This window comes from Homo sapiens, chromosome 7 (assembly GCF_000001405.40).
Source record: "Homo sapiens chromosome 7, GRCh38.p14 Primary Assembly".
Classification (NCBI taxonomy): Eukaryota; Metazoa; Chordata; class Mammalia; order Primates; family Hominidae; genus Homo; species Homo sapiens.
This window is the reverse complement of record NC_000007.14, coordinates 126127605-126199693: the sequence shown is the minus strand read 5'-3', so window position 1 is coordinate 126199693 and position 72089 is coordinate 126127605.

Genomic DNA, 72089 nt, shown 5'->3' with positions numbered 1-72089 from the left:
ACATCAAACTACATTGTCTAGATTATTGTAGCTTTATAGTAAGTTTTAAAATTATATAGTATAAATCCTCCACCTTTGTTGTTGTTATAATTGTTTGATTTAGTTTAGATCCATTGCATGTACACATAAAATCTTAATTAGTTTGTGAGTTTGTACAAAAAAAAGAGTGATTTTAATTGGTATTTGTTGAATTTACAATCAATTTTGGGAAGGACTACCATTTAATAATATTGAATCTTTGATTCATGTTTGGTTATATCTTTCCATTTCTTTGTGCCTTTTAAAATTTTTCTCCAAAATATTTTGTGTATTTTACTTTACATGTTTTGATCATATTTTGTCAATGTATCCCTAAGATTTTTCATTTTAATGTGATTTAAATGGTAGTTTTCTTTAAAAATTAATTTCCTATTTTTTGTTGCTGAAATATAGAAATACAATCGATTCTGTACACTGAACTTGTATCCTGTGGAATTGCTAAGTTAATTGTTTAGATCTTGTAACATTTTCTAGGTTACTTCAGATTTTCTACATAAACTTCCATGTTATCTGTAAATAAAGACAGTTTTACATACGTCTTTCCAATTATCATGCCTTTTATTTCTTTCTCTTGTATTATTTCCCAGAACTATGACCTTCAATGCAATGTTGAAGAGGTTGTGAGTACACACCCTTGTCTTTTTTCAAATCTTAAGGGAAAGCCTTCAGTTCTTCGCAATTGAGTATGATGCTACTGATGGTTTTTGTAGGCTCTAGGAATGAGTCTGCCTCAGTATCTCTGCTATGCTGAATCTATACTAGAAAAGTTCCCATACCTAGAAACTTTCTATACCTAGAAAGTATAAAAAGCATTGAAGAGTGATGGATTCCAAGGGTGGCTGCAGGGGCAGTAGCAGTCAGTTACATTCCCTGCCTTTGGGGATCTGACAGCCACATTCTCATGGTCCCCTGAGCTGGACATTTTTTGGAAGATACAAAATGTAGCATTCTGTGAAATAATTTCTATTTAAAAATCAGGACTCTCTCGTGGAGAATAGACTTTAGAAAGGCTACTGAGGGAGTGAGAATGCCATTTGGTTGTTGCAGTATTCAGGTGAAAGATGGTGATGACTGGGATTTAATAGTAATGGTAGATATTGTGGGATTTAGAATATATTTTGAAGGTAAAGCTGAAGGGATTCACAGATGGATTTAATGTGGGATAACAGAGGAAGTAGAAAGTCAGTGATCTATCTGCTTTTAACTTGAGGTGCAGGCTGCTAGAGGACAAGCAGGTTTTGGGGTGGTAAGTCCACAGTTCAGTCTTAGGTATGTAAAGTTTTAAATACTTATTGGAGATCTAAATGGAGATATTGAAGGAAATTGCATATATTAGAGAAAGTGCACACTTTAGCCTGGTGAGCCTGACAATGTGGCTAAGAAAATAATAGAGGCTGTAACAGTACAGTATTATGCCCTCCCAAGGCTAGTGTATTCATAGAAATGCCACCTCGTAAGTGTGGAGTCCAGTTTAACTTCCTCTATTTTAATTTAATATTTTTTTATAACATTAATGTGTAGATAAAAGCTCACTGCAAAAGTAGCATATAAATAATGTGCAAAAAATTATAATAATCATGGGAGCAAATTGGCATCAAGGTAAAAAAAGAATTTTTGCTTTCCTTTGATTATACTGTGATTTGGAACAATAGTGAAAAGTCTTATAATTGTGAAAGAATGTCACTGTGGGAATTAAACTAACTAAAAATTCCAGTAAATATAGATGTTGATATATCTTAGCTACATTATCTCAGTTGATATTTCAGCTGTAAAATGCTTTGCTTACTCAATATTAAATTTGAAAATGCAAGGATCATATGGTCCATTGGAAGACCACATGGTGTGCTCTACAATGCCTTGTCCTGCTCCAGGATAGCCACAGAAACGTTTTGTAGCAAGTTCATAATAATAAACTCAGTGACTGCTTTAGGTTCCCCTGACAGGAATGAATCAATTTCCTCACAAACATAGGCGCTGATATAAATATGGCCACTATTCCATAAAGTTTAACATTCAAATCGATGTCAATTTATTTAATGGCATATCACTTAACATATTGCGTTAGCTTCCATGTTGCAGGTAAAAATACTGAACATTTATTTCTGAAGTGAATGATAATGGTTCATGATGTAAAGCATTCTAAAATTCTAAGCATTCTAAAATATGTGTCAGATTCTGTGGAAACACAGAGAAGCAAATCCTGTAAGACAGTTTTGATCTAAAATATACTGCCAGTCCTTATTTTCTTTGCAAGTTCCACTTAGAGTTCATGTAGTTGATGCTATGGAGTAAAATGTAAGTGATTCCACACACACAAAAGATTAGTTCCCATGTGTTAGGAGACCATTATTTGTATTGAAACACTGGAAATCTTCATATCTGATGGATCCAGGCAATGCTAAACCTCCATGACCCTAATTTAATTTTAGGAAATCCAATTCATTGAGTACTTTCTTAATTTTAGGCAAGATGATAGAAATTTTCCTATCTGTTATATCAGAGGACAATGTTTCCATATTTTTATTATTGTATAATTTATACACAGCAAAATTCAACATTTTAAAGTGCGCAGTTTCTGAAAGTTTTGACAATATATGCGGTTGTGAACTCAGCACAATAATCAAAAAATAGAGTTTCATCATGGCCCCAAATTTCCCCTTCCCTTATATACAATCTTACCTTCCATTCTCAACCTATGGACACCATTGATTTGTGTGTTATTCCTACAGATTGGTTTTCTAGAATGTCATATGAACTAAACCATGTAGCATGTATCCTTCTGAGGCTGGCTTCTTTTACTTAACATGGTACATTTGATATCTACATTACTGGTGGATCATTTGCTCATTTCTTTTTATTGCCAATTAGTATTCCATAATTTGATGCTTATTGGTATGCTTAATTGTAACTAAGTTGAGGTACTATGGTATACACATTCACGTAATGTTTTGTGTGAATAAATTTTTATTTCTAATTTGTTAAACAGCTAGGAATAGAATTTCTGGGTCATATGGTAAGTGAACATTTAATGTCATAAAAGACTGAAAAATTATTTTCCAAAGCGATTGCTCCAGTGTGCATTCCCCTCAATGACGTATGAGGGCTCCAGTTGCTCTGTATTGTCACTAGTACTTGATATGGTCATTATTTTATTTTTAAAGCCATTCTAATAGGTTGTGGTGGTATCTCATTGCAATTTTAATTAGCTGTAGTAAAATTTCAATTGGTATCCTAAAAGAGGCTATGGATAGCCCGTACATAGAAATTTCACATTCAAGTACTTTATTTTAGTTTTGGAAAGTTTAGTTAAGTTCTATGTCAATCAGTGTGCAAATAATATGATTAAGGTTTTTATTTCATCTCTCTGCTTCTCTCTCTTCATTGTTATGAAGTGTCATACACAAAATGGCTACAATTCTGAAGGAGGGAAAAAAGAGACTAGGGCTTTCCTAATAAATAATTTATATGGTTGGATTTTGAATATTTGGGAAATTGCCAAATAACTTGTTATTTTTTTCATATCCTTGACACATGAAAATATAACTTTGATATAGTTTGGATGTTTGTCTCCTCTAAATCTCATGTTGAAGTACAATCTCCAATGTTGGAGGTGGGGTATGGTGGGAGGTACTTGGGGTGATCAGGGTGGATCGCTTGTTAATGGCTTGGTTTCCTCCCCATAGTAATAAGTGAATTTTTGCTCTGTCAGTTCATGCAAGAGCTGATGGTTTTAAAAAAGCCTGGCCTTTCTCTTGCTCCCTCTCTTGACATGTGATGTATCGGCTCGCACTTTGCCTTCTACCATGATTTTTTTTTTTATTATACTTTAAGTTCTAGGGTACATGTGCACAACGTGCAGGTTTGTTACATATGTATGCATGTGCCATGTTGGTGTGCTGCACCCATTAACTCGTCATTTACATTAGGTATATCTCCTAATGCTATCCCGCCCCCCTCCCCCACCCCACAACAGGCCCCTGTGTGTGATGTTCCCCTTCCTGTGTCCAAGTGTTCTCATTGTCCAATTCCCACCTATGAGTGAGAACATGCGATGTTTGTTTTTTTGTCCTTGTGATAGTTTACTGAGAATGATGGTTTCCAACTTCATCCATGTCCCTACAAAGGACATGAACTCATCATTTTTCATGGCTGTATAGTATTCAATGGCATATATGTGCCACATTTTCTTAATCCAGTCTATCACTGTTGGACATTTGGGTTGGTTCCAAGTCTTTGCTATTATGAATAGTGCTGCAATAAACATACATGTGCATGTGTCTTTACAGCAGCATGATTTATAATCCTTTGGGTATATACCCAGTAATGGGATGGCTGGGTCAAATGGTATTTCTAGTTCTAGATCCGTGAGGAATCGCCACACTGACTTCCACAATGGTTGAACTCGTTTGCAGTCCCACCAGCAGTGTAAAAGTGTTCCTATTTCTCCACATCTTCTCCAGCACCTGTTGTTTCCTGAGTTTTTAATGATCACCATTCTAACTGGTGTGAGATGGTATCTCACTGTGGTTTTGATTTGCATTTCTCTGATGGCCAGTGATGATGAACATTTTTTCATGTGTCTGTTGGCTGCATAAATGTCTTCTTTTGAGAAGTCTCTGTTCATATCCTTCACCCACTTTTTGATGGGGTTGTTTGTTTTTTTCTTGTAAATTTGTTTGAGTTCTTTGTAGATTCTGGATATTAGCCCTTTGTCAGATGAGTAGATTGCAAAAATTTTCTCCCATTCTGTATGTTGCCTGTTCACTCTGATGGTAGTTTCTTTTGCTGTGCAGAAGCTCTTTAGTTTAATTAGATCCCATTTGTCAATTTTGGCTTTTGTTGTCATTGCTTTTGGTGTTTTAGACATGAAGTCCTTGCCCATGCCTATGTCCTGAATGGTATTGCCTAGGTTTTCTTCTAGGGTTTTTATGGTTTTAGGTCTAACATTGAAGCCTTTAATCCATCTTGAATTAATTTTTGTATAAGGCGTAAGGAAGGGATCCAGTTTCAGCTTTCTACATATGGCTAACCAGTTTTCCCAGCACCATTTGTTAAATAGGCAATCCTTTCACCATTTCTTGTTTTTGTCAGGTTTGTCAAATATCAGATAGTTGTAGATGTGTGGTATTATTTCTGAGGGCTCTGTTCTGTTCCATTGGTCTTTATCTCTGTTTTGGTACCAGTACCATGCTGTTTTGGTTACTGTAGCCTTGTAGTATAGTTTGAAGTCAGGTAGCCTTTCACCATGATTCTAAGCTTCCTGAGGCCTCACCAGAAGCAGATGGCAGCATCATACCTCTTATATATCCTGCAGAACTATGAGCCAAAATAAACCTATTTTCTTTATAAATTATCCAGCCTCAGGTATTTCTTTACAATAATGCAAAATAGACCAGCACAACTTACGCAACTAAGAAGATTTTTACCTGGTAATGAAGGCCAAAAGATCTTAGGGCAAACTTCATAGATAGATACATGAAAGAGCACTCATACAAAGTTTCTACTTTTACAGACTTCAAAAAGGAGAACATTTTATTTACATTAAAAATCAATTAAATTCCACTACATAGGGATGAGTTATCAAAATTTATGGTTACTAAAAAGCTAGCACTTCCTGAGAGACATCTTAATGAAAGCATATCTCATTATAAATCCTCCAAAAGAGAATAAAAAACAGCAATATACTTTTTAAATTTTCTTATATTTTTCTAGGATTCATGGGGAAAAGTTTCATGGAATACACAAGACAATTGCTTTAAGCTACCTATTGAATTTTTTGTCTTGCATTTGTTTTGGAGAGAATACACATCAAAATGTAAGCATAACCCAAATCATTATGCTCAAGAAATACATTAAAGAATAAATGCATGTAAATTATGAAACCATTTTTGAAAGGTTTATGTAAGAAGAGGCATGCAAAGGTATCAGAACAAAACATAAAAATATGGGAAGTAAGATTTATAAAATGCTCACATTATTTAAAACTTTCATTTAGTAAGGAAATTAATATAGGAACGATTTTATCAAAATTTATTAAAAATAAGCACTCACTCTTATTAATAAAAATTGCATAGGTGATTTGAGTTAAGACAATATGCCTTTCCTTTTATTTCTAGAAAGGGCAAGGATATGCATCTATTTGGCTATTGTTAGTTTTGCTTGTTTTGAGCTTATTGATTAAGGTAGTGTGTAATATTTTTCTTAAAAAATTAATTATAAAATGCATTCATATTATTTGTGTACTCAATTATATTCTAATTAGTGTAATTATAAAGGAGATAGGGGGTGTGGTCCACCACATGCCACCCGTGGTATTACTTACTCAACGTTGTTTTAGATCCACTCACCTTTTAAAACTTAAATTCCTACTTCATCCTCATCTCAATTAATAATATCTATAAAATCATGTGTATAAAATTTAACTCAATTATTTTTATTTGCATTAAAATAAACACATTTTGCCTGTATAAAATATTGGCTTATCAGCAAATTAAAATAATTTTCCATATCACTGCTAATGTACAGCATATCACTTACTGGTACAATATGAGAGTTATTTTCAGCACTAGTATCCTTCCAAATTATGTTAACTGACATTGTAAGATATTTAAAATATAATAATGTATTTCATAATTTTAAAAATAAGTTCTTTTTTGAAGCTTAATACAAAATAGAAAATTGAAATCTATACAAGTTTTTCATTTTTATGGTTATAGATTACAATTACATATATGTAATAAAATTTATTATAGTAAGTTTTTACAACCTAAAAAGATGCCTAAAAATTGAGCAAAGAACAATTTTTAGAACTAAAGGATGGTAATATTATATTGGCATTGCATTTTATTACAAAACTGATTTTTGACGCATTCTTGAAGAACTAAAGACTTGCAGTTTTACTGAATTTTATTAATTAAAGATGCTCCATATGTTGTGCATGTTCAAAATCATTATAACATTTATTCAAATTTTAATACAATATAGACATGTGTAAGTATGGTCATGAATAGTTTTAAGCTAGTTTTAATTACTTCTAGTGAGGTGTATACTTTTATAAAGCTCATATTTTAATGCAAACTTCAAACTTTGTTAAACCTTAGGTAATCATTTTTCCCCCAAATTGCTACATAAAAGCAAGAACTGTCAAAGAGAGAATAGATCATGAAAAACAATCAAAACATCCCTGAGAAGACCTGATTTTAATGCTTTAATAAATAGTTGAGTGTAACACAGTATCCTTCAAATTTTACTTAGCACCACACTTATAGTACCATAGCTCCATTTGACCCTATAAAATGCTGTTAATGGCTCTATTTACTAGAATTTATTGCTACCAAGATGGAAGGCCACAGTGCTATGAAACTAGTAATGCAGCAATATGCAACCTCAAACTCTGTAACATGGCTATATTTTGAAATCATTAAAATACAGATGAGGATTAAGCTGAAGACTGATTTTGTGATTGCTTTTAGGATATTGAATAGTTCTTAAAATATGTGTATGGGTGAATATGTATAAATAACTTGCATATTAGTGTATTTTAAAATTGCTGTGTTGGGAAGGGTGTTTTCTTCAGCCCATGATTTCCCAGTTATTTTTAAAATGTTCTGTGATTCATCAAGTAATCATTTAAGTCCCTGGTTTCCACTCATAAATACATAACTCTCTACATTGTTTCCATGAATTTTCAGGTGTTACTTTTTTGTGATATTTAAAATGTTCTAGGACTGAGAAATGTTCCCATTATAACATTTTGCATCACCTGTTTGCTTCATATTATTGTGGGGTATTTAAAATCAGTAGATATTATTGTTCTAGGCAAACTTTTTTAATGGTATATATTCATATGTGCATACATTAACAAATGTTTATATCTATATATAATTTCTTGGATTGAAATCTTGACTTTGTGTTAACCTATTCTTTCAGGATATGAATGAAAACATCTCTACGTCTAGAGAACATGCTTATTATCTACAGGACAAAGCACCACATTATCTAGTCTATTTCTATAGAAATTAAAATCTATTGAAACATTAAAATTTGATATTTCAAAGTAGAATTGATTTTTAGGAGAGATATTTCACATATTCTTCATATTTGATGTTACCCTCTCTCTGTTTAGAAAGGTTGCAAATTATTTATCCTTTCTTTGGGCTTCCTGCCTTTACTTAGCTCACTGCCTCTTAGAGGCACTAAATGGACAAAAGAGGGCCCTTCGCAGACCACTTGGTTTTCTTCTACTGCTCTATACTCATTGATCCATAGACACTGTATTTTTACAAAATGTTATGAAGAAAATTATTACTTCCTACACTTGTTAGAATCAATGATAAAATTCTGGGAACATCTTGACATTATATTTCTGTTTTCACTCTAAATTGTCTCAACCACGCCAATGACCTCAACTACTTTGTATATTCATCAATAGTTTTCAAAGATAAACATTCCCTTCTGACCACTTTTGAGCTACAGATTCTCTACTCTTCAGGTCCGCTTTGAAACACCTTAAACTTAGTATTTTCCAAACCCACGACTTTTTCTTCTTAGCCTAATATGCTCCTGCACACCTGTTCCCTTTCTGTGTTAATGGTATCACTATGGCACCTGAGTACTCTCTAAACAAATGCAGCCTTCTAGCTGGCTTCTCGAATTTCAGTCTTGCTTTCTTCAGTTTTATTAACCACACTACAATTGGAATGTGATCTAGTTAAAAGACAGATCTTAACCTACCATTCACTATTTTAGAAAACTTAATACTTCAAAAACATCTATAGATAAAGTTCAAGCTCCATGTAGGAGCATACAATTTCTACCTCGGAGAGGTGGAGGGACAATTTTGCATACTCCTTTCCTTGCTTCTCTTAGCAGCTCACTTCTGCCTTTGGGTTATGTTCAGCCATTGGGAAACATTGTAGCGGAATAGAGTCAAGGACTAGAGTTAGAAGAGGAGAACCATACTGCTTTAACTACTATAATTTTGTAACCCATTATGAGATATACATATATATATATATGTACACACGCACATATGTATATATATATATATATACACACATAGGCACACGCACACACACATATTTTTTTCCAGGAAGTGTAATCCCTCCAGCTTTGTTATTATTTTTTTTCAAGATCGCTCTGGCTATTTGGGTTTTTTTGTGGTTCCATATGAATGGTAGGATTTATCTTTTATATTTTTATAAAAATGTACATTGATATTTTGATAGGGATTGTATTGAATCAGGAGATGGCTTTGACATATATGGACATTTTAATGACATTAAAGTCTTCTAATCCATGAAGACAGGATGTCTTTCTATGTATTTGTGTCTTTTAAAATTACTTTAATAAATGTTATATGGTTTTCAGTGTATAAGTCCTGGTTATCCCTAGATACTTTATTATTTTTAATGCTATTGTATATGGAATTTTTTAAAGTTTTTTGTTGACATTTCATTGTTAGTGTGTATAGAAACACAACTTATTTTCGAATATCAATTTTGTAGCTATATGTTTACTGAATTGTTTATTCTACCAGTTGTGTGTGTGTGTGTCTGTGTGTGCATGTGTGTGTGTGCATGTGTGTGTGTGTGCAGGCAGCATCCTTAGGGTTTTCTACATATAAAATTATGTCTTTTGCAAACACAGATGATTTAATTTCTTCATTTTTAATTTGGATGTCATTTACTTCTTTTTCTTGCCTCTTTACCCTGGCTAGGACCTCGTTGAATAGAAGTGGTGGGAGTGACCACCCTTACCTGCTCCTAATCTTAAAGGAAAAGCTTTCAGTTTTTCACTGTTGAGTATGATGTTAGTTGTGGGCTTTTCATGTGTGATCTTTATTATATGGAGGTAAATTCTTTCTATACCAGTTAAGAGTTTTTATCATAAAAGAGTGTTGAATGGAACAGAATAGTGCATAGAAAAATTGCACACAGGTACAGTTAACTGATCTTTCAAAAGAGTATAAAAAATAAACACAATAGGGAAAGAATAGTCTCTACAACAAATGGTGTTTGGAAAACTGAATATAACACGCAATGTAATGAAATTAGAACCTTATCTTATACCATACATAAAAAGATGCAAAATTATTAAAGATTTAACCATAAGATTGAAAACAGTAAGAGTCATAAAAGAATACATGGGGGAATCTTCCTGACATTGGTCCTGGCAATGATTTTTTTGTATATGACACTAAAATCACAAACAACAAAAATAAAAAGTAGACAAGTGGTACCACATCAAACTAAAAAGCTTTGTACAGCAATAGAGACAACCAACAGAGTTTGAAGGCACCCAACAGAATGGTAGAAAATATTTGCAAACTACATATCTCACAAGGGGTTAATACCCATATATATATATGTAAGGAATGTCCACAATTCAACAGCAAAGACACAAATAACCTGATTTAAAAATAGGCAAAAGACTTGAATAGTCATTGCTTCAAAGGAGACAAACAAATAGCTCACAGGTATATTAAAAGATGCTCAGTGTCACTAATCATCAGGGAAATGCAAATTAAAACCATGATGAGATACCAGCTTACACCCTTTAAGATGACCACTATCCAAAAGAGGAATAAAAAAGATAAATATTGGCAAAGATTTGGAAAATTGGAGTCTTTGTACACTATTGTTGGGAATGTAAAATGGTGCAGCTGCTATGAAAGATAGTAGAGACGTTTCTCAAAATTAAAAATAGAACTATCATATGTCTCAGAAATGCCACTTCTGGGTATATAGCCAAAAGAATTGAAATCAGGATTTTGAAGAGATATTTGTATTTCCATGTTTATTACACTAATATTCAAAATAGCCAAGATATGGAAACCACATAAATGTCTATTGAAAGATGAATAGAAAAAATGTGGCAAATACACACAATGAAGTCCTGTTCAGTTTTAATAAAAAAGTAAATCCTGAAATATGTGACAACATGGATTAACCTGGGGGGCATTATGCTAAATGAAATGAACCAGTTACAGAAGGACAAATACTACATGATTCCACTCATATGAGGTATACAAAATAGTCAAACTCATAGAAACAGAGAGTAGAATGCTGGTTGTCCAGGGCTGGGGTGAGAGGGAAATGGGGAGGTCCTGTTTAATGGCTATGAAGTTTCAGTTTCAGTTATGCAAGATGAATAAATTCTAGTGGATTGTTGTGTAACATCGTGCCTATAGTTAACTATTCTGTATTGTGCACTTAAAATTTGTTAATAGGGTAGATCTCATCTTAAGGGTTCTTATCACAACTTAAAACAAAACAAAATAAACAACATACAAAGAGAGAGAGAAACTGAGGAGAAAGATCCCTTCCCTTGTCTTTTGAAATGACTGCATGTTCTTTGTTTCCTCCTAAGACGGGACAAAGCTGAGGACAGCTTTGGCAAGGTTTCCTCCTCTCTTTGTACCTCCAGCTCTAAGAGTGGTAATAATTTCCTGCAGTTACTGATCTCTGGGATTTTTCCCATTCATTTTTTTGTCCTCCTTGCTCTTCAATCACCTTTTATTCTAGTTGTCATTCTTCATTTAGTTGAGTGGAATGGGCTCCCTTTACCTGACTGAAACTTGAATGATAGAAATTTTATGTAAGTACCTCTCAATCTGATCTCAGTGATTAAAAGTAAGGACCTTATTAGAGCCAGGCTTGCCTCATCTGTATAATCATTAGTCATTTGGGCAAATCGCTTACAACTTTCTGGGCCTCTTTTTTCCCATCTGACTATCTGGGGATTCTAACACATGCCCCACAGGATGGTAGAGGATTAATTGAGAAATAATTTAGAGTTTAGAATTAAATGCATATTCGGCACAGTACCTAGCATCTGGCAAGCACTCATTACATGGCATTTGTTCCTGTTCCATGAAGGACTATATGCTCCCAGAAGGCAACAGTAGAATCAGGACTTTCAGCACTGAAGCAGCAATGCCTAGCCACGTACAATAAGTAAATGCTCAATAAATATTAGCTGGGTGAATAATCAACCTCTCTTTTAAAAAGTTCTCATGCAGGTGTCGTGTCTCATACCTGAATGATTGTGTTAAGTTCTCAACTGTTTTTCCTGCATCCCATCTTTTAGTCTTCTTCTATTCCATTAGATTGATCTTTAAGATTGACAAATTCATCTTAATTCTCTTTCAAATACTTACCTATAACTTTTAAAATGAAATGTAAACTTCTTAGCATGCTTTGGTTTATGTTGTACTTCTTTTTTCTGAATCCTTATTACAATACTAGGCTCGCATCTTTACCACTTTGTGCCTTGCTTTATGACTTACTTGCAATTTCCTGAGTGAGCTGGGCATCCTCTTGCCCAATTCTATTTGTATTAGCTTATTGCCCTCCCCATAGCCTTCTTCTTAATTTCAAAATAATCTTAACTGTGTTTTTACTCAACAACTCGGCTCAGGAGTCAACTTTTCTGTAGATCTTTTTTTGAATCCCTTCCACTTTCACATGTATTTACAGACCCCCTCAACCCCCACACCACCCACATTGTAATTTTTTTGATTATTTATGTCTCTCTAAATTGATGGTAAATCCCTTTTTCCTAGGTATTTGGCATATAGCAGTCATTCAATAAACGTTTCCTTCATAATGAATTAAGAAATGACTGAGAACTGGACCCTTACATAATGCCAAAAGATGCATCTTTTTTCTGAGTGAATCATCCTGTTAATCTACCCTTCTAAAAAGATTACTCAACCAAATCGTTTTTCTTATTAAAAAAAATCATATGAACTACTTTGCTAATGTTCATACACTGTTTATTATCATAGTTCTTTGATCCATTATTCTGGAAACCATGCTCACTCTCCCCCTAAAATGTAACAAGCTTCTGAAAGTATTTTGTTCTTATGAATATATTATATGGTTTTCATAAATCTTGTTTATGAAGTGTTAACAACCTATTTTTTGCTAATTCTTTTAAAAATGTTATCCAGATTCTGGGGAAAATGTCTGAGGGAAGGCAGGAATAACTTGCAGCTCCCACTCAGATGGACAGAGCAGCGTGTGGAGACTCCCATCGTGAATTTTTGCTCCAAGAACTATTGCAGAAACATACCACAAAAACCAAGAGAATCCATAGACCGTTTGAAGGAAAGAGGTGGATTGCCCCTGCAGGCTCTGTGGGACAGCTGGAGAACTGCGAGTCAGCTTGCTTTCTCATCTGGGAGGCTTATAGCCTGGGGCAAGTTCTCAGCGCAGCTCACAGGCTGCCTAGAAATACGCTCAGTGTTTTGCGGGGCACAGTGGGAGTGAGACAGGCCTTTTGGCCTGTGGGCTGCATGGGAGGTGGGTGAGACTGCCAGCTTTCCTCCAGTTCCCTGGTGATCTATGTGACACAGCAGAGGCAACCATAATCCCCAATAAGAACATAACTCCATTGGCCTAAGAACTACACCCTCATTCCCCACAGCAGCCACAGCAACCCCCACCAAAGGAGAGTCTGAGCTCAGACATGCCTAGCCCTGCCCCCACCCGATGGTCTTTCTCTACCTGCCCGCCCTTATAGTCTGAGACAAAGGACATAATCTCTTGGGAGCTCTAGGGCCCAGCACACCACCTGATCCTCCCTATACTACCACAGCTGATGCACTCTTGAAAGCACCACCTCTTGGCTGGAGACCAGCCAACACAAAACTAGTACATTTGACAAAAATACAACCAAGGACCCTCAGAAAGTCCCACTTCACTCCCCTGCTACTTCCACTGGGGCAGGTGCTGGTATCCATGGCTGAGAGACCTGAAGATGAATCACATCACAAGACTGTTTGTAAACATTCCCCAGTACAAGTCCAGAGCTCAGTATCTCTTCTGGGTGGCTAATCCAGAAGAGAAATAATAATCACTGCAGTTTGGCTTTCAGAAAGCCCCATCCCTAGGGAAAAGGGGAGAGCACTACATCAAGGGAGTACCCTATTGGACAAAATAATCTGGACAGCAGCCTTTGATTCCCAGATCTTCCCTCTGACGTAGTCTTCCTAAGTGAAAAGGAACCAGAAAAACAATTCTTGGTAATATGGCAACACAAGGTTCTTTATCACCCCCAAAATATTACACTAGGTCACAAGCAATGGATCCAAACCAAGACAAAATCTCTGAATTGCCAGAAAAAGAATTCAAAAGGCCAACAATTAAGCCAATCTAGGCTTTTGAATTAACCCAATGCAACAAAGACAAAGAAAATAATTTTTTAAAAAAAGAAAAAGGAACAAAGCCTCCAAGAAGTTTGAGATTATGTTTAATGACAAAACATAATAATAATTGGTGTACCCATGGAAGAAGATAAATCTAAAATTTGGAAAACTTATTTGAGGGAATAATCGAAGAAAACTTCCTGGGCCTTGCTAAAGATCTAGACATCCAAATATAAGAAGCTCAGAGAACACCTGGGAAATTCATTGCAAAAAGATCATTACCTAGGCACATAGTCATCAGGTTATCTAAAGTCAGGACTTTGGAAAGAATCTTAAGAGTTGTGAGGCAAAAGCCTCAGATAACCAATAAAGGAAAATTATCAGATTAATGGCAGATTTCTCAGCAGAAACCCTGCAAGCTAGAAGGGATTGCAGTTATATTTTTAGCCTCCTCAAGCAAAATAATTATCAGCCAAGAATTTTGTATCCAGGGAAATTAAGCTTCGTAAATGAAGGAAAGATAAAGTCTTTTAAAGACAAACAAATGCTGAGAGAATTTGCCACTATCAAGCCAGCATTACAATAACTGCAAAAAGGAGTTCAAAATCTTGAAACAAATCCTAAAACTATACCAAAATAGAATCTCCTTAAAGCATAAATTTCACAGGATCTATAAAATAACAACACAATGAAAAAAATCCAAGGTATTCAAGCAACAAATAGCATGACGAATAGAATAGTAACTCACATCTCAATACTAACATTGAATTTAAATGGCCTACATGCTCCACTTAAAAGATACAGAATGGCAGATGGATAAGATTTCACCAACTAAGTATCTGCTCTCTTCAAGAGACTCGCCTAACACATAAGGACTCATGTAAACTGAAGGTAAAGGGGTGGAAAAAGATATTCCATGCAAATGGACACCAAAAGCAAGCAGGAGTAGCTATTCTTATATCAGACAAAACAAACTTTAAAGCAACAGCAGTTGATAAAGACAAAGAGGGACATTATATAATAATAAAAGGACTAGTCCAACAGGAAAATATCATGATCTTAAATATATATGCACCTAACACTGCAGCTCCCAAATTTGTAAAACAATTACCACTAGACCTAAGAAATGAGATAGCAACACAATAATAGTAGGGGACTTTAATACTCCACTGTCAGCACTAGACAGGTCATCAAGACAGAAAGCCAACAAACAATGTGCTTAAACTATACCCTAGAACAAATGGGCTTAACAGATATTTGCAGAACATTCTACCCAACAACTGCAGAATATACATTCTATTCATCAGCACATGGAACATTCTCCAAGATAGACCATATGTTAGACCACAAAACAAGTCTCAACAAATTTAAGAAAATCAAAATTATAGCAAGTGCTCTCTCACACCACAGTGGAATAAAATTGAAAATCAACTCCAAAAGGAACTCTCAAAACCACACAAGTCCATGGAAATTAAATAACCTGCTCCTGTATGATCATCAGGTCAAACATGAAAGCAAGATAGAAATTTAAAAATTCTTTTTTTTTTTTTTTTTTTTTTTTGAGACGGAGTCTCGCTCTGTCGCCCAGGCTGGAGTGCAGTGGCGGGATCTCGGCTCACTGCAAGCTCCGCCTCCCGGGTTCACGCCATTCTCCTGCCTCAGCCTCCCAAGTAGCTGGGACTACAGGCGCCCGCCACTATGCCCGGCTAATTTTTTGTATTTTTAGTAGAGACGGGGTTTCACCGTTTTAGCTGGGATGGTCTCGATCTCCTGACCTCGTGATCCGCCCGCCTCAGCCTCCCAAAGTGCTGGGATTACAGGCGTGAGCCACCGCGCCCGGCCAATTTAAAAATTCTTTGAACTGAATGATAATAGTGACACAACCTATCAAAACCTCTGGAATACAGCAAAGGCAGTGCAAAGAGAGACGTTCATAGCATTAAATGCCTACATAAAAAAGCCTGAAAGAGCACAAATAGACAATCTAAGGTCCACCTCAAGGAGCTGGAGAAACAAAAACAAACCAAATCCAAACCTAGCAGGGGAAAAGAAATAAAGGTCAGAGCAGAACTAAATGAAATGAAAACAACAATAACATAAAAATACAAAAGATAAATGAAACAAAAGTTTGGTTCTTTGAAAAGATAAATAAAATTGATAGACTATTGATAACATTAACCAAGGAAAGAAGAGAGAAGATTCAAATAAGCTCAATAGAAACAAAACAGGAGATATTACATCCAATACCACAGAAATACAAAAGATTATTCAAGGCTTCTATGAATACCTTTATGTGCATAAACTAGTAAACCTAGAGGAAATGGACAAATTCCTGGAAATATACAACCATCTTAGATTAAACCAGGAAGACATAGAAACTCTGAACAGACCAATAACAAGCAGTGAGACTGAAATCATAATAAAAAAATTGCCAATAAAAAAAGTCCAGTACCAGATGAATTCACAGCTGAATTCTATCAGACATTCAAAGAAGAATTGATGCCAAAAAGAAAAAGAAAATTACAGACCATAGTCTGTGATGAACATAGATGTAAAAATCCTCAACAAAATACTAGCTAACCAAACCCAACAGTATATCAAAAGGATAATCCACCATGATCAAGTGGGTTTCATACAAGGGATGCAGGGAAGGCTTAATATCCACAAGTCAATAAATGTGACAGACCACATAAACAGAATTAAAAACAAAAATCACAAGATCATCTCAATAGATACAGGAGAAGCATTTGACAAAATTCAGCATCACTTTATGATTAAAACTCTCCTCAAAATTGGCATAGAAGGGACATACCTTATGGTGATAAAAGCCATCAATGACAAATCCACAGCTAACATTATACTGAATGAGGAAAAGTTGAAAGCATTCCTCCTGAGAACTGGAACAAGACAAGGATGCCCATTTTCACCACTTCTATTCAACATAGCACAGGAAGTCCTAGCCAGAGCAAACAGACAAGAAAGAAATGAATAACATCCAAATCAGGAAAGATGAAGTCAAATTGTCATTGTTTGCTGATGATATGATCATATACCTTGAAAACGCTAAAGACTTATCCAAAAAGTTCCTATATCTGATAAGTGAATTCAGCAAAGTCTCAGGATATGAAATTAATGTACACAAATCAGTAGCCTGCTATACACCAACAGTGACCAAGCTAAGAAACAAAGTAAGAACTCACCTCTTTTTACAATAGCTGCAAAAAACAAACAAACAAACAAACAAACTTAGGAATATACTTAACCAAGGACATGAAAGACCTGTACAAGGAAAACTACAAAACACTGCTGAAAAAAATCATAGATGACACAAACAAATGGAAACACATCCCATGCTCATGGATGGGAAGAATCAGTATTGTGAAAATGACCACACTGCCACAAACAATCTACAAATTCAATGCAATTCCCATCAAAATACCACAATCATCCTTCAAATAACTAAAAAAAAAAAATTCCTAAAATTCATGTGGAAGCAAAAAGAGCCCATATAGTCAAAGGAAGACTAAGCAAAAAGAACAAATCTGGAGGCACCACATTACCCAAATTCAAACTATACTATAAGGCTATAGTCACCAAAACAGCATGGTACTGGTATAATAACATGCATATAGACCAATGGAACGGAATAGAAACCCCAGAAATATAGTCAAGTACTTACAGTCAACTGATACTAGACAAAGCAAACAAAAATATAAAATGAGAAAAGGTCACCCTATTCAACAAGTGGTGCTGGAGTAACTGACAAGCCACATGTAGAAAAATGAAACTGGATCATCATTCACCTTATACAAAAATCAACTCAAGATGGATCAAAGACTTAAATCTAAGACCTGAAAACATAAAAATTCTAGAAGATACATTGGAAAAACCCTTCTAGACATTGGCTTAGACAAAGACTTCATGACCAAGAACCCAAAAACAAAGGCAACAAAAGTAAAGATAAATAGATGGGACTTAATTAGCTAAAGAGCCTCCTGAACAGAAATAAATAAAGAGCAGAGTAAATAGACAACCCACAGAGTGGGAGAAACCTTCACAACATATACATCCAACAAAGGACTAATATCCAGCACCTACAGGAACACAAACAAATCAGCAAGAAAAACATATCCTTTCAAAAGTGGACATGTATAGACAATTCTCAAAAGAAGATATACAAATGGCCAACAAACACATGAGAAAATGCTCAATATCACTAATTATCGGGGAAATGCAAATTAAAACCACAATGCAATACCACCTTACTCCTTCAAGAATGGCCATAATCAAAAAGTTTAAAAATAATAGATGATAGTGTGGATGTGGTGAAAAGAGAACACTTTTACACTGTTGGTGGGAATGTAAACTAGTAAAACCACTATGGAAAACAGTGTGGAGATACTTTAAAGAACTAAAAGTAGATCTAGCATTTGATTCAGCAATCCCACTAGTGGGTATCTACTCTGAGTAAAATAAGTCATTATACAAAAAGATACTTACGCAGACATATTTATAGCAGCAAAACTTGCAATTGCAAAAATAAAGTACAGCCTAAATGCCCATTAATCAAGGAGTGGATAAAGAAAGTGTGATACAAATACACACACACATTTATATGTGTGTGTGTTTGTGTGTATACTGCTCAGCCATAAAAAGGAATGAAATAATGGCATTTGCAGCAACCTGGATGGAATTTGAGACCACTATTCAAAGTGAGGTAACTCAAATGGAAAACCAAACATAATATGTTGTTGCTCATAAGTAGGCGCTAAGCTATGAAGATGCAAAGACATAAGAATGACACAATGGAGTTTGGCGTTTCAGGGAATGGGTGGGAAGGAGTGAGGGATAAAAGACAATACTTTGGGTAGAGTGTACACTGCTCAGGTGATGGGCACACCAAAATCTCCGAAATCACCACTAAAGAACTTATTCATGTAATCAGACACTACCTGTTCCCCCAAAACCTATTGAAATAAATAAAAAAAGAATAAGTTCAAAAGATCTACTGCACAGCAAATAAATAAATAAATACATAATAAATAAATGATAAATAGATAAATACAATGTTATTCAAAATTAACACCAAATCTTCTTGGCTTGTTGTTTGCAGAATCCACTATTTTATTCTTTTTAAAATTAAAATTGCATAGTTGTGTTTCTCTGTCTGGCACTATTCTTGTAAAATTTTCTGATTTCTTAAAAGTAACTGACATCTCTTCATCTCTGTGTTACCACAATGCCCTGGAATAAATTTCTTCTGGCAGTAGAACTTAAACTCATTTAGAGCAGGGAAGTGGTCTTGCAAAATTTCTTCACCTTTTGGATTTCAATTTTTTTGATCAATGTTGATTTACACTTTAGTCCAAAGTTCAAGTTCTTGGCAGAGGAGATTGATCCCAATTCTTGTGTTGTAGAAATGATGCATTCTGACTTCTATGAATGTGGCACATACACACATAGACACAAACACACAGACACACACAATTTCACCTTACATATCAAAGAAAAGAAGACTAGTTGATGATAACTTTCTCAAATATCTTTCCTCACTAATTGCAATTCTAGAAATTACCAGAGGAGCAGAGTGTCATTTTTTTCCTTAACCTTTTTTCAATTTAAAAGCAATGAGGAAAAGAGCGAAGAGACTACTGAGTGGCTACCAGGTAAAAAGTACCCACTGATTAAGAATTTCTATGCAAGACCTTGACTTCATATATGTGAGACTTATTTTTTTGTGTGCCTGTGTTGAAGAAATGAATTTTGCTCCTAGATATAAGAAAGCTCATTTTCTTTTTGTTTTCACTAAATTAATAATTGTGTAAGTGTGTATGTGTGAATTGAATAACTGAAAAATCTCATATCCTTCCTAGAGTGATTACATGCCTAAGAGAAAAGCTGTAAAGAAATTCCAGGAAAATGAATATGAACATTCCTATTGTCCTGTACACATCTGGACACTGCAAAAACTTGAACCTTCCATAGATATTGTTAACCATGAATAGACAACAAATTTCCATCAATGACTGGTAACACAGTCAATCTTTAATATTTCATTTAATGAGTTATATAAAAAAGATGAATTACATTTAAATCATTTTTATTGTAGTCGATGTTTTGTTATTTTTATTTTTAAAAACCACAAACTTGCTGTAAATTTTCTTTGCCAGGGAAAATGCTTTAATTCTATTTAACTAACTCTATTAATTATATTTAATTTCCACTAAAGATAAATAATACCATAAAGCTAATTAAAATAAAATGGAATAAAATAGATTGTTAATGAATTAAGCCTTTGATAACATAAAATTGCATGATTTCCTGTTTGCTTTTTTGCACAGGAAAACACTAGGTATGATTTAATTTCAGTCATCAATGAAATCCATGTGTTTGTTTTATAACTGTCCTCATACTTCATGGTTGTATTTAAATTGGCAACTTTCTTCTCTTATTAAGCCAGTGTTATGGTTAAATAGTAACCACCAGGGAGCCAAGGGAGTTATTAGTAGTTAAGTTTTAGCAAAGTCAAAAATTATATGGAAGCCAAGGAATAATACTTTAAGTTGCCTTAGAATTATGCAGTATCTAGAATATGGGGATCATTAGAAAATTACTGATTTTTTAAAATTAGTAATAGTTAATGAAAGATATCAATTTTAATTGCAGATATAGTAAGTATTTTAATAAGTTATGAACCATTTATACATTTTTTGTGGGTGTCATCTAACAACCCCGGTAGTAGCAAACACATACCAATTTCTAAACTTAAATTTTAATGTATAATATTTAGGTAAATTATAATAAATTCATATTATTTGTTAATTTTCCTGATTATTGAAGAAATATTCATTCAGTGTAGGAAAGCAAGATTACTGAAAGAAGTATTTAAAAATAAAAATCACCTGTTATTCCAACTCTCAGAAATACCTGATTTTGCAAGTTTAAAATACCTGTATACATCTAAGTCTACATATATACACATGCACAGATGTATAAAGATATCTCTTTTTTTTTTTGAAACAGGGTCTCAATATGTTGCTCAGGCTGGTGTCCAATTCCTGGCCTGAACTGATTTCCCACCTTGGCCTCTCAAACTGCTGAGTTATATTAAACCTTAAGGCATTGCATGGAGCTAGACATTTCTTACATTGTAAAACTTCTTCAGTGACTTAATATATTAAGGTTTTTTAAGTTTTTGTATATTTCTAATATATTTTACTAATGATTTGAGTGATAATTAGCTACCTTCATATACATCAGTTTGAAAAGATATCAATATTTATAACTTTAAAAGATTTCCAAGGTCAGTTTTTTTATTGCTGTGGGGCAAATACAGGTAAACAGAATTCATTACTCTAAAACTTCTCAGAGGCATTCATATGCTAGTATGTCTTGTGAATTTTCAAAGGAAATATAATATAGTCTTCCCCAACTGATTTTATCATGAAATCCTGCTCTTTTTCCCTAGGAGCATCTTATGGGACTATATTTCCTTCAAACACAATTGGGAAAATGCTGACTCAGGCATCTGGCCGGATTTTCAAGGAGAGGTTAGATCTTGAGAGTGAATTCTTTAAATAATTGACTTTAGCCTTATTGTGTTGTTCAAGCATTCTGAAATACAGTGGGTCTTTCCTAGAAAGATTACTATTTTGACTTGTGACTATAGATTTGCCTTTTGGGTATAATTTCATTCATACTTTTGCCACTGATACTAACCTGGCACCATTTCTGGTACATAATATGACACAATAAAAATATATTGATTATATAAATAGATTGTTTGTAATGTTTATGATTATGAAGAGGATAATGATAACTATTGTGCTGAGCTGAAGGAAGAGGTAGATGAGGAGGTTATCATTTATTTATTTAGTTCACTACTATTACAGTAGGAATTATATATATATATATATAATTTAATCTCCTGCATAACCACCTCCTTGGCACAGGTATACCTTTCCAACTTACACATGTAGAAACCAAAGAGTATGTTTGGGTAACTGGCCCAAAGTTATACGGATAGTAAGCCAAATATTTAGTGAATATTATGGCTGATTCTATAATTTCTGAGTGTTTTAGCTGCTGTTTAATCATTATCCAACATATCAATAAATGGAAGGAACATAGCATACACACACGCGCACACACACACACACACACACACACACACACACAAGCAGTTGGCCCTTGAAGAATGCAGAAATTAAGGACGCCATCCCCTGCCCAGTTGAAAATTGCGTATAATTTTTGACTTTGCTAAAACTTAACTACAAATAGCCTACTGTTGACCAGAAGCCTTACCAATAACATAAACACCCAATTTATACATATTTGTATATTATATGTATTATACATTGTATTCTTACCATAAAGTAAGTTAGAAAATTAAAATTTTATTTAAAAAATCATAAATAAAAATATATTTACTCTGAAAGTGGATTATCATAAAGGTCTTCATCCTCATCGTTGATATGTTGAGTAGGCAGAGGAGGAGGAGAAGGAGAAGGGGTTAGCCTTGCTCTTTCAGGGGTGGCAGAGTCAGAAGCGGTGGAGGAGGTGGAAGGGGTGGCAGGCCCACTTGATGTAATTTTCATAGAAAAAATTTTGAGTCTACATGGGTCTTCATAGTTCAAGCCCCTGTTGCTCAAGGGTCAACAGTACTTAGTCTTAAGCTATTTAGGATGATGGAATTATGCAAAATTCTAACATGAATAATTGAATAATAAAAAAACTTCAATAATTAAAGAGTTCATAAACCTCATTAATGAAGGCAAAGACTAAGTCCAGAAAACTCAAATAATTGAATTGCTCAAATTCTGACTGATGTCTTCAAAATAATTGTTAAACAGACAATGGGATATTAAAATCATGTGAGATATAAATCATATTCATAAAATGAACATGTCTAGAAGCACAACTTATCTAAAGAATATGAACATAATTTTGCATTTACTTCTGTGTTATTCTCTAATCTGCTTCTTCTGTTCCCTGTTGAGAAGCAAGCCCAATCCCAAACTTTTTGGTTACCATCCCCTGGCTTTGGTTTACTAGTTGTATTAGTCCAGTCTCTCATTGCTATAAAGAAACAGCTGAGACTGGGTAATTTATAAGGAAAAGAGGTTTAATTAGCTCATGGTTCTGCAGCCTGTATAGGAAACATGACAGCTGCTCAGTTTCTGGGGAGGCCTCAGAAATCTTACGATCATGGCAGAATGCGAAGGGGGAGCCATTATTTCACACGGCCAGAGCAGAAGAAATATAAAGAGGAGACAGGTGCCACACACTTTTAAACAACAAGATCTCTGTCATGAGAACAGTACCAGAGGGGTGGTGCTAAACCATTCATGAGAAACCACCCCCATGATCCAATAACCTCCCAACAGGCCCCACCTCCAGCACTGGGGATTATATTTCCACATGAGACTCGAGTAAGGACACATATCCAAACCAGATCATTCCACCCTTGATCCCTTCCAAATCTCATGTTCTTCTCACATTGCAAAATACAGTCATGCCTTCTCAATAACCCTCAAAGTCTTAACTCATTCCAGCATTAACTCAAAAGTCCAAAGTCCAAAATCTCATCTGAGACAAGGCAAGGTCCTTTAGTCTATGAGCCTATTAAATCAAAAATAAGCTGGTTACTTCCAAGATACAATGGTGGTATAAGCATTGGGTAAATAATCCTGTTCCAAATGGGAGACATCAGCCAAAAGAAAGGGGTTACTGGCCCCTTGCAATTCCAAAACCCAGCAGGGAAGTCAATAAATCTTAAGGCTTCAAAATAATCTTTGACTCCATGTCCTATATCCAGGGAAAACTTGTGCAAGGGGTGGGCTCCAAAAGCTTTGGGCAGCTCTACCCCTGTGGCTTTCCAGGGTTCATCCTCCAAAGCTGCTGTTAAGGGCTGGCACTGAGTGCCTGTGGCTTTTCCAGGCTGAGAGTGTAAGCTGCTGGTGGATCTATCATTTTGAGTCTGGAGGATGGTGGCCCTCCTCTCACAGCTCCACTATGTAGTGCTCCAGAGGGGACTCTGCATGGCGGCTTTAACCCCATGTTTCCCCTCTGCACTACCCTAGTAGAAGTTCTCTGTGAGGGCTCCACTCCTGCAGCAGGCTTCTCCCTGGACACCCAGGCTTTTCCATACATCCCCTGAAATCTAGACAGAAGCTCCCAAGCCTCAACTCTTGTACTCTGTGCACCCACAGGCTTAACATAATGCAGAAGCTACTAAGGCTTATGTCTTGTACCCTCTGAAGAAGTGGCCTGAGCTGTACATGGGCCCCTTTCAGCCATGGCTGGAGCTGCAGTGGTTGGGACTCGAGAAGCAGTGTCCCCAGACTGCACAGGTCAACAGCGCCCTGAGCCTGGGCCAGGAAACCATTCTTTCATTCTAGGCCTCTGGACCTATGATGGGAGGGGCTGCCATGAAGATCTCTGAAATGCCTTTGAGGCCCTTTCCCATTGTCTTGGTTATTAGCAATTGGTCCCTCTTTACTTATGAAAAAAATTTCTACAGCCAGCTTGAATTTCTCCCCTAAAAATGGGCTTTACTTTTCTACCACATGGCTGAGCTGGAAATTTTTCAAATTTTTACACTTTGCTTCTCCTTTAAATATAAGTTCCAGTTTTATGTAATTTCTTTGCTCATGCTTATGAGTGTAGGCTGTTCAAAACAGCCTGGCTATACCTTGAATGCTTTGCTGCTTAGAAATTTATTCCACCAGATACCCTAAATCTTACTCTCAAATTCAATGTTCCACAGATCCCTAGGGCAGGAGCACAATGCTGCCAGGTTCTTTACTAACTCAGAGCAAAAGTGACCTTTATTTCAGTTCCCAATAAGTTTCTAATTTCTCTCTGAGATCTCCTCAGTCTGAACTTCACTGTACATATCACTATCAGCATTTTGGTCACAACAATTTAACAAGTCTTTAAGAAGTTCTAAACTTTCCCTCATTTTCCTGTCTTCTTCTGAGCCCCACTCCAGTCTTCCAACATCTGCCCATTACCCAGTTCCAAAGCCAATTCCATATTTTCAGGTATCTCTATCAAAATACCTCACTACTGGTACCAATTTTTGTATTCCTTCTCACATTGCTATAAAGAAATACTGGAGACTGTGTAATTTATAAAGAAAAGAGGTTTAATTGGCTCATGGTCCTGCAGGCTGTACAGGAAGCATGGCAGTATCTGCTTGGTTTCTGGGGACACCTATAATCATGACAGAAGGCAAAAGGGGAGCCAGCATTTCACATGGCCAGAGCAGGAGGAAGAGAGAGAGGGGGAAGTTACTACACTTTTTAACAACCGGATCTTGTGAGAACTCTATCATAAGAACACCACTAGGAGGACGGTGCTAAACCATTTATGAGAAAGCGCTCCTATGATCCAACCACCTACCACTAGACCCCAACTCCAGCACTGGGAATTACATTTCAACATAAGATTTGGATAGGGACACAGATCCAAACCATATCACTATTTCTATTTCATACATTTGTGTCATTAGTGTATCGATTATTTTTGTTTGTTTTAGAAATATGTAAACATGTTGGATAACTATATAGAGCCTTTTGCAACCAGTTTTATTCACTCATTACGTTACCATAATTCGTCCACATTTTTGGTTACAGTTGTAACTTTTATTAATTTTCATTGTTAGGTAATATTTCATTGTGTGAACACTATTTTTTTTCTATTCTACTGTAGAAAGACTTGAATAATCATTTCATTTCTGGGAATTTCAGTGTTTATTAAAAATATACTGACAGTAATTTATTTTTAAATATATAAATGGGCACATTACAGAGCGTCTCCTTTTTTCTTCATGTATCTCAAACTCTATATTTTTCTATATCCTTGACTTTCTGTACTACAATTTTCAGCTAACTAATATTATTTCTTTGGTTGTGTCTTTATAAAATATTTGGTTACTTTCAAACTTGTCATGTGAGATCATCTTAGTGTTGGAACCCATTTTTTTTTTACTATGCATATGGATTATTTTACATTCTGATATCTCCATATGGACAGCCAAACTGTCTCAGTTTCAGTTGAAATTTGGGGCTCTTGGTATCAGTGTCTGCCCTTGAAGCAATCTGACCTTTCTAGTGTGCAAACACTGCCCTGGTTTCAGCTCACACTTCACTTTTCAAAAGTTCCTCAGCATCATAATGGGAAGATTTTCTTTACTTATTGTAGGTCCAGTAATCTACTTGAAGTGATCTTTCTACTAAGATCTAATCACCTTTTTCAAAATTTATTTATTCTAGCAGATAATTCTTCAGAATTTTTAATCCACCATGCCAGACCAGCTTGGTTAGGGAGACCCTAACCCAGCGGCACTAGAGGAATTAAAGACACACACACAGAAATATAGAGGTGTGAAGTGGGAAATCAGGGGTCTCACAGCCTTCAGAGCTGAGAGCCCCAAACAGAGATTTACCCACATAGTTATTAACAGCAAACCAGTTGTTAGCATTGTTTCTATAGATATTAAATTAACTAAAAGTATCCCTCATGGGAAACGAAGGGATGGGCCGAATTAAAGGAATAGGTTGGGCTAGTTAACTGCAGCAGGAACATGCTCTTAAGGCACAGATTGCTTATGCCATTGTTGATGGCTTAAGAATGCCTGTGAGTGGTTTTCCGCCCTGGGTGGGCCAAGTGTTCCTTGCCCTCATTCCCGTAAACTTACAACCTTCCAGTGACGGCGTTAGGGCCATTATGAACATGTTACAGTGCTGCAGAGATTTTGTTTATGGCCAGTCTTGGGGCCAGTTTGTGGCCAGATTTTGGGGGGCTTGCTCCTAACACACCATATTGCTATTAACTAGCAATTTGATTCTTCATCCTGATCTTGACCCCTCTTGGGATTTTGATAATGGTGCCAACTGTATTCTTGCACAAATGCAACTTGTTCAGAGCATTGTGGCTTGGCTTTGTCTATGACACAAATTCAAAGGCTGTGCCTACCAGGGTCCAACAGATTCAATTATTAAGAGTGATGTAAAGAGTGTATTTTTGAGAAGACTATTTTCCAGCTACTATATGTATTTTCCTGTAACCTCTCTTCCAGAAGATTACCTACTTTATAGTTACTTGCCTCTGAAATTTCACACAGAAGTTTGTGATAGCCAAACCCCAAGAAGAGAGTTTTTTTTTATAGGCTCTGTAAACATGTTGTAAACATGTGGTGGAGGGTGGTTGTGTGAAGTAAGAAGAAAAAGAAAGATACTTTCCCTGGTCTGGTGAGGGAAATGAAATATGTTATTTTATTACATTTCTGAGAGATTAGGCAGTAAGAGAAGCCAGTTGTATGGTATATCTCAGGTGATTCAAGCTTAAGTCCTGGACTTCCCTCAGTAAATCTTCCTTTATCTAACAGAAGTGAAGGAAGCATACTACAATAGGATGGCAAGGGATTACTATGGACTGGGATGCTGGAGGCATCAGTGGGGGTTATATAGTAGCGTTTGAGCCATGATTTTAAAATTGTTGGTCACAAACTCTTGGTCATATGCATTACATATAGGATTCATATGTAGGAGTTTTAATGTTAGAAAAATTTCAATCAATTTTTAGAGTCTAATAACTCTAGTAGAATAATTTTGTTTCACTTTTGTTGGAAACATTTGAAAAATATTGTATCATTTGCCTGTCAACATTTTTTGGGATCATGTGATCCTCACAATTGTGGAGAACATTTATAAGTAGAAGATAGAACTTCTTTCCAAGGGAATGAGATGAAGTCAGAGGAGTTTGTAAAAATACATCTATGGACAGATTCTCATACCACCTACTCTAGCCATTCCTGTGTAAATCAAAATAATAAGTGTTTACTATTTGCAGCATCATTGACTTGTTTATTTCAAGGTTAATTAAAAATCCAATTCATGTTTAGCTTTTGTCATAAAATCCTGCACAGGTAAGAAAAAAATTAGCATTGTAAATTGGCAGTCCTTATGTGTATTTGAATTGCTCATTTTCATTGGATACTTCTGTTAATTATTTTCTATTAGAACTCTTTCAATTTTGTGTTGGAGTTCTTCTTTTTTATGTTAAATGATATCTCTAATATAGACAGTCTTGTAATTAAATATTTCATCCCCTTGAGCTTCTTTAGGTAATGTAAGAAAAAGTATAGTTTTAATTAAAGAGACTATACCAGTTCATAAAAACATTCATATATATTGAAATTATCAAGCTAACCTAAACTATTGAGATCACAAAATTTAAGTGTATGGTTATAAGTGTTTTTTGGGAATGCATGTTTTCCCTCTTCCAAAAATGCATGGCTGTCATTTTATGAGAATAATTATTTTTCCATGTGCTATATTTTTCTAACTTTTGTATAATCCCCAAAGAATGAAGTAATATTTCTTTAGAATGCCATTTGGGTCATTAATAACAATACTGAGAAAAATATAATTTTGTATCTTTAGATCATTGCATAACATATCCCTGTTTAAATAAGCTTAGTATAAAAGTAAAAAGTCATTTCTAGTTATCACCTAGTTGTCTGATATACTAGTGCAAAAGTACAAGTTAAGGACAAGTGGCTACTGTGTTTTTCCTTTAATAAGTATAGACTTTTATATGTGTATATGATAATTTATGCTCCAAATTCACTAGAAGCTGTAAACAGCAATTATATGCTATAGTGTCAGTTATCCCACAGGTATTGGTTTGTTAGTTAACTATTTTATTAATTAATAGATACATCAATTTATTCATTTATTATTTAATTATCATTTATCATTTATTACAGTTCTAGTACTTACTGTGTACTGGGGCCATCATCTTTCATTTTAAACACGTGCAATTTTTTAATGTTTATACTGATATTATTTATGTTATAGGCATATATATTTCTAGGGAGGCCCTCACTTATTGGAAATACATGGTGAAAGAGAATCAACATCGTATAGACTTTCAATGTAAAATGTCAAATTGTCTTCCTGGAATGTTATCAGTTTGCACAACTGCTGGTACTGTATGTGGGTCCTATTCCTAGTCACCAAATATTGTGAAGCTGGTGAGAGACAGAAAATATAGTTAACATGTTATATATGTTAACTGTATGTATTTATAACTACTATATATATGTAGATCTATATGTAGATAGATATGTAAACATATGAAATAGCTATCTATCTATCTGTCTATCTATCTAATCTATTTATATAATCTGTTTATCTCTGACCCGCAATCTGCAGCAACCAGCCCTGGAAACCAACTTATTATCTATAAGTCAGACATGTACAAAGTCAGACCATTCTCTCTAGCAACCAGCCAAGTAAGCCAAACAATAATCTCTGTGACAACTGGTCCCAAACTACCATGGCTTGATAAATAACTGACAGATTCTCTTCTTTTTGCCTCTACTTCTAACTTAGAATAACCAAAGAGAGCCAAATATGTACCACTAACTAGTCATATAAAAAGCTCTGCTTCTAGTTCATCCGCCTACAGTTTTCCCGTGGTAACATGCTTCCAATCAGGACATACTTGAAGCCTTCCCTTTTTTTCTACTCTAAAGCTTTCCCACTTCCCTGCTTACATTTGAGTCTCTACCAAAAGCAAGTGATGGTGGATGACTCCCCTGCTATAGCAATCTCTGAACAAAATGTCCTCTGCTTGTTCTCATTTGGATGGTCTCTGTTTATTTCCACACAGGGTATAATTATGTTGATTTTTATTCTCTAAACAAAATAATGGCATTTCTTTGATTGTGCTGACTTTTTGATTTGAGTGAATGAGCATATTTTCATACCATCAGTCCTTTTATAATAGAAAATTTACTACTTTCTTATTTATTTTTATTTCAATTGCATTAAATTATAATTACATTATATTTTTAACCTGTATTACTAATTTTATAACTATTTTTGTATAACTATTTTTACTAATCCAAGAAAATTTATTATATTTTGTTTATTTACTTTAACATGTATTAGATTTTTAGTGAAATTTTTGGGATTACTAAGCAGAAAATTCTATCACCTACAAATGCTTATGAGTTTATCATCTCATTCAGGTAATATTTTTATTCTTTTTGTACTATTGGCCTGGCTATTCCAGACAAACATTTTTAGAAAGTGATATTAGCAGCATTCTTATATTTTCCCTGAGCTAACAGAAATACTTTTAGGAAATCACCAATAATGTTGTTATCTATTGTTGTTTTGGCATAAATGTTAATAAAGTACCCTTCTATTTCCAGTTTATTAAGAACTATTATCAAAAATTATTGTTGATGCCTATCAACTATTTTGGTATCTCTCTGTATAACTAATTTATCCTTTGACCTGTTGAAGTGATGAAATACAATAGTGGGTTTCCTAATTTAACCATAGACTCTTAAAATTGTAGGGGTGGGTTGCCCCTCCACACCTGTGGGTGTTTCTCGTAAGGTGGGACGAGAGATTTGGAAAAGAAAAAGACACAGAGACAAAGTATAGAGAAAGAAATAAGGGGACCCGGGGAACCAGAGTTCAGCATATGGAGGATCCCGCCAGCCTCTGAGTTCACTTAGTATTTATTGATCATTTGTGGGTGTTTCTCGAAGAGGGGGATGTGTCAGGGTCACAAGACAATTGTGGGGAGAGGGTCAGCAGACAAACACGTGAACAAACGTCTTTGCATCATAGACAATGTAAAGGATTAAGTGCTGTGCTTTTAGATATGCATACACATAAAAATCTCAATGCTTTACAAAGCAGTATTGCTGCCCGCAGGTCCCACCTCCAGCCCTAAGGCGGTTTTTCCCTATCTCAGTAGATGGAGCATACAATCGGGTTTTATACCGAGACATTCCATTGCCCAGGGACAGGCAGGAGACAGATGCCTTCCTCTCGTCTCAACTGCAAGAGGCATTCCTTCCTCTTTTACTAATCCTCCTCAGCACAGACCCTTTACGGGTGTCGGGCTGGGGGACGGTCAGGTCTTTCCCTTCCCACGAGGCCATATTTCAGACTATCACATGGGGAGAAACCTTGGACAATACCTGGCTTTCCTAGGCAGAGGTCCCTGCGGCCTTCCGCAGTTTTTGTGTCCCTGGGTACTTGAGATTAGGGAGTGGTGATGACTCTTAACGAGCATGCTGCCTTCAAGCATCTGTTTAACAAAGCACATCTTGCACCGCCCTTAATCCATTTAACTCTGAGTTGACACAGCACATGTTTCAGAGAGCATGGGGTTGGGGGTAAGGTTATAGATTAACAGAATCTCAAGGCAGAAGAATTTTTCTTAGTACAGAACAAAATGGAGTCTCCTATGTCTACTTCTTTCTACACAGACACAGTAACAATCTGATCTCTCTTGCTTTTCCCCACAAAAATAAACTATATTTAGTTATTACAAGTCTAATACGGTGCTAAATTAAAATGGGAGAGCCTTGAGAATTTTATTAGGTGTTTCTTTTTCTCTAAAATTTAAAAACATAATATAAAAGTCTAAGCTATAATATTAGGCTTCCCTTACTCTTAGTAGTTATCTTCCAAATCTAGAGTGTAAAAGAGTATCCAAATCTAGAGTATAAAATGGAGTATACAAATAGTATCTATTTGTCTCTGCTTCAACAGGATTTACAGAATTTCAGAAAATGGTGGAAAAATTTGGACAAAATTTCACAGAAATTGTGGGATTTGTGCTGGCTGTTCAATGAAATGCTGGATATTCATAAACAGAAAGAAGGAGAGGAGATGTCATGAAATCTTCAAGTGTAATTTAAGGACAGGGAATTTTAAAAAGGGGTAAACAAAGATAGAACCGTGTTTTATATGTTCTGTGAGCAATACTTGGACCTTTCCAGGAGGTCTTCTAAAAGAAAAGCAATGAGAGATATAAATGAAAGAATAGATTCATATCATATTTAGTAGGGTGTTAAATATTGAGGAGTCTGAATTTTATTAAGTAGTTTCTCAGTCGGGGTAGATATGGAAAATTATATTTTAGGAATATAACTGCTGTGGTAGTGTGTGGGCTGAATTATAGGAACATAATCTAGAAGAAGAAAGATTAGTAAGAAAGTCACTGCAGTCCTCCAACAGTGGTTTAGCATTCTTGCCATGTGTGAAAAATCTGATTAAAAATTATCTGTTTTGTAATAAGACAGTTGTTTATAATGACAGTTTGTGCATTTTGGACAGTGATTTCCTAATTTTACCCTTGAGTTCTTTGAAACTCTTGGGTAGATGTCAATTGCCCTGTCAATTTATCTACATAAACAGATGTTTCTAACAGAAACCTTTAATTTTGTATCGGGATATGTGATGCCAGAAAAAGAATTTAACTTAACCCATTTGCTACAGAAGAAATATTTGTTGCAGCTGTATTTTATTTAAAGACACATGATGACGCTGTAAGAATTTGAACTTCATGGTCAAAATTTTACAACTGAGATCCTTTTTATAATGTTAGTTTATGCTAAATATCTAAACATGGTAAAATCAAACATGATTTTAGTCAACATCCTCTAAACATTTCTATTGTATGGCTTTAGTTAGCACAGTATAAAGCCATTCCTCAGAGAAAAGTAGACTTAACAGACTCATAGATTTTCTTTGTGACTTTTCTATTAGAGATAGTTTCTTATTTGAGGATAAAATATATTGAAAGTGATGGCAAAAACCGCAATTACTTTTGCACCAACCTAATCTTAAATTAAAAATTTCTGTACAGAGCTTGAGACAAACCTGTAGGCAACATAGATCCAAATCTCCTCTCTACACTTGTAATAAATAATCAAAACAAAAAAGAACACTTGTTAATATCTTTCAGGGAATAATAGGAGCCATGTGTTTTATATTGTATCAAGTAGCACTTGCAGTACGAAAGCTACAACCAAAGAATTTTGAACAGGTAAGAACTCATGGGGTATTGTTCTCATGAGCCCTTCTTTAGGAAACAACTAGATGATTTCACTCAAACAAAAAAATCACTGAGGCACATTTCAGCAAAATGTTTGTATATATTTTACTGCAAATCTGAGACAAAATAAAGGTACACATAAGAGTAGCTGATTAGATAGGATGACATATGTCCAGGCAAGTATAGAAATTGTATAAGTAATGCAATAGGGGTTAGGTCCAGGAATGGGAGGAAAAGGTGAGCAGTAGAATAATCTCATTGTTTGCCTCTTACATGATAGCTCACAAATCAAGTTTTAGAGATATAAGCATATTTATCCACATAAAAGTAAACATAAAGAAAAATAATATTATTGATTACAATAGATATGAAGGAGAGGGAAATGAGGAAAGAGAATAAGTCAATAATGATTTACTTATAGGCAAAAATTCAATATTGTTTAAAAGGAAGGGGCTCAGAATATTGCACTAAAGCAACTGCTACAATGAAAGTACACAATTTCTTGTGCACATCAAGGTTTACACAAAATGAAAACAATATGAAAAATTGGTGCCAAACAATGATAGAGATAAGAAAATTCCTAGTAATATTAATACATGTAAACCTACCAATTCCTTGTAATATTAATAAGTGTATTATTTGTGTCAAGTAACTACAAAGAAAAAAATTCCTAGTAATATTAATACATGAAAACCTACCAATTAAAAATAATTTTCAAAAGATCACAAATCAAACCAATTGTATGTGGCTTGCATGCCTAAGTCAAATGATTCATATAGTTTAAAAATGGGAAGATGGGCAAAAGTAATAAGTAAAACAATAATGACAGTTATAGGCAAGGATTTTTACCCAAATACTTAAATGGGGCAGAGTAGTGTAGATGCCGTCACTTATACCTTTTTGGCTTGGAAGAGACTAAAAATGTGATAGAGTCAAAGTGGTACCTCACTCTGAAAGTGCCCTAGGAGTTTCATAAGCCTTCACATTGATGTTTTGATAGCAGATTCCTATATTAAGGATTAGAATAATGTCTTCCAAAAGATATGCATATTGAAGAAAATTCAGGAAATACGATCACGTAGAAAGAAGACTAGGGAACACACAGTTGCTCTAACCAGTCATAAAGATTGATTTTTCAAGTATCGTTGTGTGTGATACTTTCATTTTCAGGTTATTGAACATGTATGCATGCAACATATATATGCATAGACGTATTGCATATATGCTCTTTAAAACAAAGTTGGAATATATTAAATATACACCTCTGTTATGGTAACATACTTATCCATCCCATTAGGGCATATGGACACTGATGAGAGCAGGAACATTGTTAACTTTTTGTGAACTATGATATATAATAGACACTTTGATTCTATCCTATCTCTTATGTCTACTCCTGCTGAATTTTGCTGATTTACATTTTGTTTTATCTCCAGAAGGTTTGATTTTTTCTGAACTTTTTTTCAAAATAATCTCTGTATTTATTTATTTTAGAAACTGATTATTACACCTGAAAACTAATTGTTACACTCAAGAAACACTATTTAAATATTTAGTTTGAATTTATATTTTCTTTGAATTTTTACAACGAACTAATATCCACTCCTCCTACATATCTCCATTCAATCTTTATAAAAATGTGATATTTTAAAAAAAATTACATCAAGTATTCTTCTAGCATTTCTTGTTGATTTTATTCTTAGTCACTGAGTTTTTTTGTTGTTGTTGCATATGACAGTATTGTTCTGTTTTCTCATCTCCTGAAAACATAGAAGAATGTTGATTCTTGAATTTTTGCTTTCTACCTGAGGAATACTAAACCCAACAATAACAGGCAATAGGGAAATAACTCCCTACTCAATAAATGGTACTGGCATAACTGGCTAGCACACATAACTGTGTGCCATATGTGAAAGAATGAAACTGGATCCATTCCTTTCACCATATACAAAAAGTAATTCATGTTGAACTCAAGGTTTAAACGTAAGACCTCAAACTATAAAAATCCAAGAAGAAAACTCAGGAAATACTCCTTCAGACATCAACCTTGGCAAATAATTTTTGACTAAGTCCACAAAAGCAATTGCAACAAGAAAAAAAATTTGACTAGTGGGACCTAGTTAAACTAAATAACTTCTTCACAACAAAAGAAAGTATCAACAGCATAAGTAGACAACCTACAGAATGGGAGAAAATATTCTCAAACTATGCATCTGACAAAGTTCTAATAAGCAGATTCTATAAGAAACTTTGTTAATCAAGAAGCAAAAAACAAGCAGCCCCATTAAAAAGTGGGCAAAGAACATGAACAGACACTTCTCAAAAGAAGACATACAAGTGGCCAACAAACATATGAGAAAAATGCTTCACATCACTAATCATCAGAGAAATGCAAATCAAAACCATAATGAGACCATCTCACACCAGTCAGAATGGCTATTATTAAAGTCAAAAAACAACAGATACTGGCATGGCTGTAGAGAAAAGGGAATGCTTATTCACCATTGTTGGGAATTTAAATTGGTTCGGCCACTATGAAAAACAGTCTGGAGATTACTCAAAAAAACTTAAACCATAGCTACCATTAGAACCAGCAATCCCATTACTGGGTATATATCGAAAAAAACCAGGTCATTACACCAAAAAGGCACATGCACTGATAAGTTCATCCCCATACCATTCACAATAGCAAAAAGATCAACCTAGTGGCTCATCAGTGGTGGACTGGATGAAGAAAATGTGGTACATATACACCATGGAATACTATGCAGCCATGAAAAGTGTGAATTTATGTCTTTTGCAACAACTTGGATGGAACCAGAGGCCACATTTCTAAGCAAATTAATGCAGGAACAGAAAACCAAATACCATATGTTCTCACTTATAGGTGGGAGCTAAACATAGAGCATATATGGACATAAACATAGGAACAATGAACACTGCAAACTACTAGAGTAGGGAGGGAAGAAAGTGGGCATGGGTTAAAAAACTACCCATTGGGTACTATGCTTGCCACTGGGGTGCAATATACCTATGTAACAAACCTGTACATGTAACCCCTGTATCTAAAATAAAAGTAGAAATTTTTAAAAAATTACCTCATTGGTTCTAATAAATCCAGCTATACTACTTAATTTTCTAAAGTACCAATCATTTCTTCATAATACTAACTATTTAGGTTGATATTATATATCAACAATATTTATTTAGTTTTTTTTTAACTCTAGTTATAATGTGTGGTTGTTCATGCTTACATCCTAAACCTGTCATGCTTCCAGCTCTGCAAATCTATAGAAATAGGTATGATGCAAAATTATCAGACTGTATAATAAACATTTTAATGTTTTGACTACACTTAAATATATCATGAGAAATAAAGTAGTAAAAGTATATTAAATATTATACTTGATATCTGTATGCTGATAAATGAAAATGCATATTTTTTATGAAATAATTTTGTTCGATCAATGCCCTGCAGCCATAGATTACCAATTGAACAAGTTGTGCTTATTAATCACTGCATTGAAGAAGAACACATACTGTGGGGAATTATGGAGTGTCTTATTAAGAGAGTGTTAAAGAGGAGTTATTACAGGATTTAGAACTGTGTTAGTGACTTTGGGGAAGGTTTAAGCAAGTACAACTTTCTGAATTAGATGATGTCAAGAAGGTGGAATAATTATGTGATTTTTTAATTTTTAATTTTTAAATTAAAACATATTTTTAATTGACAAATAATAATTGCACATATTCATGAGGTACATGGTAATGTTTCAATACATATAATGTATAGTGATCAGATCAGAGTAATTAGCACATCCATCATCTCAAACACTTATCATTTCCTTATGCTGGGAACATTCACTATCCTTCTTTCAGTTATTTGAAATTATATAATATAAATTATTGTTAACAATGTCATCTTACAGTGGTATTTCAGAATAGTAGAACTTATTCTTCCTACATAGCTGTAATTTTGTATCCTTTAATAATCTCTTCCTATATCTCCCATCCTTCTTCTCTTCTTTGCTTCTCATATCCTCTGTTCTACTTTTTACTTCCATGAGGTCAATTTTTTTTTTGGCTTCCACATATGAGTGAGAACATGTGGTATTTAACTTTCTATTCCTGGCTTATGTCATTTAATGTAATGTTTTCCAGTTCTATCCATGTTGCCACAAATGTTAGGATTTCATTCCTTTTAATGGCTAACTAGTATTTTATTGTGTATATATACCATACCCCATATATATGTACATATTACATTTTCTTTTTTCATTTATTTATTATTGGACATGTAGATTGATTCCATATCTTAGCTGTTATGAATAATGTTGAAATAAACATGGGGGCACAGATCTGTCTTTGATATATGATTACCATTCTTTGGATAAGTGCCCAGTAGTGGGATTACTGGATCATATGATAGTTCTATTTGCAGTTTTTTGAGGAACCTCCATACTGTTCTCCATAGTGGCCACATTAGTTTACAATCTCACCAACATTATATAAGGGTTCCCTTTTCTCCATATCCCTACCAGCATTTGTGGGGTTTTTTTATGTGTGTTTTTGATAATAACCATCCTAACTGGGGTAGAATAATACCAAATTGTGGTTTTAAGGTTTGCATTTCTGAGATGATGAGTGATGCTGAGCATTTTGTTTTCATATATTTATTGGCCATTTGTATGTCTTCTTTAGAGAAATGTCTGTTCATATCATTTGCCCATTTTTATTTGGATTGTTTGTTCTTTTTGCTGCAGAGATGTTTGTGTTCCTTGAGTATTGTATATATTAATCCCCAGTTAGATGTGTAATTTGTATATATTTTCTCTCATTCTCTAGGTTGTCTTTTCACTTTTTTGATTGTTTCCTTTGTTGTGCAGAGCTTTTTAGTTTGATATAATTCCATTTGTTTATTGACTTTGTTGCCTGTGCTTTTGAGGTCTTATTTAAAATATCTCTTCTGAGGTCAATGTCCTGAAGCATTTCCCCTATGTTTTCTTCTAGTAGTTTTAGCATTTTGGGTCTTACATTTAGGACTTTGATCCATTTTGAATTGATTTTTCTATAGTGAGAGGTGAGGCTTAGTTTCATTTTTCTGCATATGGATACCCCAGTTTTCCCAGCACCACTTATCGACGACTGTCCTGTCCCTACCGAGTGTTCTTCGCAACTTTGGCAAAAATCAGTTGGCTATAGATCTGTGCTTTAATCTCTGGGTTCTCTATTCTGTTCCATCAGTCCATTGTCTGTTTTTATGTCAGTGTCATGTTGTTTGGGTTACTATAGCTTTGTAGTATACATTGAAGTTTGGTAGTGTGATACCTCCAACTTTGTTCTTTGCTCAGGATTGCTTTGGCTATTCAGAGTCTTTTGTCATTCCATACAAATTTTAGGATTTTTTTTCTGTTTCTGTGAAGAATGTTATTGGTATTTTGAGAAGGATTACATGAAATCTGTAGATTTCTTTGGGTAGTACAGTCATTTAAACAATATTAATTCTTCTGGTCCATGAGCATGGGTTGTCTTTTCTTTTGTTCATATTATCTTCAATTTCTTTCATCAATGTTTTATAGTTTTCCTTGCAGACATCTTTCACCTCCTTGGTTAAATGCTTATCTTAATAAATCCTACCTAAGGAGGAAAGACTGGAGTGAGGCTAAAGCTATGATAAAGCTTTGATTAAAAAAAGCAGTATTTATCCATTTGTCCACTGATGGACTGATGACAACATAAGTCATTTCCATATCTTGGTTATTGTGAATAATGCTACAATGTACATGGAGGTACAGATGTCTTTGTTACATACTTATTTCCTTTCTTTTGTATTTATATTCACAAATGGAATTGTCAATCATATGGTAGTTCTATTTTGAATTTCTTGAGGAACCTGCATACTGTTTTTTATAATAGCTGTAGTAATGTATATTTCTACCAACATTGAGTAAGTTTTCACCTTTCTCCACGTCCTTGCCATCACTTGTTATCTTTTGTTTTCTTGATAAAAGACATTCTAACGCTTTAGTTACGCCACAATGTATACATATATTGGAAAAATCACATTGTACCTCATAAACATATACAATAAAAATAAATTATTTAAAAAAATAAAATGAAGATACATGCTTTAAAAAAAAAAAGAAGCAACAGACACTCAAATTTGTCAGAGTAGGAGATTATTTTCTCTTTGGTTGTGGCTTTTTTCCCCCCTCAGATATGGTTTCTGAGTACTCTTGTTTTTGTCTTGTTTTTCCATGGCCACAGAGTAGCCTTGTCTGATGATGTTTTATAGATTTATTTATGTGCATCAGGAGATCTTCTAAATCTAGCTGTGAGTGCCAGACTGGTTTCCAGATGCTAGAGGGTACTTTTCTTCCTCAGAATCATTATAGGCTAAGCCACAACATTACTACCCTACGGGGTTTGCTTTTACTAATGTCAGAGAGTACTGTGTTTCAAAGGTATGTTTTTTTTTTGTATGTGGGTGTATATGAATTTATCCATTTTAATTTCTATTGTCCTGCAATGTTAAATATGGTGAATATATTCCTGAGGTTTTTCAAAAGTAGTAATCACAATTTATCAAAGGACTAAATTAGAACAACCATTCAGTCTAGCAATCTCACTACCGGGTATTTACCCAAAGGAAAAGAAACAATTATATCAAAAAGATATCTGCTTTTGTATGTTTAATGCAGTGCTAGACACAAGAGAAAACATACTGAATCAATCTAAGTTGATCAATGGATGATTGGGTGAAGAAAATGTATATATGCATCATTGAACAATATTCATGCATAAAAAAATGAAATCATGTCTTTCACAGCAACATGGATAGACCTATAAGCTATTATCTTAAGTGAAACAACTCAGACACCGAAAGACAAATAGTGTGTTCTAACTTATAAGTGGGAGCTCAATAAGTGTAACATGGACATAGAGTGTGAAATGATAGACAATGGAGATTTAGAAGGGTAGGGCATTGGAGGGAGGTGGATGATGAAAAGTTAATGAATACAATGTACATTATTCTGGTGACGCATGAACTAAAAGCCTTGACTTTATCACTATGCAATATATCCATGTAACAAAATTAAACTTGTACCTCATAAATTTATACAGATAAGAAGATTTAAAAACCAGAGTTTATTCCAAAATATAATAATTAGAGATTTGGACGGTTGCACAAATTTGAAATTTTTCTCTTTTATATTGACACCAATAATAACCATTTGTAAATTCAGGTTTGAAGTTCTGAAATTCTGTATTCATAAAGATATTCTGAATTTCATATCTATGTCCGTGTGTGTAATGCATGTGTGTGTATTACTAAAAAAAACTAGGTAATTTACATTGCTGGTAGCTAAGGCTCTTCACTTATATAAGTAGTTATTATGCAAGTCAATTATATATGACTTCACGTAAAATAGCATAAATATATATACACACATTAATTATCATATAACAGATGTAACATGGTTAATGAGATATTTTTTTAAAGTAGGTGTTATATATCTTGGGATAGAATAAGAAACAGTTTTCTCTCAAGTGTTATAGATGAATTATGATTGTAAATAATATTTTAGTAATCTTCTTTTAATAACAGAGAAAGCTGTGAGAAAGTTCCCATGCAGTTTATGCAGCCACTTTTGTGAGTTTTTTAAACAAATGGATTTTAAATGAAATATTGATTATCTACTAAACACAATAATGGATATCTACTAAAATACAATAACATTTACTCAATTAATTAAGTCTGGTAATTTTCCTGCCCACTGGGATCATGTTGTAATTTAGATATTTCCTAGGACTAAAAAATAATAGCTGCATGTTTTCAAATTTCAACATTTAGGATATTAAAGATATCATAACTAATCCATGTTCTATATAAGTTAGTGTTTCTGTTCATTAAATACAAAAAAATAAGCTGTTCTGCTATTACGCTGAAGAAGAATAAGGCCACATATAATAAAAGACCTTACATTTAGATAAATGTTTAGCTTTAATCATCAAGTCAGCTGGGAATTTATTTCAATCAGCAACATTTAAAACTCCAGAATCAAGAATTACTTCTGAAGAATGTCTTTCTTTTTGTAATTCATTGTTATTATGTTCAAAACAAAGTTTTGAGTGATTAGAAAGCGACAAGCTCAAGTAGAAAAAAATTAATGAAAGGATGAATAACAATTTGCAAAAAGATAATTCTCAAGCTGAGTAACTTTAACCTGATAACAATTATTTTTGTCTCTTTGTTTTAAGTAGTCTATATATATGTACGAACAAATTAAGCAAAATATCACAGAATTAGTAGTATTTTGCACTAATAAAGTATACTTCAAGATGTTAAATATGTAAGATATTTGCAGGGGAGAAACAAGAATGTAACCTCATATATACTGAATTATGTGTGTGGAGGTTTTTATCCATTTTGAGCAAAGGTATTAAAAATATTAGAGAGAATGGCTTATTTTCACTTTTCAGAATATCTTAGTGATATTTCTTTCTTTTCTCTATTATCTTTTACATCTGTATTTTATTCACAATTGGTCATTTGCTATACACTGGCAAATGGTGCTAGCTTCATTTTTCCTTGGTGCTCTTACCTGCTAGTTTTCTTTTTCCAAGCATTTCTTTTCCTCCTTACATGATGATATGCATTCATTCCGGAACCATGATATGAACACTTAATTCATATTGCATATACAACGAAAATGTCAGTTGGCATAGCTTATAGTTATTTATGCTTATTGCTTTGATATGATTAAAGTGGTCCTAAGCAGAACTTATTTTATGTTTATTTAGAAATATATCTATTATTTTGAACTCTTGCCTGTAAGTTGTTTATTCACTTAGTCCACCAGAATAAAAAAAAAAGTGCATTCTTTATAGATGTTTTCTTAATGCCACCTAGGAAACGCATCATATAAAGAGTTAGAAACAATCCACCAAGAAAGACTTAACAGAGGTTTATGTTGCTAATTAGAATTGGACTGACTCCATCCTGATTATTTCAAGTTCATAAACTTGCTCAAGGGAAGCTATCTTTAGAACCAGGGTGTGAAATGTGGAAAATTTTAGTTGTCTTTGAGTTTTCAATGTGCTGTTGTTCAGAACATATGGGCATCTTATGCATATGGAATAGCTAAAAAAAACTAATGTCTCCCAGAGAGTATATGACAACAAGAGTGCTACTAGTAGCGAGATTTCTTGTTCTCCTTTTCAGATAGACAAAGGACTCCTCAGTGTCCTAATTTGTGATGTGGGGTGGGGTGGGTGGTGGGGAGGGGGGCGTGGAGAGCCATGGTAGTGATCAAAACATGGTGAGGGAGTTGTGAGTTAAGTGATCCTTCTAAAGTTAAAGTAACCATTTAAATTATAGTCTTAACTAACTGCACGCAGGTTTATTTAAAACAATTGCTGCCTCTTCAGTTAATTTATACACAATCACATACATACTACATAAATGTACTTCCTCATTCTTTCTCCTCAAAATCTCTATTCTTTGTCCTGCCAGAAACATCCCATCCCTCCGCTCTGGGGATTTTGGTAGATGTAAGTTCACACTATAAATTCTCTCATAAAAAGTGTTTTTTTGGTGGTGGAAGGGTTGGGGAGAGAGAGAGACTAAAAAGAGTGAAACTGTAAATGCCCAATGGGTTCACCTTGCCTGCTGCTTAGACAGAGTCAATTTATCAAGTCAGGTGAATTGAAATGGAGGAAGAGTAATTCACGCAGAGCCAGCTGTGCTGGAGGCCAGAGTTTTATGATTACTCAACTCAGTCTCCCAGAGCATTTCGGGATCAGAGCTTTCAAAGATAATTTGGCAGGTAGGGGATTCAGGAGTGTGGAGTGCTGATTGGTCAGGTTGGAGATGGAATCATAGGGTGTTGAAGACAACTTGCTGTCTTCTGTTCCTGGGTGGGATCACAGAACTGGTCGAGCCAGATTACCAGTCTGGGTGGTGTCCGCTGATCGATCCAGTGCAGGGTCTGCAAAATAGCTCAAGCACTGATCTTAGGTTTTACAATAGTGGTGTTATCCCCAGGAGCAATTTGGGGAGGTTCAGACTCTTGCAGCCAGAGGCTGCGTGATCCCTAAACCATAATTTCTTATCTTGTAGCTAATTTGTTAGTCCTGCAAAGACAGAATGATCCCCAGGCAAGAAAGGGGTATTTTGGGGAAAGGACTATTATCAATTTTCTTTCAGAGTTGAGCCATAAATTGAATTTCTTCCCAAGGTCAGTTCAGCCTAGGCCCAGGAATGAACAAGGACAGCTTAATGGTTAAAAGCAAAATGGAGTCTGTTAGGTCTGATCTCTTTCACTGTCATAATTTCCTCAATTATAATATTTGTAAAGGTGTTTTGAATACTTCTTCATAAAATCCAGGACTATCAATTTTAGAATTAAATGTATGTTCCTTTAAATGTATTCTGGGGGAATGTCTTAGTTACTCACATGACAGTACTGAAAACTAAGAAATAATGCAATTTCTGTCCCTTTGCTGGTGGGCAAGAGAGGGTATTTGTGGTAACAGCTGGGATTGTGTAGAGATTTCTGACTGTCGTGCAAATTTTCAGAGTGAATAAAAAATATTTAAATGTTTCAATATTAAAATGTTTTCAAATGTCTTGAATTTTCTCTTTGGTTACTTATCTAAGCATCTGAAAGCATACTTAAAATACAGTATTAGAATAAGTGATTATTATATTTATTTATTTATTTATTTATTTTGAGACAGAGTCTCACTCTGTCGCCCAGGCTGCAGTGCAGTGGTGCAGTCTCGGCTCACTGCAAGCTCTGCCTCCCGGGTTCATGCCATTCTCCCACCTCAGCCTCCCAAGTAGCTGGGACTACAGGCTCCCGCCACAATGCCTGGCTAATGTTTTTTTGTATTTTTAGTAGAGACGGGGTTTCACTGTGTTAGCCAGGATGGTCTCAATCTCCTGACCTAGTGATCTGCCTGCCTTGGCCTCCCAAAGTGCTGGGATTACAGGCGTGAGCCACTGGGCCCTGCCAGAATAAGTGATTATTTAGCTATGATTATCTAGCTATGATTATCCTTAACTCATTTGTATATTCACATATCTATGTTTATTTCCAACTGATCTTCAGGCAATCTTCCGAGCAATCTTCAATCTTTCCTCCTTTTAATCATGTGAGGCCTTTAACTGTTTGGCTGTTTTCAATCTCAGGTATTTCATTTATCATGATTATTTAGTGACTGTTGTATCACCAAAATGTTTTGTTATTGTTAATGTTACGTGTAATAATAATATAAAAGCTACTACTGTTAGAGTACTTTGTGATTTACCAAGCTCACAATGCCCTGTGTAAAATGTAAAACCCAATAGTTATTAACATTTAATTATAGTTTCAATTAATTTCAATTAATTGAAATCTTATGTAAATGAAATGCAATTACTTTAAAAAAGTTTAATATACAGAAATTTAAGGAAACTAAACAGAACATAAGTTTGTTTGCTTTTAGTACTTTTTTCTATGATTAGATGATTTACACAGTGGCAATCATAATATATATATATGCATTTTTAAATTTTGCTTTTTGATTTTTCATTATATGAAAATACTGTTCTGAAATCTGGACTAAACCTTTTGTAAGAAAGAAAGAGTGCCATAATTGGTCATCATTTTAAAAATTGTTTTAACTAATCAATACTTAAGGAACAATAAACTGCTATATGATTTGTGAACATATCTTTCTTAGCAATTTAGAATAATTTTTAAAGATAATTTCTCACTGTGTAAAAATGCAGAAAAACAAGCTTTCTCCCAAGCCAATAAAGAGAAGAAAAGTAAATAGTCACAACAGTTTTGGAAAGCACTGTGGAAATATGTTACAAAACTGTCAATACTCTCATATGATTTGGCCCAATAATTCTACTCCTGGGAAACAATCTCAACAGAACAATAATAAAAACAGAAAATAGAGGCAAAAATATGCATTTTAGAATCTTTTTAAACATAAAAATTAGGAAATAGTGTAAATGCTGAATAACACAAATGGTTAGGGGGCTTGCAGTCTATTGCCTTAATTCAATATTATGCATTGATTTAAAATGTTTGCCAATAATATGTTTCCAACAAATTCCAAAAATATCCAATTATTTTGTAATCTCTTGCATTGGTTCTTCTCCATGTTTCACTTTATACTCAGGTTGGTTTGGCTCATGTTAACAATATCTAGAAGTAGAGAGACTCCTTAATACTCTGTTAAATGAAAGTTTAGGGCTTTAATTAGAACAACTCAACTCTCTTGTTTCTCCCTGAACTAGTTTACTGTGTCAAAGAGGAGTGAGGTGGGAATCCCAGGAGCTCATGACAGATCAATATCCTACACTGTAAGGCTGCTATGTAACGGGGAGAGATTATAATGAATACTGGGTAGGCAATCTACTATGGTTTCAGAAGAAAACTTGTGCAAATATAGGAGGGAAACCGTCATTTAGCAGATCTTCAATAAAAGAGGAAAAAAAAATACAATGACATTTATTGAGCTTTTGAATAAATCAATTTTTCATCTTATCAACAATCTGGCAAAATTGGTACTACTGTCAACATTTTACAAATGGGAATACGGAGGATTATTGGGCAGAATGAATGTGTCAAAGTTATAGTCACTGTATTTAGAATCAGTTTTAGCTGTAAATCCTATGCTTATTCTATAGCTCATGTTACTTCCTCTCTGGTGGTAGCAGTAAATGGAATAAAGCATGGATTCCTTTTAACAAACTTGTAGAATAAGTAATCTTTTTAAAAAAATTTTAAACTAAGACATTTTTTAGGTTTTATCATTATGGGAAGAAATATTAAATATATACTTTAAAATAAAATTATTAGATATATGCGAAAATAATGCGTGTGGGTGATGGTGCACAGTCCCTAGGTTGACTGAGGAATATGGGCAACTCCATGTAATGAAATAGCTTACACACTAATCATAGGCCCCTGGCTGGGTATATTGGAATCCTATACACAAAAGAGTAGCAAGTATGTAACAGTAAATTGCTTTCCAGCATTGGGAAGAGAAGCAATCAATAAGAAAGCGTATTACAAACATATCAAAATGCTGACATGGAAACATAACTAAAGAACATTCTAGAAAGTCTCTGAAATATTTCTGTCTAAAATATTTTCAAAATTTGAATTTTTTTTCAAAACTGATATAGAGGAACCCTAGCTTTTTCAGTCCAAGAAGTTCACAATAAAAATTTATTCTTTTTAAAAAGTAACTTATTATTGAATAGAGTTTATGGCAAACTCCAGCCCTATAGTCATGTTAGGATCTAGGGTCCAATGGCCATGCCCCAGCTATGCTGTAGGGATGTTTATGACTTTGGCAAGTTAATTTACTTCATTGTGTCTCCATTTCTTATATGATATGGCTGCATTGAATTATGTCTAAAATTTTATCTGGTTCAGAATAACTATTATTTCATAATTCTACCTAAACAAATAATTATTCCAGTAGTGTATGCACATTTTATTTTGAATTGTGTACTCATAAATGCATGAGAATTGACTTGACAAATATTGAGTTTCTACTCAACTGGGGCTCTATGTGTGCAGTGGCCAACAAGAGGTGTGGACTATTTTTCTTTACTGAGGTAGACTCTTTGAGGTATGAGCAAATTAATTTTTTCCTAATCTTTATCTTTAGCCCTAGAGGAATAAATATCCTATCTATCTATCTATAAAGATATATCCTTCTTCATATATATACATACATATATGTATATATAGAGAGAGATATGCTTCATTTATACACACACACACACACAAGCATACACACCCACCCACCCACCCACCCACACACACACATATATATATAGAGAGAGAGAGGGAGAGAGGGTTCCAGGTATTTTTTTTTCTTATCACTTTTATGTTTTCATGTTTAAAAAAGTGTGCATGATCCAGACTTTTCATTTTAATGCTTAAAAAAGTCTAGGTTGATCTAAATTAAAATTATAGTTTCTCTTCCAATGTAAAGCGTATCTTTCCCACACTCTCCCCAGCTCTACATCTGATCCTCACCTTCCCTTGTCTCCCCTTTTCCCACTCACTACCTACTGCTAATAGATGGTGTGATGGTCGAGAAAAGCTTCTCAGAGAAGGGTTAATTACAGCTGAATATTCCAGAAAGAGGGAGCAGCATGAGAAATTACTTTTTAAGTTCATAAACTGAAAGCCAACAGGCGCCATCCAGAATACAGATATGTTTTCTCTGATCCTGCCATGCTTTAAAACATTTGTACCTAATTGTCAATGTTTATAAAGTTGGATGATTTTACATTATAATATAGATTTCCAGTTTCTTTCATAAATTAGAAGAGCCAGGACCCCTGGGCCAGTGTATTAGTATGACCCAATACCTAGAGCTGGGCACAGCTGCCCCCTCCTAGCCTCATTATTATGTTCCTGACATTCACTAATGGATCATACCAGGCTTCTTTGCTTAAAGATCTTTCTCTCATTGGCATTTGGGATTTGAATGTTAGCCTACAGGCACAAGAAACTACAAGTTCCTTAATATGTATTTTAGTTAGCATTCTTATTTAGAAACACTGGGACTTAGTCTAACAAATTTAGATGGAAAAGCAATTTGTTAAAGGCTGGTAGGTCGTTTACATAAACTGTAGGAGGAGCAGAGAATCTGGCTTAGAATATATGCAGCCAAATACCACACCCCAATCACAGCCAGGTGCCACGATGACGGGTGCTGTTTCACCCTGCGACACAGGCTCAATAGCAGGCGTCATGTCAGGAGGCATTTTATGGTGTCAATGGGCGTCTGGCACTGTTTCCTGAAAGCTCTTTCTGTACAGCATTCCACCACCCTCTCCAGCAATGTGTGGTCTGCTCAACGCCATCATCCTCCTGTTATTTTCTTCTGAGCCATCCTTTGAAAGAATCTAAGTATACATGCCTATATTCTATCTCTAAGCAAGGCTACACAGGCAAATGTGGGCATCTACTTGATGGGCTGGGATTCATCAACTGGGAAATCAATACAATATTGAAAATGTGTTCAAAAGATACTTAGTACTGAGAAGGACAACAGTTAACGAAGAGGCTTGCCTAAAGACATATAGTGAGCTGTCCTAGTAAGGGTGAAATTTGAAGCCATTTCTTCTGTGTCCCAAGTCATTATTTTATGCTTGCCTCTCACTCTATATTTAAATAGAGGGATATAAAGCTCTAATCCTAAGGAAAGGGTCTGAAATGGGCTTTTGGGAACTGTAGGGAGCTTTTTATTTTTAATTAAAATATCTCCACCTGAAAACCAATATTTCTTAAAACATGCACTTACTGAACACCCAGTGCTTCCTGTATATAAACTTGCATGTAACTAGAAGATATTTGACACTGATGGAAGAACAGGTCCCTAATGGACTGCTGTTAGTTCAGGGAAGGCATGTAATGTTAACAATGAATGCAATTATCTTCCTCTCTATAGCATAGATATCTTATTCTAGGATTTATACTTCATGGTGCCCCACAATTTGTCCCATAAGTACCACCTGGTGTTATTTAATCTCATATTGAAGCCTTAGATTTTCCACTAGAAATTGAATTATTCTAAGTAATAACAACAGTGTATTTTAGCTGTTTGTATATAGGACAAACAGGTAGATAGTATAGGATGTGAAATTGTTGACAGAATAAATGCGTGTGTGTTTGTGTGTATTTCAAATGAGTAAATGCTTTTAATAACAGGCTTTCAGATCATCAGCATAGTTACAGCAAGCAGAGCTGAGAGAGTTTCCATATCCTCAATCATACCACATTTTTTCCACATCATAATGAGATAGTACACTGTCCTCCTTCTTTTGCCAAGATAAGTAGAGGTATCAATTATCTGAAATGTAATTTAATTCCTTTTGTGTGTCAGGCTAATAGAAACCCAGAGATACAGATGAGGAAAAAACAGCCATAATCAAGAAATCATAAATAATTACATTCAGAAGTCTAGTCTAAGAAGCTTGTTCAGACTTTTGTTTGTCTTCATCTAATTATGGGATTTACAAAAGTGGTGATTACATCAATGAATAAATGATCTTTTCACAAGCCAGAAGAAATGTAACTGACTGTTTGATCACTGATCACTGCTGAGGGAAGGCCAGGAAATTGAGTGGAGGAGGCAGAGCAGTGGCTTAGAGCAAAGGGTCTGGAATGAAAGTGAGATAGGAAAGAGCACCCAGGAGAGTGAATTAAGTGTCAGAGATCATCGACTTTCTCTGCCTTATTTTATTACAAAATGTGTGGAAGGAAAGAAGTGACTGAAAATGAATAGTCTTTCCTCTGGCAATATTGAAGTAACCAGCCCGTGTTAGAAGTTGTGCTTGCTTTCTCACTTAATGCACAGAGAATTTGTAAAGATGAGAATACTTCAATATATCATTGGTCTAATTATTAGAGTTATGTCATTTTTGAGATAAACACATCAGGATAATTGTAGAGTGCCTCCCTCTTTCTCCTCCTTCCCCCATCCCTCACAAGCACATCATTTTAAACATATGTCTACATACAAGGGACACTGCATACCAATAGAAATTGACCCTGAGACTTAGGGGAATAAAAGAGTACACTCTTTTATTCTTTTAAATACTTAAAAGTGCCAGAGAACTTTATAATGTCTACTACTATTGCTCACTGTGAGTTTGATTATAGTTAAATATCTCGTAAGATTATCTCTTACAAAAAACCAACCAACCAAGCAAACAAACAAACAAACAAAAAAACTTCAGAAAACTAAGTTTTCTAAGTTTCCCATCTATTGAGAAATCTATACCATTTTTCCTATCCTGAAAATTTCTCTTTCAACTACCAGGTTTGTCTTTCATTGTACATTCTAGTATTTGGTAGACAAGTCTGCAATGATCTTACAATTTCATAGCAGCACTAGGATAAGAAAGCCTGCATAGGCCATTTGGATAGGAAATAAAAAGTAATTTATTTTACATATTTATAGTCTTTCCACATTCAGAGAAAAAATGGACACTTGTGCATTCTTGACTGGTTTAAAACCTGGTCTCCTGATCTCTAGACATTTTGTGCTTAGGTAATAGATGCCGTGGAAGAGGACAGGCTCAAGGAAAATGCTGATACCAGAAGACGGTGCATAGGTTCAGTGAAGGAGCACAGCCACCCTGGAGTCAGGGTACCATGCTTGCCAGCCCACAAAAGTTGCTGAACAGGTGCCCTTTGTTTAAGCTGCACCTTTTTTTATTTTTTTTTTTTTTGAGACGAGTCTCGCTCTGTCACCCAGGCTGGAGTGCAGTGGCGCAATCTCGGCTCACTGCAAGCTCCGCCTCCCAGATTCACGCCATTCTCCTGCCTCAGCCTTCTAAGTAGCTGGGACTACAGACGCCCGCCACCACGCCCGGCGAATTTTTTCGTATTTTTAGTAGAGACGGGGTTTCACCGTGTTAGCCAGGATGGTCTCGATCTCCTGACCTCGTGATCCACCCGCCTCGGCCTCCCAAAGTGCTGGGATTACAGGCGTGAGCCACCGCGCCCGGCCTCAAGCTGCACCTTTCTTTATCTTTACAGCATTTCACAGTATTCACCGGGTCGCCCTTAGAAGCACTCACCTTGCTTGAACCAACGCCAGAACAACTAGGTTCTCTTTATATTTCTGATTTTTCTACCTTCTTACCTCCCAAGCTACTCTTTCTTACCTACACTGAGGTTGTTTTCCTGCTCTGGGGGCATTTTGTTGCAGTTGTTGTAATTGCAAATAGATTAGCTTTGTTAACATCTGTTTAAATTCCTAAATCAGCAATCTTCATTCCCAATCTTCCTCAGAAGCTCAAGACACACATTTCATTCTATTGAATATTGAATACTACCACTTAGATTTCAGTTTTAAAGTGGCTCCTGTGAAGTCTACATTTTATTGTTATTATTACTCTTGAAAATTCACATGGTTTATTCATTACTCCTTCACTCTTAGCCTTAACCCTTAAGTCTAGTGAGTTGCAGGTTTTGTTTCATTTATTTATTAGTTTTTAAAGATGATTGCCAGATTTACATCTGTGCTTTGCATTAGTCTGACTTGTGATTCCTATTGTCACTACTCTAGTTTAGTTTCTGCTTTCTCAATACCTGCATTATTGCTAATGGTCCCTTGTATTCTGTCCATTTCACTGATTAGTCAAACCTTCAGGAAATTACCACATTAATCTTTCTAAATTACCATTCTCATTATACAATCCAGTCTCCTTTCATAAATCTTCAGCAATGTGCTGTTTTATAACAAATGCTATCTAAACTTATTCGAAGTTCTTGAAAATCAGATGCTCACCTGTCCCATCTTATAAGGTTTCATATTATGTATCCTGCACTGTTGATATAATATTCATCTTTGTGTGTTAAAATAATACATCTCTTTCAAGGATGTGTTCAAATACCATGAAGCATCCACAAGTACCTATTCATTAACTGTCATGGACCTGAGTTCATCCCTTCTATCTTCTCCTGTGTAATTGTATCTCTCTTTCCCTAACAGTGTATCCATTTAATTTCCCTCCTAAGCTTCTTTCAGACAATGACTATATTATTATGCCTAATCCTTCTTGTAGTAAGTTTTGTTAAATATCCAAGGAAAATATTCATATAATATGTTATCATAATAACATAATGAATTACCATCTTAAAATGACATTGGAACAGATCATCTCTTATAATCTCCACAAGTAAAATGAGTCCATAAATGCAAGAAGCTTAAAGACAATGTCTTCAGATATCCTAGTATAAATACCTAAATATATCTTTTATATTTCTTAATAAAAATTGTATTGTAAAATAAATTTCTAATAATTTACATGAAATAATGTTACAAAGTAGAATCCTGCCACATCAGTTGGTAACACCTCAGAGGTGTCCACAACTATCCTGAACAGGCAAAATTGTTAACTTCTATTACTGCATATTATTCCATTCTATTTTTCTTCACTCTGTTTTTTGGTACTTTGTGATGGTAGAATCTCATGGTTTTCAATAAAAATTATGTGGTAAATCAGTCTTAATTTTATTTTGTCATTTCCAATGTTATACATTTGTACATATTATATTTATTTATCTTTTCTAGGCTTTGTTTGGATTGGCCCCATATACCTTTGAGCCTCACTGGAAATGTTTTGTTGTTGAGGAAATTCTCTAAGACCTTAAGCCTAACCATTATATCTAGTATTCATTAAAGATCCTCTGCCTAGGCATTAGTTGAGGGTGAGGAAATACGTAATATGACAGTTAAAGCAACTATGCAGTGAAATTCTCAGGTGCATTGATGTTTTCAAGTGCAAACTATTAAATACTACGTGGGAGAAGATCATGCGCTTATCATAGGCCAGCCCTACTGCTTATTATTAGCTTAGCTCTGAATATGTTGTCAAAACTCTCAAAGGGTCAGACTCTTTTTTATATGAGAAATGAAGATAATAATGCCAACCTCATAATATTGTTATGATGAATAATAGAGATAATATAAGCCAAGTAAGCAAAACTTAGTAGGGGTTCAATCATTATGGCTACGCTTTCTTAATGCCTGTAGTCACATGGATTTACATTTTCAGTATGCTTTTCTGAAATACAATGCATAACCAGGTATTTCTTTATTTGCTTTTTAAGCAAGTATATTTCTAGTAACCAAACCATCCACTGACAGAGGTCAAGAATCTTATTACATGCTTGAAGTTGCTTGACCAGAAGAACCTTGCTCATTTATATATTTCTTGTATGTCACAAAACACCTGAAACCTGGCTACTGCATACTCTAAGTTCATTGAGTAAAAGTAAAGAGGACAAAAGGGAGATGAAACCTCAAAATTATTCCCAATGATTTTATCAAAACACAATACAACAAAAGTGAAAACAGATTTTTCTAAAACATCACATGGGTAAGAAAGGTTTCACAGTCTATGAGAAATAGCTTCATTTAATAATAAAATTTGCTTATAAATACAAGAAGCAAGATCAAGAAGCATTAAAATTTGCTTATAAATACAAGAAGCAAAATCTGTAAAACAATGAGACCTAGGTAATGCTCGATAATAATTTAGAAGTCAGTGATAAAACATGTGTGCCTTTTGTTGCCTTTGTCGCTCTTACAATTATCATAAACCTACATTAAATAAATATATTATTTTCTTCCTTGAATTGAGACTGGTTTGTATAATTTAATACTGTACTTTCCATAGTCAGTGTATCTCTTGAAAATTTCTAGAGAATTTGGTTAAAGAACCAATGTTCAGAAACTTTCCTTTTTTATCTGTGGCTCTTTAGCCCCTGCCCCTGTGCTAAATCAGGCTGTGAGGTTTCTCCTCTTTTCTTACCCAAGTGCTTGGGGCAATTTCATGTGCTGATTCTAGTTGAAAGTTCTGAATTAACTTATTGTGATCCATATATGTGTGTTAAGATCCTCTGAAGTAAGATCTAACCTGCATTTCTCCACTTACAAGTCTTACCTGCTTTGGGACTCAAGAAAGTTAACTTGTTTCTTAGTACCCACTCTATGCCAAATAATTTACATATTATTCTATTTTTAATTTTTACTGCTATGTAATTATTCAAAGAGGATATAATAAAGTGCAACTCTTACAAAGTGAGTCCTGATTTTTTTTCTAAAATTTTAAAATGTTGTTCTTTTCTAAGATATTGTACTGTGAATATTGTATCTCAAGATGTTTGTTCTAGAGCAATTGAGACAGGTAAAGTTGAGTGTTACCATAGAAGATTGGTTGTGTTAAAGTAATTTATTTTAAATCAGTAGTAAAGTGTTTGATATGTTCTAGTAATTACGATCATGGGTGTTCAATCCAGCTGGAATATGAATACCTAAATATTTCAAGAAATCCCAAAACAAATATGAGGCTACTCTTTTGCTTTTGAAAAATCGTATTTAAAATTTTTGAGAAATTATTTTACTACAGTTAGGAGGATACCCTTGAATGTCCTTGAAGCAATAATTCAGGAACAGCTATGAGTGGATGACTCTAAAATGTACAATTCATAAAAAAAGTGATTGCTTTGGAGAGGCATAATGTAGCTTCTGAGTTTAAAAGAGAATCTTACCAATGGCAAGGTCTTTATAAACAGCCTGAATCAGTAAGACAGATTTTTACTCAATATGCAAAGTATATTAGGTCACTGATTCTTATTTTTAACCATCTTTATTATATTCAGATGCAGGTAATACCATTTGTAACACTTCCTTTAAACAAGAAAAGTAAGAGTTCTCCATATTGTTCATCACCAGTCACATAATCATCTCTAACTTATTCCACAACAGATTAGTTCTCTGTCCAAACCCTCTGGGAATATTATAGCAATAATTTCATGTCCAACTGGAGGGATTCTGATCTTCTAAATTAGTTCTGACTGTCATTTCTCTTAATAATTTAGTGTTTTTCTGTCTAAATCAATCTATTAAGAGATCTGTTTATCAAGTTTTATACTTCTTTTCCTCTAGCTCTAACTTCAAATGTTATTTTATTTATATAGTATTATATTAATCTAATAAATGCCATATAAATAACATTTATAATAATTTGTGGATTATAATTCTTATTTTCATGCTGTATGAGTACTCAAACACATATTGTTCTGTCTCTCTTTTATTGTTTATTTTGATATTTCACATTTTGAAATATGTCCTTGTTCAGATGACATCAAAATCAACATTTTAGAACTTTGGAGATAACAGAAATAAAAAGATGCTATCACTTTTGCTACGAATAAAGTTTAGATTTAATACAATGACCTATAATCTAGACAAATATCAGGTTGAAAACATAATAGCAGCTCCGAAATTAGACCATTTATGTCAGAGTTCATGAAGCATATACTTCTCATATGTTTCTTGGTCCTGTATGGACATTTTTTCAGATGTTCTGGACAAAATATGTAGAATTGGAAAAGAAGCATAATCAGAGCTTAACCAGGGCTGGTAATACCTGAAATCATGAATGAAGAAATGTTGTACAGATATCAGATTTTTAGAATTATCAGGCACTTGGGTGATGTAAAGCTGCTCAGGAAACTCCTTGGCCCAAACTGACTATCTTTCTAAATATCACAAATAAATAGAAAGTACACTAAAACATTATCACTGCTGTGAAAAATCAGATAATGTTATGATACTCATGCCAAGGAGAAGGAGAAAGTAATGCAATTGAGTAGAAAAAGTGAGGATAGATATAATAAGAAAAAAAGAATTCTAATTTAGTGATCAATTACACTGGATTTTTTCTATGGTTCTTCTGTGTGTATTGTTGCGTGTTATACAACACAATAGAGGGTGATCTTAAGCAATTGAAATAAAGACAGAAAAGTTGCAGTGAACTGGAGGCTTGAAAATTTTTTGAGAGTAGGATAAACTCTCACTGGTATTCCAAGCTTTATTGCTGAATACAAGTGCTACTCTCTAGGGAAGCAGTTCCATTAAGAATACAGAGAATCCAGCTCTATTGGAAAGTAGATAATGCTCACTACCATATTTTATTATAGATTTTGTTGACAGATTTTTACTACCTCTTGTTAATTGGACACTGGCTAGGTACAAACTATATAGATGGGCAGGAACATGTGATTGAGAATTAGCGAGCAACTTATTAAAAAAAGTTGGCTAGAAGAATGGTAAAAATCATTTTAAATGGAAAAAAGTATCCACTTTAATGGCTTGTGGACTCTTCATTGTTCTTTCATCTGTAGAAAAGCATGATTGGATGAGAGTGGGGCATAAGTGGAGTACATAGTTTGTGCAAATTAGATCTGATATGTTGTGCCCACTTTGTGTGAAAAGTAATGTGATAAACCCTAACTGAATTGGGATTTCATAGTTGGAGAAGAGACCAACTATTCATTTAAAAGTATTTATTAAGAATCTTTATGCCAATTTATGTTTCACATGTTAAAGGGCCAATAAGAAGGAAACACTACCTGCTCTCAGGGAACACATGTTCTAGTGGGTAAAGAAATAATGGCAAGTAGTATATAACTTTTTATAAAGTTCTGGTACCTCATAAGCAGATGATAGAAGTGTCTCATATTCCAGAATATGAGGGAGCATGAGAGGAATAACTTAGTTTGTCTGGAGAGGTTATAAAGTACCTTAAAGAGAAAGGAATATTGGGTTGAAATTTACAAGGACAAGTAGAAATACATTTCATTTAGTATGGAAGTTAACTCATTTCCTGAGAGGGTGTTGCAAGTTGGTTTCTCTGTAAAGATGGCTCTGAAACAGATTAGCTTGAAGAGTGCTTATAAAGGAGGACTTTTGGGTTCAATCACTATGAAAACAGAGAAGGGGAGCAGGATGGGATAGAGGGAGAAATCTAAATGTGATGGGCGCCTAATAGATATGTAAGATATCTATTACATATAAATTACCTAGGAGATTTTTTAATCTAAGATATGTCCAAAATACTTAGTTATATTTTAAAAAATAACATTTATTGGTGGATTCCTAAATACTTATATATTTGTTTTTATGTGTGTATGTAGATACCATACACATGTATTTTTACCTATGTATAGACATCCATATATATTTACATAGTTTATCTAGAAACATAAGAGCAATGTTGCTTTCCACTTAGCAGCTAGCAGTCATTTTTCATGTTAGTACAGATAGTTTACATATATGGATATATGATACTTTTTAGAATCTCCTCTAATGGGCATACAAGTTATTTGCAATTTTTACCTATTACAAACCTTTACGCCATGGTAGTTCCTTGTAATAGACATTTTTTTGTGTGTACCAAAAATTCAATTTCCCATCTGCCTTCGTAAGAGAATCATAATTCTGTTCAGGAATCTACTCTTCTACGAGGCCCTTCTGTCTCAGCTTAAGGTAGCCATATTCATATCCAGAAGTGGGTATGATTGGTCTAACAGTAATCCTGCCCACTGAAGGGGTTCAGGACATGCTATTCCAAAAGATGGCACTTTGGCATTTGTGAAAACAGCAGAAGCAGGAAGATCATTCTCACCTTCCCCTCTCCCACCCATCTTCCTTGAAGCAGGTTATAAAATCTAGGAAGATCACTCTCTGACCTACCTCCCTTCTCCCCTGAGGGTTGTAAAACTCTTGTTTAAGAAGTGCCTACCCTATACCCAACGAACAGGAATGTTCTTGTCTCTGAAGACTTAGGGACACAGAAGAAAATCTGAACACACAGGCCTTGCTATAATAATTTCTCCCCAGTTTATTATCGTTAGATCATTCTTCTTTTGTCAATCCTACTACTCCACAATTGTCCACTTCTTCATCAAATCAAACATAAAAAACACACACGTTTACCTGCTTGTTTGGGTATTCATGTCCTTATGAAAGCTCTCATGTCTTATTATATATATATTATTAATTTGTATGCTTTTCTCTTGTTACTCTGTCCTTTGTAATCGGGGCCTCAGCCATGAACCTAAGATGAGAAGGAAAGATACTTCTTTTCTCTTATACTACTTTGCTAGTGGTTAGCTGAGAAATAACCTATTTGGGTACATTGATGTGAAGGGAAATTTTCTGAGCAAGTTCTTAGGCACACTTTGGGAATACTTCCAGAAGCCACTTTTTGTCTTTCTTTCTTTCCTTGAACTTTTCTATCATTGATTTCAAACCTAGAAATGCTGTAGGCACACACGGAGAAGGACAAGGCTAAAAGGCAATTCAAGCTGAAGCCACAGGGTGTATCAATGGGGACACTGTACTACCTCTGCAGATGTGTGAGCAAGTTCATTTCCTTTTTTAAAAAATCAGTTTGAGGAGGATGTCTTGTAACTAGTAGATTAAAAACAATGACATTCTTTACTTGACTATATGAAGCAGAAATTTTAAAAATCAAGAAAACATGAGAATAGGTTATTTATTTATTTTTATTGCTGTATACCTAGCACTTAATGATATCTGGTGCATATAAGTATGTAAGAGATGAATGCATAAATTCCTACTTATGAGAGTCTTGTGACAAAGCCCACACAATTTTAATAATAAACTTTATAATTCTACCTGCCAACATTTTAATTCTTAAAATGGATTTAAAGAAATAAATATGTGTACATACTAAATACTTAAGTATTTATTTCAAAGGTTTACGAGTAATAGCTTTGTTAAAACAAAAACTTTAGAAAAATTAAATTTAACTTAGTGTATTTGGGCAGAGAAATGATTATTGAATTGCACAGCACCCTGAAACACAAAGGTTCAAAGAGCTTCACCCAGCAACATGGGCAGGGAATAGTTACAGACAGTAAAAGAAGTGGTATACAGAAATAACTTGATTGGTTGTAGCTGGATGTTTGTCTTATCTGGACATATTTTGGCAGTTTGCAGCCTGTGATTGGCTGAAAGCCTGGCTGCTATAATTGGCTGAGACTCTGTTACTTGATATAGAGCATTTTCTTAAACATGCATTTTCAAAATACATTGTTAGGTTTCAGTTCATAATATATGGAGGTAGTTTTAGGCCAAATTTAATTTAACAGCTTCTTTGTTGTTTTTGCATAATATAAATATTTTCTTTAAAAAAAATCTGCCATGTCAGCAGATGGGATGCTTTGGTGATGAAAAAGTCATGTACAAACAGTACATCTGTTATGGGATGCTGTCAATGTCATATGTTTTTTCAAAAAAAAAAAAAACCAGAAATGAATGATAATGTAACACATGTCCTTGACATTTTTTTTGGCCTCACATATTTTATTTGGTTGTAAAAATTGTTCCACAAAATGTGACAATTTATTATGATATGGAGTTAAAATTATTTACCTATATTTTTATAAAGAAAATACTACCATTTATATACTCTCTTAAAACATAATCAGAGAAATAATTAACTCACACTATTATATGATTGTTATTTCTCTAACTAGTGTCATATAAATCCCTTTAACTTTAGCTAGACATCAGTCATCTCTTTAGAAACTCACAGTTTGAAAGATGAGTGTAATTCTCCACAACTATTTTTAGCTTGTGTTCACTATTCCTGTATCCATTTCCCTAACGCTAACAAAAAATTGATTATTTTCTCTGGCTGCTAAGCCAACATTACAGTTCTTATCAATTCTAGGCTTCAATATTTTTAATATTTAATGTATCTAAAATTGGGGTGCATCTTACAATTGATAGTACATGATGATTTAAAGTTTTTTTATTTTATAGTAGTATAAAATAATTAGGCATCATAAAATCATTACTATCTTAATACATATAAAATTTAATAGATATATTTAGAATGGTCGTTTGAAAATATTTCAACTACCAAGCATTGTGGGTCCATTTTGTTATAATAGTCTCCATTACAAAACTCTTATGTAAACTTAATTGCTAGCTGATTACTGCTCCTACCACAGCTTTGGTGATCTCTTTGTGGCAAATAATCCTGTGTTGACAAACTTTTTCTTTTTGGAGAAGAACCACTCCATCCTTACATTATCTATGATATGAGTTGGCTGTGTCCCCACTCAAATTTCATCTTGAATTGCTGTTCACATAATCGCCATGTGTCAGGGGAGGGACCTGGTGGAGGTAATTGAATCATGGGGGCAGTTATCTCCATGCTGTTCTCCTGATAGTGAGTGAGTTCTAACAAGATCTGATGGTTTCATAAGGGCATTTTCCCCCTTTTGCTCAAAACTTCTCCTTACTGCTGCCATGTGAAGGACGTGTTTGCTTCCCCTTCCACCATGATTGTAAGTTTCCTGAGGCCTCCCCAGCCATGCTGAACTGGGAGTCAATTAAACTTTTCTCCCTTATAAATTACCCAGTCTCGGGTATGTCTTTATTAGCAGGATGAGAATGGACTAATACAATCTAATTGTTTTATTTTGTTCTGCTTGAATATTTATTTAAAAATATAAAGAATTGAGCCATTTGAGCAGGAGTTCTCAAATTTTATTACATAATGGAATTATCTGATACGCTTTAGAATGTTCATATGCCCAGGCCATCTCCCAAGCCAACTAAGTCAGACTCTCTGAGGGAGACCCCAGGTTAGTTTTTTAAAAGCTTCCCAATGATTCTTAAGTGCAGCTCCATTGGAGAACTAGTGTTTGAGTGCCTTTACCTATTGTCAAGTCCTGCCTTACCCACATTTAAACATTCAAATTAACTTTATCTAATCTCAAAACCCATCTAACAGAGTAACTAGCCTCCAAATTAGTTAAAAAACTCTCATAAACAAAAATTTATTTTAAATTCATGAAAGACCTTTTAATGGTTTTCTTGCTAAATTTAAAGAAATTCTTATCAAACTTTAATTAATTGCACATATACGGGGCATAACCTATACTGAGACCTGCATGATGTAGGGAGAAATATGCTTAAAATTAAATTAAAATCATATTAAATTGTAGACTATACTGGAAATGTTACTTGTAACTTTCTTTTAAGCGTAAAAAGAAAAAAAAATCTAGAATACCTGCTTCTCTGGTATCTTGCATTCCCTTTCAGCAGCTATCCTAATTGGTCTTTCTTGTATGAATGTTAGTTTTGATCAGTCCTGACCTGTCCTAGCTTCCTTAGTTCAGCTCTTTTTCTGAGTCTGGAAGGGCAATTGGCCCTATCCTATGAGACATGACCCTATCCTCTGCGACCAAATAATTGGTTATATGATTTTTTAAAAGCTTTTGTCTCTGGGTAATAAAATGGGGAGCAGAGGCATTTTTTTCAGAGTTGATCTGTCTTAGCAGGAGCCCTAGAAAACTGAGAATGACAGCAGCTGTGTCACTGCTCTAATGGTGTGGATTCAAGCATAGCACTAACAAGATGCACAGGCAATAGGGGAAAATAGTCACAGGAGAAGGCAGAGGTTTAGAAATGCTGCTCTGATTGTGCTCAGATCTTGTCATTTCAGAATAGGGACTCCACAGTGCAAATGTGTACCCGGAAGTGTACAGTGAATTTACAGTGGTGGCAAAACTCAAGGTGCACTAGTTGTCACTGACGGTGGCAAAGCTGGCAATTCTAAATAATTCATTGCCTGAGCGATAGGGCTTAGAAACTGACAAGGCATTGTTGGCAGGCTTAAATTTAAATACATACATACAAATATAATATAATATAAATAATATATATACATATATAAATTTCATATATACATTTATATAGTACACTGTAGCAAAATGACAATTCAACAATGAAAGAGTGCCTGGAAGTGTATTGTTGCAGGGATACAACTGCACAAGGGATGTTTTTATGCTACACAACACTTACACTGATCACATGTGAGGGTGTGGTAACTTTAAATTGTAACTTGTAGTTTCTGACAAAGTTTTTACCCTTCCACCCTATCCACCATGTATATTTAATTACAGAGAATGCCCTAAAAATGTTCAAGAAAATCAACTTAAGTTTAATTTAACATTCCACCCTGCTATTGCTTCCCACTGAACACAACCACACACAGTAATTGATGAAATCACCTGCTAACACTGACTTATCGTTGTCTTTTTCTATTTTTCAGAAAACAACCCATTCAGCAACCTGGTTTTTTGTTCCTGTCCTAGCAGGAAGTTTAAAAATAACTTTGTTTTGTATAAATTAGGTTTAATTTTGTCAGTATAATAGCATTAGTGTGAGATTTTTTAAAAAGCAGGCTTCACAATTAATGCTTCTCATAGACATTGCTACTCATTTACGTATAAATGAACAAATGCCTGAGTAAATGCCTGAACAAATGAATGAAGGAGTGCGTGTAGTGAGACGTCCTAATGAGGCTACTCATTTGCCTTATAATTATCATTTGAATTAGTCAGGAGTTTCAGAGGAGTCATTTTTACATTCATCTTCAGTTTTCTTTTGACAATACTAAAAAATTGGAAAATTTAGCAATTACCCAATTTTCATATGAGGTATTTTCCTTACTCCTCATGAAGCAGTAACATAAAGTAGTAAGTAATAATAGTGACAGCTAAGCGCCTGGTGGAGCTTTAGGTACCTCATATGGTGCATCCATTTTCTCTCTTTGATATAATGTAACTACCCCAAAGAATGTTTATAACATTCTTTGATATAAACAACATTTTCTCAATCTTATATAAATTGCTGTTAAAACACAGCCTGAAACTTGTTTTGTCTACCTACCAAAAAATCACTACCCTTGACTAATGGTGTTTTGAAAACATGGCACTACCATTGAATATAATTAATAGTAGTAGCTTTTATTAAATGTTTATTCTAGACGTAGGTTACCCCGCTTGTATTGTCCCAATATCCTTTGAGACACATGCTATAATTATTTACCTACTTTATAGATTAGAAAATTGAGGTTTGGAAATACTGAGAAATTTGATCAAAACCACACAGCTAGCAAAGGATTCAGGATTTGAATTCAGAGGCTTACTTTTAACCAGGATATTATCCTGACACTGATATTAGATTTGTTATAAGAAATTACTGTGTCAATTGTACTTTTTAGAGTTGGGTAGAAATAAATTGAGCTTCTTGTGAAATTAGGGTTAGAAAATATTTATTCACCATCAGCTATTAGTCATTGGGAAATTTTATGAACACTTAAGAGAAACAGGTTCTTTTCTCGAATATGTTGATAAGACTTTTATTCTATTTTTGTGTCTCCAGAACCTAACACAGTGCTTGGTATGTATTTTATAACTGTTATTACTAAACTATTGAAGTTAGATTAAGATTGTTTGAGAAATATATACATTTTTAGTCATTTATTTATTCATCAAATATTTATTGAGAGCTAGACACTGGGCTATTGCTAATCAACAGGCTTGCTATATTTTTGGGCAGAAAAATCACAATCTAATCTACCGAGGAGGGAGAAAAGGTATTTTACTCTTCCAGGTATTTTATAACTGACTAAACATAATCTGTACTTATTAGAGAGAAGGGAAGAACTTCCCAGTGAAATGTATCCTTAACTACTATTAACCTACACTAAGGTTACTAAATTTGGCTTACTCCTTACTGTATTTCTCAGGGGTCACCTGACTACTTCAAGTTTGTTATAGTTTTTGAAGCATCTGGATTTAGAAGGGCGATTGTCCCGCTGAGAACCACGTACTTAGAAATTTTAAAGATCATTGTGAGTTTACAGATAATTAGTGGTTGTTTTCTCAGCCAAACATTCTTTCAGGCTGCTATTAGAGAGGCAATCCATAGTACTAGAAGATTTGATAAAATACTCTGATTACCACGTCATACCCAGTTTGGTGAATTTTGGAAATTATTTAGATATTATGATATCAGATATGGATTGTGCTAATCTAATTCTATTTGTCTTAAAAAAGATAGTTGTTCTATTTGTCTTAAAAAAGATAGTTGTATACTAAGATGTACATATTTATAGGCTCTGTTCTCATCTATATGCAGCTTTTGAGAAGATAGGTTCATAATTTTGTGACTGTTCATTGCTTATTCAATGATATTTCTCTAAGAAAAGACCACAGAAACAAGTCATCTGTGAATTAAAACAGTGCAGTAAAATGCATAGAACCAAATTGCCACACATGCAAAGGTTTATAAAAATATTTAAAAATTCTCATCCTAAACTTGAATGTTTAATAAATCTCTTCTTCTGCTTTAATGCCAATTGTCTGGAAAGTTTTGGGTTTCATTTCTACTTAGATTCAATAACCTCAGCACTGGCTTGGTGATTCCTCTCATCCTGTATCTGAGGCTTTTTTTATTATCTTCATAGTTTTCACGTTTAGCAGCACAGTGATGTCAGTGATGTTGGGGTTATTGAGTACAAGAGTACCTGAGGGATGTGCTCTAATTTTTTATTTAAAAAGGTAAGTATTCGGTCCCCTTTTCTTTCTCAGCTTCTCTTCTTGGCTCCGTGACTCAAGCCCTGACTGATTTTTCACTCTTCAGAAGCCAGTCAGAAATATGCCTCTGCCTACTCTGCCCAATTATGTCAAGAAATGAAGAAAAAAAAAAGGAGGATAGTGGTGGAGGAATTTTAAATATAAGCATTGTGAAAGTTACTTCTCCTAAAGGTGTGAGAATGTCCCAAGGGCATTTTCTCTTATTCTTAAATATGTGTGTGTTGGGGAGGGCCCTGGGTGGTGGGGGGGGGTGTGGTTCCGGGCTTCTTTTCCATTTTATTATTTTACTTTTTTTGAAAAAAAAATAAGAATTGCAAAAGCTTAAAATTAGGATCAGGCAAAATCCTGTATTTATTTCTCACCCAAGCAGCTTCGCTTCCAGAAGGGTAAGGTTCATAGGGGTTTAAACTTGGCTGCAATGGCTTTCAATCCAGCCTGTACATTAGAATCACCTGGGGGGTTTTAATGACTTGATGCATGTGCCTTGCCCTGCCTAGAGATTCTGGTTTACTGGCCACACATGGGGCCCAGGATGAAAATTATAAAAGCTCCAGAAAGGATTCTAATATACAAGCAGGACAGAACTGAGAAGCTCTCTGTTTATTCTAAACAGACTATTCTGGTTTCATAGAGATTTGGATGAAGAGTGGAGATTCAGAGAAATTTTGTTTACTATTGTCAGGACTGAGCAGGTGTACGAATTCACTCTACTCATTTTCTTAGACAGAACTCTCTGGGAAGCAAATGTAAGTTTTATCCTGAGTAGACATGAATTTCTCATGGCTACCTATTCTCCTCATCCTCACACCACCAAAACCATGACCCCTGCTTTTTCTTAGGGACCTGGTCACTTAGAAGTATAGTCAAGGTTTTAGTTCTCTTTCCAGTATGAAATATGTGAATAAGGTCTAATTCTATGTGCACTCATGGGGCTGCACAATTCTTTCAGTAGCTAAAATGAATTTTCCCTGTCATATGGCATATATACGTATTTTTACTCCACAAATATCAGACATACTGTGATTCTAAACAATAACGCTCAGGGGTGTTTGATGTACTTGTGCATGATCTGAACTCTTGCTACATGAATGGACAAAGCATTTTCAGTTTGTACGCTGTCAAAAGATGTACTTTACCACTCTTGAACTTTGAATCAAACCTCTGCTTAAGAACAGATTCAAAAATTGAGAAGAGTGGAAAAGATGTAATATATTTTGAGGTGCAAAACCTGATCTTATAAATAGTAATTACCACTTTGGCCAGGCACAGTGGCTCACGCCTGTAATCCCAGCAGTTTGGGAGGTGCAAGCGGGTGGATAAGCTGAGGTCAGGAGTTCCAGACCAGCCTGGCTGACATGGAGAAACCCTGTCTCTACTAAAAAATACAAAAATTAGCCCGTCTTGGTGGTGCACACCTGTAGTGCCAGCTACTCGGGAGGCTGAGGCAGGAGAATCACTTGAAGCCAGGAGGTGGAGGTTGCAGTGAGCTGAGATTGGGCCATTGGACTCCAGTCTGGGGAACAGAATGAGACTCTGTCTCAAAAAAATTAAAAATAAATAAATAAATAAATAAATAATAGTAATTACCACTTTGAGCTGCAACTGGCCCAAACCAACATACAAGCAAACAAAAAACCCACTACCAAAACCAAACAAGGAAATGTTGAAAAAAGGCAAGCTGTATGAGGCAGCTCCCTATCTCATTCAGCACCTCCAGTATTTCCAAAAATAATTTTAAAATTTTAGAACAATTTTGGATTTGCAGGAAAACTGCGAAGATTGTGCAGATACACTCCAGGTACTCTACACTCAGCTTGCCCCATGATTACTCTTTTACATTGGTAAGGTGCATTTACTACAATAAACACATGTTGATACTTTGTTGTGAACTAATGTCTATACTTTATTCAGATTTCCTTAGTTTTTACTGAATATCCTTTTGATGCTCCAGAATCCCATCCTGGATACCACATTCCATTTAGTTGTCATGTGTCCTTGGGCTCCTCTTGGTTGTGACAGTTTCTCAGACTTTCCTTTTTTTGGTGACCTTGCCAGTTTTGAGGAGTTCTGGTCAGATACATTGTGAAATATTTCTCAGTTGGGATTTGTTTATCTAATTTTTTAGTCTAAGGTTATATTTTCTTGTGAGGAAGACCACAGAGGTAAAGTGTCATTTTTATCACATTATATCAAGAGTATTTACATGACTTATCATGTAAATGTTGAAGTTAAACTTGAACACCTAGCAAAAGGAGTGCTTGTGATGTTTCTTCACTGTAAAATTACTTGCTTTTCTTCCTTTCCCTACTGTACTCTTTGAAAGGCTCTATGTGCAGCTCACCCTTAAGGAGAGGAGAGTTATGCCTGCCGTTTTGGAGGGCAGAGTATTTACATCAATTATTTGGAGCTCTTTTTTTTTTTTTTTTGAGTCCAAATCTAGCTCTGTCTCCCAGGCTGGAGTGCAATGGCATGATCTCAGCTTAGCTCACGGCAACTTCTGCTTCCCATTCTCCTGCCTCAGCCTCCCAAGCAGCTGGGATTACAGGCACCCGCCACCACACCCAGCTAATTTTTGTATTTCTGGTAGAGACAGGGTTTCACTATGTTGGTCAGGCTGGTCTCGAATGCCTAACCTCAGCTGATCTGCCCGCCTTGACCTACCAAAGTGCTGGGATTACAGGAATGAGCCACTGTGCCTGGACTGGAACTCTTTTTCATAGAAATTTGTTTCTTCTCCCCCATGTAATAATTGAATTATTTGTTTACATCAGCATGAAATCACGACTATTTATTTTATACTTTGGGTTATAATCTAATATTACATAATTCATTTTGTTCAAATTATTCCAGTTTTGGCCATTAGGAGCTCTTTCAGTTGGTTCCCATGTCCCTTTAACATACTCTTCATTTTATTTTTTGTTGTTCTGATAAGTTCCTTATATCACGGCACTAGAAGATGCTTCAGGTTCATATTGTTGATTTCCTGCCCTCATCTTAGAATCAGTCATTTTTCCAAGGAGCCTTCATTCCTTTTATTGGATAACAGTATTAGAAGCCAAGGTATTGATGCTGGGTATGTTCATTGTTACTGGATTATTGTTACTTCTAGACCTTGTCAGTTTACAGAACAAAAAGTATCTTTGTTATGTATGACAATACATATGTATGTAAATATGTACACATACTTTTATATTTAGCCACTTGTATCTATATTAACATAAACATTAGTTTAAACTGCTGTTTCCACCTCTAATCTATTACTACATGTGTCATTCTGGACTGTTCCTTTTGCTTACCTGTAGTCTCCCTCTCCAACAATGAGAAACCAGGTTCTTACCCTCTCTACCATCCATATACTTCATTGTTTATTTCAAGTATGTATGTATATCAATATTGGCATGGTGAATCCTTACATTCATGGGAAACAACTTTGCCAAATAGCTTATATTATCTATGTACATTTCTATTTATTTATTTAAATTGAAATATAATAATTGTATATATTTATGGGGCAAATGTGATATTTTCAATACATGTAAACAATGTGTAATGCTCAAATCAGGGTAATTGGCATGTCTGTCATCTCATACATTTATTGTTTATTTGTGTTGAGAACATTCAAAATATTTCCTCTAAATTATTTTGAAATGTAGAATACATTAATTTTAGTTGCAGTCACTCTACTATAATATAGAATATTAGAACTCATTCCTCCTATCTAACTATAATTTTGTACCCCTTGACAAACCTGTGCATATTTTCTCCCTACCATCTACCCCCTACACTTCCCAACCTCTGGTAACCTCTATTCTACTCTCCACTTCTACGAGATCAACTTTTTAAGCTCCCACTTACATATAAGTGAGAACCTGCAATATGTGTCTTTCTGTGCCTTGCTTATTTCATTTAACATAATATCCTCCAGGCTCATCCATGTTGCTGCAAATGACAATATATCATTCCTTTTTTGTGGCTGAACATAAATACCTACATATTCATATATTCATAAATACACACGTATTTATACATTGATAAATACATATATATTCATGTGTATATGTATACACATAAATACATATATACACATAAATACATATATACATAAATACATAATGATATATATTCATCATGTATGTATACCACATATTCATTATCCATTCCTCCATTCATGAACATATTGATTCCTTTTCTTAAATATTATGAAGAGTGATTTGATAAACGTGGAAGTGCAGATATATCCTTGATATATCAATTTCTTTCCTTTGGATATATATCCAGAAGTGGGATTTATAGATCATGTGGTATTTCTATTTTAGTCTATTTGCAGAATCTCCATACTGTTTTGCCTAATGGTTGTACTCATTTACATTGTCATAGTGTATAAGAGTTTTCTTTTCTTCACATCGTCACCAGCATTTGTAATTTTGTCTATTTTTTAATTTTTAATTTGTGTGTGTACATAGTGTTTATATATATGGAGTATATATTAATAGAATATTTTAATACAGTCATACAATATGTAATAATCACATTATGGTAAATGAGGTAGTCATAATCTCAAACATATATCTTTTGTATTATAAACAATCAAATTATACTTTTTAAGTTATTTTTAATGTACAATTAAATTATTATTGACTGTGGTCACCCTGTTGTGCTATCAAATACCAGGTATTTTTCATTGTTTCTAACCTGATAGTAGCCATTTTAATTGGCTACTATCATTGTGATTTTGATTTGCAAGTTTTCCTGATGATTAGTGATGATGAATACTTTTTTATATACCTGTTTGACATTTGTATGTCTTCTTTTGAGAAATGTCTGTTCAAGTAATTTGTCCACTTTTAAATAATTTCGAGTTTTATTTTAGATTCAGGTGGGTACATGTGCAGATTTGTTACTTGGATACGTTGCATGAAGCTAAGGTTTGGAATACAAATGGTCCTGTCACACAGGTAGTGAGCATAGTACTCAACAGTTAGTTTTTCAACCCTTGTCCCCACGCCTTCCGTCTCTTCTCTAATAGTCTCTAGTGGCTATTGTTGTCATCTTTATGTTCATGAGTACCCAATGTTTGGCTGCCTTTTATAAGTGAGAACATGCGGTATTTGTTTTTCTGTTCCTGTATTAATTTGGTTAGGATAATGGCCGACAGCTGCATCCATGTTGCTGCAAAGGGCATGATTTCATTCTTTTGAATGTCTGTGTAGTATTCCATGCTGTGTATGCACCATGCTTTCTTTGTCCAATCCACCATTGATGGATTCCACGTCACTGTGATTGTGAATAGTGCTGCAATGAACATATGCGTGCATGTATCTTTTTGGTAAAATGTTTCATTATCTTTGTTTTTGCCCATTTTTAATAAGACCATTTTTATTATTTATTGTTTGCTGTTGAGTGGTTTAAATTCTTTACATATTCTGGACATCACTTCTTTGTTATATGGCTAGTTTGCAAATATTTTATCTCATTCTGTAGGATGTCTCTTCACTCTATTGATTTTCTTTGTTATAAAAAAAGCTTTTTAATTTAACATGATTGCTTTTGTCTATTGTTGCTTTTGTTACTTGTGTTTTTGATATCTATCAAAAATATCTTTGCTCAGATTTATGTCCTGAAGTATTTCTCATATATTTTCTTCTAGTAGTTTCATACTTTTTTCATTTAATATTTAATCTATATTTTATTTTTATATTTGGTGAGAGATGGGAATCTAGTTTCATTTTTTGCATATGGATATTCAGTTTTCCCAGAACAATTTATTGAAGAGACTGTGCTTTACCCAATGTATATTTTTGGAGCTCTTGTGAGAAATCTATTGGCTGTAAATACCATGGGTTTATTACCGGGTTCTCTATTCTGTTCCATTGGTCTACATGTCTGTTTTTGTGTCAGTACCACACTGTTTTGGTTACTGCAGATTTGTAGTACATTTTGAAATCAGGTATTGTGATGCCTCCAGCTTTGTTCTTTTGGCTCAAGATCTGCTTCGACTATTTGGAGTCTTTGTGGTTCTATACAAATTTTAGGATTTTTCTGAAATTTCTGTTAAGAATGGCATTGATATTATTATAGTAATAGCATTGAATATGTAGACTGCTATAGGAATTATGAACATTTTAACAATATTAATTCTTTCAATCCATGAACATGAAATATCTCTGAACCTTTTGTGCTCACTTCAGTTTCTTTCATCAGTGTTTTATAGCTTTCATTATAGATATCTTTCATCTCTTTGGTTAAATTTATTCCTAGATATTTATTTTATTTTATTATTTGTAGCTATAGTAAATGTGATTATATTCTTGATTTCCTTATCAAATTGTTTGCTATTGAAGTATAAAACACTATTTAATTTTGAATATTTGTTTTGTATCCTGCAACTTTATTAAATTTGTCATTTCTAACAGTTTTTTGATGAAGTCTTTAAATTTTTCTAAATATAATATGCTACGTGTAAACAGCAACAATTTGACTTCCTCCTTTCTGATTTGGATGCACTTTATTCCCTTCTCTTGTCTAATTTCTCTGGCTAGTAGTTGGATTATTATGTTGAATAAAACACGTGAAAATGGTCATCCTTGCCTTGTTTCAGTTATTAGAGAAAAAGCTTTCAACTTTTCTCCATTCAGTATTATGTTAGCTGTGGATTTGTCATATGTGATCTTTATTGTTTTAAGCTATGTTTCTTCTATAACTAATCTGTTGAGAGTTTTATCATAAAGTGTTATTAAATTTTATCAAATACTTTTACTGTGTCTATTAAGATGATCATATGGCTTTTGTCCTTCATTCTATTGATGCAATTTATTATCTTTATTGTTTTGCATATGTTGAATCATTCTTGCATTCCTGGATAAATTCTACTTCATCATGGTATATAATCTTTGTGATATGCTATTGGATTTGCTTTGCTAATATTTTGTTGAGAATATTTGCATCTATGTTCATCATGAATATTGGGATGTAGTTTTCTTTTTTTGTGTGTCCTCTCAGGTTTTGATGTGAGAATAATGCTAGCCTGGTAAAACCAGTCAAAACATCATTTTTCCAAAGTTTCTTAGGTTAGCACATTTTTCTCCACCCCCTTCACTGATACGTCATACATGTGTAATATAGCTAGATTCTTTCATTATAGTCTGTATTCTATCCTGGAATCTCCCAAATGTCTTAATGTATACACTAGGCTTCAATGTTTATGCTCTAAAGTCCTTTGCGTTTTGATAATGGCAGAGGGTCATGTATCCCTCACTACAGTACAATAAAGATTAGTCTCACCACCCTGAAACATTTTCTATGCTTACTCTTGTCAAACACTTTCCCATCTCCTTGCCCCTGACAATCCACCTGTTTTTCATCCCTATAGTCTTGCCTTTTCCAAACATCATATGAGTAGAATGTTACATCATGTAGCTTTTAAAATCTTTTTTCTTTGACTTAGTAAAATGTATTTTACATTCATTCATATGTTTTCATGAAGTAATACTGCATAAATTCACAGTAATTTATCATATGGATGTCCCATAGTTTGCTTATACATTCAGTTATTGAAGATATCATGGTTGCTTCCAATTTTTAATGATTATGAATAAAACTTCTATAAACATTCTCATGCAGAGCTTTAATTGGAAATACATTTTATATCAGCTGGGTAAATACCTGGGAAAACAATTTCTGGGTTATATGGTAAGTCTTTGCTTAACTTTATAAGAAATTGCAAAACTGTCTTCCAAGTGACTGTATTATTTTGTGTTTTTACTAGCGATTAGTGAGAATTCCTAGAGCAAGTATTAGAACATATATTCTAGATTTTTTTCACATATTACAATAGATAAGAAATTTGGGATATAGAACAATCTGTATTAATCATCTAGATGAACATGTAATTGAAACATTTACAGTAATATTATTATTTATTAATATTACATAATGAGTCAAGTTCAAGGGAATTTGGTAGTTTCCCCATGAGATGATAACTTTTCCATTATTTTAAATTTCTTCTTAGGTATTTTGACTGTGGACATGAACTAGGATATTTTTTAGCTTAGAAGTCTGAATATCTTAGAAATATTTAAAGATAAGGTCATTTTAACATACAATGATTCTAAAATGTTTTATAGATCATGACTAATATAATTTATAATTTGAGCGTTTTTATTTTTATCAAAGACTTAAAACCTAATTACATATTTTTA